This window comes from Pinus tabuliformis, chromosome Q (assembly GCF_031772625.1).
Source record: "Pinus tabuliformis cultivar Carrire ecotype Pingquan chromosome Q, CPIR1, whole genome shotgun sequence".
Lineage (NCBI taxonomy): Eukaryota > Viridiplantae > Streptophyta > Pinopsida > Pinales > Pinaceae > Pinus > Pinus tabuliformis.
The window spans coordinates 508,448,631-508,520,719 of record NC_142296.1 but is presented as its reverse complement, the minus strand read 5'-3'; positions in this window follow the sequence as shown (position 1 = coordinate 508,520,719).

Below are 72,089 nucleotides of genomic sequence, written 5' to 3'. Positions count from 1 at the left end.
AATTTCCATGTGTCATATTTCCTTCTATAGTGGTGCTACTACCTCAACCATGGAAATAGCTATGGGAACTTGACTGAGTTGCAGAAACTTGCACTGGAAAAACTATCACTAATAAAACCAAGAAACGTTCTTCTTAACTCATTAAAAATAATGGAAATAATAATAATAAACCATGTAAACATGTATGTTTGAATTTGGTTCATTTATTAAGAAATATGGTTAAGAATGATGACAATGGGTGGGTGGAATTATGCAAAAATTGATGGTTTGATTAGAAAAATCATGAAAAATTGGAGGCCCAACAGAATACATTAGGCTCTTTCCCATAAAAAAAACTTGACAAAATTTGAGGCAAAACTGAAAGACAACTTAGGAAAGTGTGCCCAATACACCCCAACAATGTTTACTACAGCATTGCACTTATGCCTACAGTGTTCCTCTGCCTAGTTGCAATGCAATTTTCGACACCCGGGGAGGTGCATTGGTCCTGGGGCATTTTTTATGAATCCCAGGGGCCTCAAAACCTTAAAACAATTGCATGAAAACACACAAATGGACTGTATAAAGATAGAGAAAGGTTTCAGTTCCTACCTGGAAGCGACGACACTTAAAATGGTTCCCTAGATTGGCCACAATCAGCTGAAGAAAATCGAGGGTAAAAGGGCTCCAAATACTCATTATTGAAGTTAAAATGTGAAATGGTAAAAATGACAAGTCATTTTGAATATTTATGGTCATTTTCTCGTTATTTTATTCATTTTTAATATTTTGACCTAGATATGCTTCATTTTTACTATGAAACAAGTATGTTTAATCCTTCTTGTGGTGTTTTGAGCAAGTCGACAGTTGTTAGTAGGTTTTCATTATGTTTTGAACATGTTATTTTGACCATAGAGTACACTTTTATCTCTTTTTCAGGCTCTTTAAACCTACGAAAAGGAACCCCTCTAGAGTCATCTTTCAGCTCTTTTCAGACTCCCAAAATATGAAAAGATTTTCGAGCACTTATCTTTTTGAACTCGTTAAAGTAAATGAAAAGACGTCTACTCAGTATAAGTTTAACCCTTTTCCGAACTGAGATAGACTAGATACGAAAATGGAATACCTTAGTCAAACATGGCTAAGAGGTTCTCTTGGGTATTGTTTTCTACCTTTTCAGGCCTAAGGGACTACCTACAAAAAGGGACATTTGGAGTTTTCTTTATTGCATCTTTTTCAAACTCTATAAATATGAAAAATAAGTTGAGTTTTACCTTCATTGAACTCATTAAAACATCAAACAGTGATGGACTTGTCGAACATGACAAGGCCAAACCACTCCTTCTCAAGGTTCGTTAAGTATACTCAGAGGGATTCATACAAAGGATTGTGGTGAAGTAAAATTATGAGTGTGGACACAAACAATTCCTCTAGCCCGATAATGGGTCTAGCCACAATTGATACATTCTATGGAAGACTTCCTTAGGTTAGAACCAATTAAGAGGGCCTACCTCTTAGTACTCTTATCTCGTTTGATGATGTTCTTGCTTGCTTACTCCAACTATGTCTTGTTTTTCAAACACCTGAAACAAGTAAACAACAGCAAACAACAACCGTGATAATAGGCAAATTGTAATTCAACCTGCTTAACAAGTCAAGAAACATTAAGCCATGAAAATTTAAGATGAAACATCATGTAGGAAATCAATTGATAGTTGCATATATATTGAATCAAGAAGAGATTACAGCCATTGCCTTGACATTTCTGTTCTCCTCCGACAAAACCAGGTTCCCACACACTTTTGCTAGCATTCCATGATGGCCTCAATAATAATAGTTTTAAGGCTCTTCCCTTTAGGCTTCACACTAAACCAAATTCACACTTCTCCCTCACACAACTAGAGAGCTACAACTATGAATAGCTTGTTGTTTACTCCAAACTTAATTAGCACTAGCACACCAACATTAACACTTCAACACTAACACTAGCTTGTGCTTGGGAAAAATGGAGGTTTATATAGCATGAATGGATGGGAGATGGTTCCTCTTCTCATGGGAGAAGGTCTTATCTCTTGAAGTAGTTCCATCGTTATAATGGAAAGGAGCCCAAACTGACATCCTTGACCCCATCTGACCAAACCATTTACCAAACTTTCGTTACGAAGATTCTAGAGCTGGAAGCTTCGGCTCCTTATTTAAAAAACTTTCCATAAGAGGACCAACATGACTGGAACAAAGCTTAGCCGATTCGGTCGGTGCTAGGGACAGTGTTAATCCCTACATATCGGCGTGAGAAGGACAAGGGCCATTAGCATCAGTCTTGTAAACTGGGAAAAATAGAAGATTTTGGGGAAATGGTGCAAAAGGGAATTGTTCTATTCATGAAGAGGGACACAATGGGAGTTCCTTCATGAAGGGAAAGCATGTAGGGTTCACTATAGAGGTCTCCCAGGATCAAGGAACGGGGAGTACAGGGATAGTGACAAAATGTTGTGTAACAAATGCCCCCTAAAGCGTGAAGGCCGAATTAGAGTGAGGGATGAAATGCTTTATGAATCAGTGTGGGGAACTGTAGTCTATCATTGGAAAACTTGCAAGCAAGTAAAAAATACATATACATAACTGAAAACTCTATCACATGATACATGAATCATGGTATGGATGCAGCCACTGAGAGAATGATCATGTAAATGGATCCAGGTATGGGTGCAGCCATCTGTTAAAGAGGATCATAATGAAACCAAGGTATGGTCACAACCATCCAATAATGAGAAGGATCACATATGATAACTCATGGTATGGTCGCAGCCATCCATCTGAAAAAGACATGTGTATCAACATAATCATGCCACACCGCTTCGCAACCTGGACTTTTGTAATCTGATTCTAGGGTCTTGCGCTCCAACATGACCCAATCAAAGTACAAATCCTAACATGTGAACATATGTGTTGACGTTGAACATGCTAGAAAGTCGCTTGATTATCAGTCAATGATGTAAACTATTAACAAGCATGAGAGAAACCACCAATAATGACAATGGTCCTCAAGGTACCATCAACACAATCCATGGAATGTGAATAGAGGAACTGAAGTTGAACACCTGTGAAATCATTCGATCGAAAGCCAATGATGTGAACTTGTCATCGAGTGTGAAGAACTTGCCATTAGGGCATGCAAGCTCTAAGGTGCTAGAATAGAGTCTCTCGGTTATGTTCCCAGATAATGAGTTGAAGTCAACAGGAAGCGACCATCTCAAAGGAGGGCCATAATGTATCCCACACCATTGACACGAGACAAAGGGATGCAAAATTATTTTGTATGATACAGAGAATCAGAGGTAAGTGTAACTGCAGAAGGACAACTCTTGAACATATCGGTGGCACAACTGGAAGTTTAGTAGCTTTTGGATCCATAGGATCGGTGGTCATGATGACGTGGCCCAAGTGGCCCAACCCAAGAAGGTCAACGATACAAAGGAGGATACCCCAACCCGACACGAAGCAGAAAGTGTCATGTTCAAGAGTGAGTTGCTGAAACAAATGATTGGATTTCCAAATTTTTCCCCACCATTTCTGGCAGGTACCCCAATTATTTTTTAATCGCAAGGTTGAAGGGGATAGCATATGCTTGCACTGTAAGTTCATCCTTCGAATGAATCCGACCTAGTAAGTTTAACGAGCCCTAGGAAGGAGAAGCTCATATTCGTCATGGTGACGAATTCAATGTCATTGTATATTTTAACAAGTCCGACAAAGGTGAAACTCAGTATCTTTTTCATGTTTAGAGAGTTTGAAAAAGACACAGAAAAGAAAACTCCACATGGTCCCTTTTCGTACATTTGTGTCTCTCGAGCCCGAAAAGGTAGGAAATTGTACTTGAGAGAAATGCTTGACCATTTCAGTCAAGGAGTACATTTTTCATAAGTTCATCTTAGCCCGAAAAAGGGGTAAACGTATACTAGGTAAATGATGTTTCGCGGCCTTTAACGAGTTCAAAATGACAAGAGCTTGACAATCTTTTCATGTTTAAAGAGTCAGAAAAGAGCTTGAAAGCGAACCCCCTGTTTTTATTTTCTTTTAACAAGTCAAAAAGGGAAAAATACTCAGCGATATTTTCATTTTTTACAAGTCATAAAAGAGCTTAAAGATGACTTGTCCTGGAGGAACAAGTGGTATAAAGGGTAGCAACTGGTTCCGACAATGAAGGAACTGCTCAAAACATGTAATGGTCAAAAGGTTGGCTGACAAAACAACTCATCGTTGCAGTTCCTCAGGAAAGGAAAAACAACCAAGTGAAAGCATATGATCAGCCAAAGAGATGGTGGCGATGGAATGAAACAACCAAGGCTCATCTAGCAGAAATTAGCTGATAAAAATGGCAATCACAAGATGTAAATTTGGCATGGGTTCATTTTTACACAAGCTTGAACCATGGAGAACTCTGTGTGGATTTTGTTTCATGTTTAAACAAGCTTGAAATGAAAAACTATGCTTGCTATAAGTTTGCATGCCCCTAGCATAATGACTCAATTCGAGGTACATGCCCCCCCAAGCTTCATTTCATTCAGCTAGGCGGATGGAATGAAGGTTCATTTTCGAGATTTTGGAAAGACTCGACTGGGATTTTACAAGATCTTAATTAAAGACTTGATTTGGAAAAGGGAGTTGCTTCATTTTTTAATGAGGTTGACACAGTAAAGGAACTATCCTCGGGATCCTTGTTTCATTTTTTTAACGAGCTTGACACAAGACAAGGAACTATGTTCACACCCTTTGTTTCATTTTTTAATGTGGTTAACACAAGACCAGGAACTATCCTCATGACCCTTGTTTCATTTTTTAACGAGGTTGACACAAGACCGGGAACTATCCTCACAACATATGTTCACGAACCATAAGAGAACATGGCTACCAAGAGGTCTTCACTAGACGGAAGAACCACGCTCTGGGAATAATACATGTCATTTGGTACCAAAGATAGATCGGGTTCCAATGCCCCCAATACATAATTCACTATACCATATGTGTGATCATCAACAGATGCGGAGACGGAACGAGTAGCCACATAATTAACCTATGGCGAGGAAGGTACTTCTTGCAAACAAGCGTCGATAGGGGACGATGGTTGCAAAGGAGGTGCCTGGTGACCAATGAACGACAATTGATCAATAGTCATTATTCTCCCTTCATGCGGAAAACAAACCACATGGAAAAGCAAAGAAACAAGAGCTCCCATGACATGAACATAGTCATGTACAAGAAGAAGATTGAAATCTAACGGACCTTGGACTACCATCACATCTATATAGACGGTCTTTCCTCCCAAAGTAATAGGGAAATTTGGAAGGACCCCTAAGGGTTGACTGGTTCCTCTATTGAAAGCCAACAGATTCTGGGTGACAGGCACAAGTTGTGGGGAACCCAAAGCTTTCCAAGTAGTAGAAGACATGTGTTGGCATTATGACACAGGTTTCACTCGATGACATAAGTGTTGTCCTTGATGGAAATTCACTCAAGTAGCAGATCACAAGCTCATGCTCTTAGAATGATAGAAAATGGCAGGTTCGTAGGTTCCTGTTCACAAAGTTGCGGTCATCGATAGGTTCTGCAGGCGCGCAGAACAAAAGGTGCGGACATGTTCGCCGGTGTGCTGAACAAAAAGTGCGGTCGTAAAGTACACGAACTTTCATGAAGAGAAAAACGCGTGCATGTGGGAAATCTTGTGGTTAGTCCATGGTATTTGTCCGACGATTTTGATCTTATGGTTTTGTTCCGTGGTTTTGCTTCTAAAGTATTGAACCCAAGTTTTGGGTCCCTTGTATTAGGTTTCTATGGTTTTGGTCCATGGTTTGAGTGAGGGCTTGTCTATAAAAAGGAAAGGAGATCATTTGGTTGAGCACTGATGTGTTGAATATCTTAAAAAGAGCAAGATCTGAAATTCTAGTGATCGGTTGGTGAGTGATAACTGGATCTGAATCAAGGAGAAACCTGAGCATTACAAGACAGATCTAAGGGGTTGAGATCTCCTTGGCGCATGATCAGATCTGTAAATCTATTAGTATGGGGTATACTTGAAGTCTGAAAAATATCTATACCCTCAGGACTACAGGTGCAACACGGTGTAGGTGCGGAGAACCACATGGCAGAGAAGGCACAGGTACGAAGAACCACAGTCAAGGAGCAGGTACGGAGACCCGCAGGTCAGTCAAGGTGTAGGTGCGGAGGTTCACAAGTTTTTCACACCGCAGGTGTGAAGTTCACACGACAAACACAGTGTGGGCGCGAAGACCTGCAGATTCAACACAAATAAGGCGCGGATGTGCGCAAGTTACTATTGGTGAAGTTGTGGACTTTTTATTGAAATATTGTTTAGCTGCTTTTGCTTATTACTGCAGTGTTCAGGGTTCTGAATTGTTTACTTGTATTGTGTTCTGAGAAGTTATTGATTCAGTAGTTGCACAAGAAAGTTGGTTAATTGCAGATCTATTTTATGTTTGATTGAAATTCATGGATCCAGTCTGAAAATTCATGAAACGTGGTCCTTGAGGGAAAAGGGAAGGTTGTAGCCTTTTGCAGGTTGAAGCCTGCATGCTGGTATAAGACTGCACCAGTACAGAATCATTGTAAAAATAAGTTTCTAATTGAAAGAAGATAGAGACGTATTGCAGTAGGTGGTTTTCACCCACATTGGGTTTCCACCTTATATCTTGTGTTCTTTGGTGTGACTGTTTGCTATGTTCTTGTTTTTAGTTATATGGTTCTGACACACAGATTAATAATCCACATCTGAAGAATATATTAAATTATAAGTCTAGAAGATATACACAAGTTTCATTAGTAAGATCTGCAAATAATTGAGTTTGATAATATTGATTCCCCCCCTCCCCTCTCAGTATTATTTCCAACAATTGGTATCAGAGCAGGTCCTTTAGGAAAAGCTTGATCTCTTGAAGGAAGATCTATCATCATGAGCAACTACAAGAAAGAAGCATCTATCATGCCACCGATTTTTTATCTGAGCAACTTCGTCTATTGGAAGGTAAGAATCACTGCTTATCTTCAATCTCTTGGTACAGAAGTTTGGGATATTGTGGAAAAAGGATATGCATTTCCATCAACAACTCCTACAAATGCAGCTGGTAAGAAGCAGTATGAAACAAATGCAAAGGCTGTCAATACTCTATTAGGAAGTCTATCTCAATCAAAAATTTTCAAAGTGATGCAACTCAAAAGCACAAAAGAAATATGGGACAAGATCATTCTAAGCTATGAAGGAGATGAACAGGTAAAACGAGAAAAATTACAAACTCTTAGAATTCAATATGAAAGTCTCAAAATGCATAATGATGAAAGTGGCGCTAGCTATTTCCTATGTATAGATGAGATCGTAAATTGTATGAAAAACATGGGTGAAGAAATAAAAGAAGTGGTTTTGGTTGAAAAGGTTCTAAGATCTTTATCTCCTAAGTTTGATTCAAAAGTTTCTACCATAGAAGAAAAGCAGAATCTACAGAGCCTTACCATGTCATAGCTGCATGGAATCCTAACGACTTATGAAATGACAAAAGGAGGACCATCAGACAGAAGAGAAGCTGCATTCAAGACTTCAGGAAAAGGAGATTACTGTGAGTCAGAAGATGAGGAAGAATCAATTTTTTACAAGAACCTCCAATGGGGATCTGGAAGATTCAGAGGTAAGTTGCCTTTCAAATGCTTTTCTTGTGGAAGAGTTGATCATTATGCTGCAAAATGTCCTCATAAAGATAAACTAGACAAAAGTAAGGAACCTGTTAGATGGAACAAAAAACAGAATGTAAATAAGAAGAGCTATTACACTCATGAAGACAGTGATGGATTGTCAAATAGTGATGAAGAAGAACCGGGTAATGATGATAGACTTTTGATGGCTTTTGAAGATGATGATTTCTTGGATGCTACAAATGAAGAAGGCCTTTATGAATAAATCTCTAAACTTAAAGTTAGTTTAGAGTAAAAGAATATGATTATAGATACTCTAACATTCCAACTTGCTGAAAAAGATAAACACGATGAAGAGTTAGAATGTGAAATTTTGGGACTTAGAAAAGAAATTGAGAAAAAAAAATCCCTTAATCTCAGATTGCTAAAGGATCTGAAACTCTAGATGAGATTATCAAAGTGCAGTTTTCTCCTCTAATCAAGACAGGTCTCGGATATTTCGAAGAAGCATCTCAAGCTCAGAAGCAAGCACAGAAGCCATCCACCTCCAAAAGTTATCTTGATGCAGCAAGGAGAAGTGAACAAGTGGACAATCGACAACAAAAGCATAATGCAGATCATAAAGTAAATCGGGGGAAATTTACTTCAAGAATGAACAGAAGCCTCAACGGATCACAAGTAAATCATTCTCAATTTGGCTCAAGAATGGATGGGAACTATAATCATATGGTTGGTAGATTTGATAATCGCAGGAGTTTCTTCAATGGCTAATGTTTCTCTTGTCATAACTTTGGTCATAAAGCTGCTCAATGTGTTGCCTACAAGACCATCATGACTAGGGAAGCTCAAAAACAAAGGAGTATGACAGGAATCATGAAAAGAACCTACAATAACTTCTCTGCTCTTGAAAATGAAATAGAATGCTCTATATGTAACAACTTTGGTCATGAAGATTCTGAATGCAGGAGCAAGTTTCGGCAAGCAACTCAGAAGGAGCAAGCTTCATTGAGTTCCAAAATATGGAAAAAGAAAGAAGCGCAACCGGAAAGATGTGGGATAGCCTTATATGCAGAAGGACAAGAAAATCAATGGTACATCGACAATGGCTGCTCGAAACATATGACAGGTGATTGAGAGAAACTTCAGTCATATAGTGCCTTAGAAAAAGAAAAGAAGGTCTCATTTGGAACGACACCCCTGCATACATAAAAGGTAAAGGCTCTGTTCGTTTGAAAGAAAAGGTCAAGGATAGAAATGTTATGTATGTTGATGGCTTAAAGCATAATCTATTGAGTGTCAGTCAGATGTGTGATCAAGGAATAGAGGTAATATTTCGATCAAATGGATGTATTGTTCGTGAGCTTGATACAGGAAAAACAGTGATCAGAGGCATTAGAACTCCAAATAACTTATATGTACTCAAGGGAGGACAACAACAATGCTATTTAAGCAAGAATGATGAACACTGGCTATGGCATAGAAGACTGGGGCATCTTAGCTTCTCTCGGATAAGGAAAGCATGCAAATATTAGGCAGTTCGGGATCTTCCTGATATCATAATTCCGGACAATACAATATGCAAATCAGGTCAAATTGGTAAGCAAACCAGAACTAATTTCCCTAAGAAGGAAGGATTAGCTAGCAGGCCACTTGAACTTGTCCACACTGATATATGTGGTCCAACTAGGAAGAGGTCACCTCGAGGAGAAGAGTATTTCATATTGTTCATTGACGATTTTTCAAGGATGTGTTGGATAGGACTCATGAAGTATAAATATGAAGCTTTCGAAAAGTTCAAGTCATTCAAAGCTTTGGTTGAAAACCAATCAGATCGCAGAATCAAATGCCTCAGATCTGATCGAGGAGGGGAATTTACCTCAGATGAATTTTTTGATTTTTGTGAAGAACATGGAATAAGAAGGGAATTTTCTGCTGCAAGGAATTCTCAGCAGAATGGATTTGTCGAAAGGATGAACAGAGCAGTTCAACAAATGGCTCGTGCTATGCTTAATGAGTCTGGAACTCCTACAACCTTCTGGGGTGAAGCCGCATTTGCTGCTGTTACTATTCTCAACAAGACAAACGTCTGGGTAAACAGCACTCAGACTCCTCATGAACTTTGGTACGGTAAGACTCCCATGGTAAAATACTTCAAAATTTTTGGAAGCAAATGCTACATTAAATGGACTGATGAAAATCTTGGCAATTTTGAACCTAGAGCAGATGAAGGCATCTTACTTGGCTACTCTCCCCACAGCAAAGCTTACAAATGTTATAATAAAAGACTTGGTAAAATTGTTGAAAGCATTGATGTGGTGGTGGATGAAGAAGGAAACACTCCTAGGCAGGCAAAATCTGAAGATTTCAAAGATGGCAAAGACTATCCATCAACATCAAATAAGATTCATGATGAAGAAGAAACCCATGAAGCACCAGAAGAATAGATAAGGATAGAAGAAAAGACTCCATCTAGATACGTTCAGAAGAATCATCCAAAATCTCAAATTTTGGGATAGAAAGAGGTAGGTGTACAAACAAGGAGAACCATTTCAGAAGCTTCAAGTTATCTAGCATTGCTCTCCTCCATTGAACCACAGAATGTAAGAGGCTTGCAAAGATGAATGTTGGGTCAAGGTCATGGATGAAGAACTCGAGCAGATTGAAGAGAATAATACTTGGGAGTTGGTTCCTAGACCAAAAGATAAGAGTGCCATAGGGAAAAAATGGATCTTCAAAAATAAGCTGAATGAAAATGGGGATGTGGTTAAAAACAAGGCAAGACTTGTTTGTAAAGGGTATGCACAGCAAGAAGGCATAGACTTTGAAGAAACATTTGCACCAGTCGCCAGACTTGAAGCTATAAGGATGTTTCTTGCTCTGTTTAGCTTTCAGAAGTTCAAAGTATTTCAAATGGACATGAAGTCTACTTTCCTGAATGGAGACTTGGAGGAAGAAGTATATATTGAACAACCAGATGGGTTTATTCTTGGAAATGATCCAAAACTTGTATGCAGACTCAAAAAGGCTCCCTATGGCCTTAAACATTCTCCTAGGATGTGGTATTATCGGTTGGATAAGTACCTCCATCAACAAGGCTTTATAAAAGGATCAATTGATAGAAACCTATATATAAAGGTTGACAATGAAAAGTTGCTAATACTTGTTGTGTATGTTGATGATATCATCTTTGGTAGCAATGAGGAAGACATGAGTCAAAATTTTTCCTTGGTGATGCAAAAGGAGTTTGAAATGTCCATGCTTAGTGAGCTCACATATTTCCTTGGTTTACAAATCCAAAAAAACAAAGACGGTATTTTTCTATCACAAACCAAGTATCTCAAGCAAATCTTGAAGAAATATGGGATGGAGGATTCGAAACCAATGTGTACCCCTATGGTGACAGGATGTAGCCTCAGCACAAATGACGAATCGGCAGCAGTACATCAACCAACCTATAGATCCATGATTGGTAGTCTACTCTATCTAACAGGTACCCGACCAGACATTATGCATGCAGTGGGAATAGTTGGAAGGTTTCAGGAAAATCCAAAAGAAACTCATCTTTAGGCAGTTAAGAGAATTTTCAAGTATCTTCAAGGAACTCAAAACTATGGCTTATGGTATCCTAGAGGTACAGATCTCACACTTCATGCATACATAGATGCGGGTTGGGCAGGATGCATGGATGACAGGAAAAGCACTAGTGGTGGTGCATTCTTCATGGGTCCTAGATTAGTATCTTGGTTCAACAAGAAACAAAGCTCTATTGCATTATCTACAGCTGAAGCAGAATATGTAGCTGTTGCATCTTGCTGCACACAACTCCTTTGGATGATGCAAACATTGCAAGACATGCAAATCACTTGTACTCCACCTATCTCCATCTTCTGTGATAATACAAGTGCAATCAGTATTTCAAAGAATCTTGTCATGCATTCAAAGACTAAGCACATACCAATCAAGTATCACTTTCTCTGGGAACAAGTGCTTGAACAAAAGGTCAAATTGGAATATGTTCCCTCTAAGGAACAAGTTGCTGATATCCTCACCAAACCACTGCCCAGGGAGACTTTTGAATATCTCAAACAAAAGCTGGGGGTAGTTGATGCATCATCTTGTTGTTGAATCTTGTCTGTTTCAAAGATTGTTGGTTGTACGCGAGTTTCATATGGGGTATACGCGTACACATGATGGTACAGTCAACTTGAAGAAGAGCAAGGATGAAGAGTCTGATATGGGTCTATCAGAGACAATCTGGCACAAGTTCAGGGGGAGCATATATTCTTCTAATAATGCATTGTTGGCATTATCATAGAAGATCTTGGTTCAATTCTTTGGTTGTCTTGATTTCAGGAGGAGCAAGTGAAAAAGGAGAACATGGATACTGATCTGAATAGTGCTTGACAGATGCTGCTAATATTTTGTCTCTATCTTTCTTTTGTCAAGATCTTGCCTATTTCTTAGGGGGAGCTTGGAACTTCAGCAGCATTCAGGGGGAGCATAACCCTTTGCCCTTGATGTCAAAGGGGGAGGAAAGACCTTGAGTGACGTTGGGTTGCCATCAAGTCCAAAGGGGGAGATTGTTGGCATTATGACACAGGTTTCACTCGATGACATAAGTGTTGTCCTTGATGGCAATTCACTCAAGTAGCAGATCACAAGTTCATGCTCTCAGAATGATAGAAAATGGCAGGTTCGCAGGTTCTTGTTCACAAAGCTGCGGTCATCGGCAGGTTCCACAGGCGCGCAGAACAAAAGGTGCGGACATGTTCGCGGGTGTGCCGAACAAAAAGTGCAGTCATAAAGAACACGAAATTTCATGCAGAGAAAAACGTACGCACGTGGGAAATCTTGTGGTTAGTCCATGGTATTTGTCCAATGATTTTGATCTTATGGTTTTGGTCTGTGATTTTGCTTCTAAAGTATTGAACCCATGTTTTGGGTCCCTTGTATTGGGTTTCTATGGTTTTGTTCCATGGTTTGAGTGAGGGCTTGTCTATAAAAAGGAAAGGAGATCATTTGGCTGAGCACTGATGTGTTGAATATCTTAAGAAGAGCAAGATCTGAAATTCTGGTGATTGGTTGGTGAGTGATAACTGGATCTGAATCAAGGAGAAACCTGAGCATTACAAGACGGATCTACTGAGGGGTCGAGATCTCCTTGGCGCATGATCAGATCTATAAATCTATTAGTCTGGGGTATACTTCAAGTCTGAAAAATATATATACCCTCAGGACCACTGTTAGGATATTCCGACACATAGGAAATAGTTAAGTACAACTTGGTCTAGTATAGAGTTAGGTATAGAGTTAGGTAAAGTGTGTTTCTTTACCTTGTACATTTTGTAACTTACAATCCAACGGTCACGATATGTAGTGATCCGACGGTTCATTCTCTCCTCGATATTACCAACACTTGATCCGTGGCTTGACACCTGATTGGTCCATGATTTCTATTTAAAGCGCATGGAGGGTCATTTGTAGGGTAATCCGTGCATGAGAGAAGCATATGTAAATTTTCATTCTTTTATTAATAAATTGCCTGAAGTGGCCGCGTTGGCTCAGGCCGTGGACTGTTTCCCTCTTTGAGGGTTTTAACCACGTCAAAAATACTGGTGTATTGATCTGCAATCTGGTTGTGAGCAGTGTCCTTTGGTGTTCTGTCTGAGGAACTTACCCTGTAAATTCCTACATGGTATCAGAGCTATTTGAGGGCCGCGTCCGTTGGAGATCCAAATCTGAAGCCGGTAGAACTGCATCCGACTGTCGTTTCCTAGATCTACTATTTCTGACTGCTTTCGGGCTGAGAGAACTGCTCTGTTGTGTTGGGGGCATCTATTCTAGTGAGGAAACCCTTTTGTTTCACGCGAAAAGGTTTTTGGTAGTCCTAGCTGCGTCATTTTTAAGATCTAGAGGTATACAGTGTTTATTTGCAGTTTACAGTTATTTTCTCTCCGTTTATTTCGGTTTCGGTTTATTTAGCCTTTTTTTTATTACCGGATCTATACCTTTCATTTCTGCGTATGCTCTTTTCCCTACGACTCTGTGCGATCTGGGCAAATCAGAAACAGAAAGGAAGGATTTTTCTCATGTGTATGCTCTTTTCCCTACGCCTTAGTGTGATCTCGGAAAATCAGAAACATTGAGAAAAATATTTAGTTTCCGGCTAAAGCTAACTTTGAGCCGGAAGGTTTGTTTTCTTTGCATGTCCGTGTTGGGTTTTGTGTTTTTTGTTTTGTAGGGAAAAAGAGCTTTCTCAAAGCAAGCACGCAACCCAAAGCACCCCCCCCCTCTCTCTCTCTCTCTCTCTCTCTCTCTCGCTCTCAAATTTTTTGTATAGCTCAATTGGTTCAAAGCTATTTTAAGAGAGTAGAGGTCTTGGGTTCAAGTCTCCATTTTGTGGGGGCGGACTTTTTCATTTCCGCACATTCCCGCACTTCGTCGGCAACTTCATCAACTTTTTTTTCAAAAAGCCATAACTTCTTCATCTGGAAGCCGTTTTCAGAGCCGTTTTTTTTAAACCAGCCTAATTTTCGAGATTTATCCATTGGAACACTTAGTTTCAGCATCTTTAGCTTCAGTTTCCATTGAAATGGAAAGCCAATACCAAGTTACCCTTGACAGCACCAACTACTTCCAATGGTTGGCCTACATTGAGGATTTACTTAGAAGTAAAGGTCTCTACAGAATAGCCTCAGGCCAAGAAAAGAAACCGAAGGATGAAGATAAGGCTGCTAAATGGGAAAATAGGCAAGATCAAGCACGTGGATTGATAGGGATGTCTACTTCTCCAGATCTTAGATTCCATATTGCAGAACTTGATACTCCTGATGAAGCAATGAAACAAATCAATAAAGTTTTTGGGATTAAAAATGAACTTATAGCCCATCAACTTGAAAATGAGTTGCTTACATTGGACCTTAATAATTTTTCTTGTATTGAAGATTTCTTGTCCAAGTTCAAGACCCTTAGATATCTCTTGGAAGGTGTTAAAGTTAAGAAAGAAGATAGTAACCTTATCTATTCCATTCTTACTAAGTTGGGACCAGCCTACTCTATGTTTGTTTCCACCTTCCATTCTACAAGAGAAGCCTTCATTTCTCAAGGAACAGACTACAAGTCCCCTTCCTTTGACTCTTTTTGTGATTCTTTAATAAGAGAACAAGAAAAACTCTTACACCTTGGTCTTCTTAATCTTGGAAACTCTTCCAAGAAAGCGTTAGCCACCCAGCAGCAACCAAATTCAAAGAATCCTAAGAAGTCATATCCTAAAAAGAATGGTCCTAAACCAAACAAGGGTCCTAAGCAATCTCAGCCTCAAAATGAAAAATCATTTCAAGAAAATGATAAGACAAATAAAAACAAATGGAAGAAGACTGATAGACATTGCAACTTTTGTAATCGAGATGGCCACTTAGAATCCAAATGCTTTAAGAAGATGGAAGCCTTGGAAGTAGCGATGAAGAAACATAACATCCATTTGGAGCAATCTTCAACTTCAACTTCATCTTCAGGAATGGCACTTTTTGCATGTGGTTGTCAAGCATCTCGGTCTGGCTATGCACTAAATGTATCTTCTTCTTCTCATTCTCATGAGTGGCTCATTGATTCTGGAGCTTCTTATCACATGGCCAAAAACAAAGCCATGTTTTCTTCTTTAAATGATTGTAACACCAAAAATATATATGTTGGTGATGATAGATCTCTTAGTGTTGTAGGGACTGGAACTGTTCATCTAGACAATGGTCAGTTTAATGATGTATTATGTGTTCCAACCTTATCCTGCAACCTTCTATCTGTATATCAGATAACTCATTCAGGTGAAGGTAAAATCGTTGAATTTTCACCTCATGATGTTGTAATCAAGGACCTAAGAGATCCTGAAAAGATTTTAGCTACTGGCATTGCTGATGATTCTACAAGGTTGTATAAGTTTCACAACTTTGGGTCATCAAATCTTCCCTCATTATTTGTTTCTCATAACGATGAAGTGAGCAAACTTTGGCATGAGTGATTTGGTCACTTAAACTATCGCTCCCTTCAGCATCTATGTAAAGAAAATATGGTGAAAGGTCTTCCTATGGTATCTTGCAGAGATGGTGTTTATTCTGGATGTGTACTCGGAAAACATCATCGGGACAGTTTTGAAAAACGTGCCTCTTGGCACGCCTCAGCCCCTTTATAGCTTGTGCATAGTGATTTATGTGGTCCACTTCCAGTTGTGTCATTCTCTGGCTGCAAGTATTTCTTAACTTTCATTGATGATTTCTCCAAACGCACTTGGGTATACTTCTTAAAACTCAAGAGTGAAGTATTTAACACATTTTTGGCCTTCAAGGCCTTTGTTGAAAAACAATCTGGACATCAAATTCTTAAGCTAAGATCTGATAATGGCGGAGAATATGTTAAAAACACATTCATCAACTTTTGCATTGAGAATGGAATTCAAATGCAACATACTGTTCCATATACTCCACAACAAAATGGTGTAGCTGAAAGGAAGAATCGCACCTTAAAGGAAATGGCTAATTGTATGCTACAATCTAAAGGACTTGGTCTTAGTTTTTGGGCAGAAGCAATTAACTGTGCAAATTACATAATAAATCACACTCCTACTAAGGCTTTAAAGAATATCACTCCAGAAGAAGCATGGAGCTCAATCAAACCAGATGTAAGTCACTTTTGTGTTTTTGGAAGTGAAGCGTGGGCCCATATTCCAGATGAAAAGCATAAAGCTTTAGAACCTAAGAGTGAAAAATATACTTTTGTTGGATATTCTAAAGATGTCAAAGGCTATAGACTTATCCCATTTAAGTCCAAAAATGTTATCATTAGAAGAGATGTAAAATTTGATGAAAATATATCGGCCTGCGAGCCTAGTCCGGCGGATGTGCCACCTCTCCCTATCTCTTCTACTTTTGAAAACATTTCTTCTTCAGATGATGAAAGTGAGAATGACAATCCTCCCCCACCATCTCAGGATCCTCCTTCAGCTCCTCAGCTTCCAAAATGGGTTCGTGCTACTCGAGATGCAGCAGGTGATCTTGCCGGTGATCCTACAGATCATCGACGTACACATTCTCAGTTCGAGAGAGCCTCTTCTTTACTGGCTCAAGCTCCAGTAAATTATGATCCTGACACCTTTGCAGAAGCTTCAGGCCATCCAGATTGGGAAGCAGCTATGAATGAAGAATATCATTCATTATTGGCAAATGATACATGGGATCTTGTTCCTCTACCAAAGGGACGAAAACTTGTTAGATGCAAATGGGTTTACAGAACCAAGTATGGACCAGATGGGAAAGTTGATAAACATAAAGCTCGTCTTGTTGCTAAAGGTTTTTCACAGGTTGAAGGCATTGACTACACTGAAACCTTCTCCCCTGTTGCCAAAATGAACTCTATACGCCTTGTTCTTTCCCTTGTTGCCTCATTCAAATGGGAAGTCCATCAGATGGATGTTAAATCTGCCTTCTTGCATGGGGACTTGCATGAAGAAATCTACATGGAACAACCTATTGGCTTTATACAAACAGACTCCAGCCTTGTATGTCGGCTTAAGAAATCCCTTTATGGTCTCAAACAAGCTCCTCGAGCTTGGTATGCCAAAATGGATAACTTTCTTTTAGAATCTGGCTTTTCTAGGTGTCATTCTGACAATACTGTCTACACCAAGAAAGTGGGCAAGTCTCTTATCATTCTTGTTCTTTATGTTGATGATCTTATCCTGACTGGTAGTGATCCCAACCTTATCAACCATGTGAAGTCTAGCCTTAAAAGGAAGTTTGAAATGACAGACTTATGACACTTACATTATTTTCTCGGTCTTCAAGTCTTGCAATCCAAGGAAGGTATTTCTCTTTCTCAGTCTAAGTATGCTTGTGATATTCTACGCCACTTTCACATGGAAGACTATAAGCCAGCCCCTTCTCCCTTTCAGTCTGGAGTCAAACTTTCAGTCACTTGTACTTCTCCTAAAGTTGATGCTACCTTATACCGTCAACTTGTAGGAAAACTTTTGTATCTAACCCATACTCGTCCTGACCTTTCCTTTGTTGTTGGCCTTGTTGCTCGGTTCATGCAAAACCCCCGTGAAAGTCATTGGAAAGCAGCTAAAAGAATACTTCGTTATGTTCGAGGTACAGTTCAGTTTGGGATTCATTACAGTGCCGAAGCATCTCCTCTATTGGTTGGTTTCACTGATTCCGATTGGGCTGGTGACCCTGATGATCGGAAGTCTACTGCCGGTTATGTGTTCACTCTTGGTTTAGGACCTATTACATGGGCTTGCAAGAAACAAGGTGCCATTTCTCTTTCATCAGCAGAAGCAGAGTATTGTGGTGTCGTAGAAGCTAGTAAGGAAGCCTTGTGGCTTCGTCAGATCCTGTCAGAGTTTGGCTTTCAGCAGCAGCATCCGACTACACTTTGGTGTGATAATCAAAGTGCCATTCAACTACGCAAAGATCCAGTCCAACATCAGCGCAGCAAACACATTGAACTGCACATGCACTTCATCAGAAAGCTCATTCACGACAATGTCCTTGAAGTGCAATATTGTTCAACAGATGATCAAGTTGCAGACATCTTCACAAAGGCTCTCACAGAGGTGAAGTTCACTAAACTTCGATTTATGGTTGGAGTTCAGGAAGTTGTCACTAAGGGGGGATAGGCTCTAGTGCCTCCTTCCTTCTCCTATTGTGTCATATTTATAAATCCTTCAATCCTATCCCAAGTTGTTCTTAAGGGGGGATGTTAGGATATTCCGACACATAGGAAATAGTTAAGTACAACTTGGTCTAGTATAGAGTTAGGTATAGAGTTAGGTAAAGTGTGTTTCTTTACCTTGTACATTTTGTAACTTACAATCTGACGGTCACGATATGTAGTGATCCGACGGTTCATTCTCTCCTCGGTATTACCGACACTTGATCCGTGGCTTGACACCCGATTGGTCCATGATTTCTATTTAAAGCGCATGGAGGGTCATTTGTAGGGTAATCCGTGCATGAGAGAAGCATATGTAAATTTTCATTCTTTTATTAATAAATTGCCTGAAGTGGCCACGTTGGCTCAGGCCGTGGACTGTTTCCCTCTTTGAGGGTTTTAACCACATCAAAAATACTGGTGTATTGATCTGCGATCTGGTTGTGAGCAGTGTCCTTTGGTGTTCTGTCTGAGGAACTTACCCTGTAAATTCCTACAGGTGCAACACAGTGCAGGTGCGGAGAACTGCAAGACAGAAAAGGCGCAGGTGTGGAGAACTGCAGTCAAGGAGCGGGTGTGGAGACCCGCAGGTCAGTCAAGGCGCAGGTGCAAAGGTTCGCAGGTTTTTTACACCGCAGGTGCAAAGTTCACAGGACAAACACAGTGTGGGCGCGAAGACCCGCAGATTCAACACAGATAAGGCACAGATGTGCGCAGGTTACTATTGGTGAAGTTGCGGACTTTTTCTTGAAATATTGTTTAGCTGCTTTTGCTTATTACTGCAGTGTTCAGGGTTCTGAATTGTTTACTGGTACTGTGTTCTGAGAATTCAGTAGTTGCACAAGGAAGTTGGTTAATTGCAGATCTATTTCATGTTTGATTGAAATTCATCGATCCAGTCTGAAAATTCATGAAACGTTGTTAAGGGAAATGTTCCCCTAGGGCTTTTGGGTTGAAACCCTAGCAGACTGAAAGTTGTCTATACATAGAAACACACATTCACGCAACCATTATGCTATTATAAGAAAATTCTATGATAAGGGGCGTATCTGAGGTCCTACGTTTGAGAAGGTCATTTAGGGTCCAAACCCTTCTTCGAGTTCCTTTTGCTCCTTTGACCTGCAAAACAACCAATTCCGGAGAGTACAGTAGTATATGGACTAAACCTTATAAGAAACCATCTTCATGTTATAAAGAAAGGTAGTTAGTTATGAAATTTAAACACCCATTCACATATGAATTCTAACATGAATATCATAAACATGAAGAAGATTTATATCAGGAACCAAGACATATGTTTCTTTTATTATAGACAAATAAAGTACAAAAAAGGAATAATTTCACCTGAGTCGTCCTTTCGCAGGCTCCAAGCAAAGCCTTCTTCCGGATTCGTCTAGCCTCAAGCCTTTAACAAACTCCTTCCATGACTTACTCCATGATGTCACAAGTAGTGGATGAACATCAACACACAAGGAAACAAGAGTTTCCTGTACAAATGGGGGAAGTGCAGGAGGCACAAGGATCTTTAGACTTGGTCAAGGAAAAATCTCATCATAATAAGCTTTCTCTCTCTTCTCTCCTCCTTTAGGCCTTCCCATTGAAGCCTTTTTATACTTCTCCTAAAGTAGTTTTTTAATTTGGAGTTGGTTGGGAACAGTTGGCCCACGAGCACTAGAAGGTGATCAGCAGGTAAAACCCGCGATCTCCGCCTGAAATTAAGGAGTTTTATATTTTTTTAAGTGTTTTAATACATATACGCGGGTTGGGTATATGCCTACCCGCATATACACGTGTTTAACTCAGGGCAATGTCGCGTATAAGGGAAAAAACATTGTTTTTTAAATTTTTGGACCAGGTCTGGAAGGAGGGGTTGCCCTAGGCCATGAGTGCAGCATCACAAACCATAAGAGTGAGATTTGGAGCTATAACAGATGCCCCCTAATATATGAGGTCAGAAGGGGTACATGATGGCCGAAATGTATTAAGCAAGTACATGGAAAGGAAATCTGTCAAAAACCGAGAAGGAATTCACCAGAGTTTAGCCTGCCAAGCCACAAAAGGAGATCAGAAAGAAACACTATTTGAGGTGGGCATACCCATGCTCAAAAAAAGTAAAGCATGTCTGCATATCAAGTACAAGTGGATCCACTAAGTATACAAGTATAAATGACTAGAAAATACATAATGGATCATCTGATCATGATCGAACAAGTACATGTCTGAATATCACATATAAGACTGTCAATGATGCTGAAAGATGCAACGGATCACTGATATCAAAGACTGATCCCAAAAGGTACCAACTGAACATGATGGAATAGGATGGTACTACACTGCAAACTCAGGTGCCAGCATATAGAATGTCGCCATGACTGACTGCAACATATAAGGTGGAATGGTATCAACTAGCCACAATAGGAGCAACTATCAAGTGAACCAATGAATGTTGATACAACCTGAGGTCTTCACCGAACACCGTGGTACATTTCTACACCATGGGAATAAATGATCTGAATGACCATGTGAGAAATCGTTTGGTTACCAGTCATTGATGTATACCGTTAACAAATGCGAGACTACTCATCGATAATGATAATGAGCGTCAAGATACCCAGTACAATCTAATAAGTGTGAATAGATGAGCTGGAGTCGAACACTTGTAAGAATCAATCGATTAGGATACAATGATGGTTTCCCACTGTCGATAGTGAAGGATCTGCCACTAATGACTGCAAACCCCAAGGTACTACCAAATGGACTCTAGATCTTTGCCCTAGAGCAATGAGTCGGAGTCGATAGGGAAATATCCGCTAGAAGGAAGGCATTAAGGCATCCTTCATCAATCTAGCGCGAGTGTAACCCGTAGGCCAATAATGTGGAAGGAATCAGACGAAAGAGATATAGTAACCCAACCGAAGTACGTTTTCGACGTACACAAGATGTGGCTAGCGCACGACAGAAACCCTCTGAACCAACCAATAATGAAAGCTGACACAGAGGCGAGGTATCCACCAATAGGGTCAAATGGAAACCAAGGTACTGCATGAATCCCAATGTGTGATAATGTAAGCTGATGTCGAACACAAGGGAAACCACTCAGTCAAAGACCCATGATATTGATCGATGCTGAGCACAAGGTGACCTATCAATAATGAAAATAGGGCTAGGGTGCAGCTCATCTATTCACACTTGTTAGATTGTACTAGGTACCTTGACGCTCATTATCATTATCAGTGAGTAGTCTCACGTTTCAACCCAAAAGCCCTAGGGAACATTTCCCTTAATAGAATTAGCGACTCCACTGGGAAAGTGCAGGAGGCACAAGGATCTTCAGACCTGGTCAGGGAAAATCTCACCATAATAACCTTTCTCTCTCTTCTCTCCTCCTTTAGGCCTTCTCATTGAATCCTTTCTATACTTCTCCCAAAGTGGTTTTTTAATTGGGAGTTGGTTGGGAAAATTTGGGCCATGGGCACTTACAGGTGATCAGCAGGTAAAACCCGTGATCTCCACCCGAAATTAAGGAGTTTTATATTTTTTTAAGTGTTTTAATACATATACACGGGTTGGGTATATGCTTACCCACATATACCTGCGTTTAACTCAGGGCAATGTCATGTATAAGGGAAAAAACATTGTTTTTTAAATTTTTGGACCAGGTCTGGAAGGAGGGGTTTCCCTAGGCCATGAGTGCAGCATCACAAAACATAAGAGTGAGATTTGGAGCTACAACAAACGTGGTCCTTGAGGGAAAAGAGAAGGTTGTAGCCTTCTGCAGGTTTAATCCTGTGTGCTAGTATAAGACTACACCAGTACAGAATCATTGTAAAAAGAAGTTTCTAATTGAAAGAAGATAGAGACATATTGCAGCAGGTGGTTTTCACCCACATTGGGTTTCCACCTTATATCTTTTGTTCTTTGGTGTGACTGTTTGCTCTGTTCTTGTTTACTGTTATATGGTTCTGACACATAGGTTAATAATCCACATCTAAAGAATATATTAAATTATAAGTCTAAAAGATATACGCAAGTTTCATTAGTAAGATCTGCAAATAATTGAGTTTGATAATACTGATTCACCCCCCCCCCCCCTCTCAGTATTATTTCCAACAACATGATGCTAAAAAATGAACCTTCATCTAATATAGTGTCATGTACTACCATATTATAGGCTTGTACTGTGATCTGGAAAGGCACATAAGATGGAACACGGAAAGCATTCAATGGACTCCAATCGAAAGAGACGACAAAACTACTTTGTGAGGGTATCATATGATTTCCCACATGCTCTACAGGAATAGAAGAAGGAATCTCCTAAATTACTGGGACGGGAGGGTCACTCTTCGATTCATGATAATCTGAGGAGATGAGAAGAAAATAAGTAGTATGATCACTACTCTCTTCTGGAACAGAGTGATCAACTGAAGGTGGAAACAAATCAACACTCTTTTCGACCAATGGTTGGTCGGGAACAAACACAAGAGGGTCACACTCAGGAAGAGCGGGATGGGCAAGAGATGAATCCAAGTCAATCTCTTTACCAACTGGGAGAGGGTCAGAAGAAAGCCTCTGATAACCAACAGGAAGTTGGGGTTGAGGAGCTACAAGGTTTTCCAAAAATTTGGAAGCTTTATCCATAAGAGGACAAAGGTGAAGAAGATTCTCTCCTTCACACAACCTACAAGGGAATCTAATATTTCCCTTCTTCTTACCATCACTAGCTGAGGGTGCAACATCGACATGATCTCCAAAGGTCGATGGGGATGGTTGATCTATATTTTGAGACCATACCTCTAAGACTCTGGGAATACCAGGGCAGTCTCAAAGGAGATGGTCACCCTTACACAACTTGCAAGGGAATCTAAACTTCCGTGGAGGATTAGAAGGTTTGTCTATAGGAGGTGCATTTGGAGTAATAAATGCACGGTTGGCCTATCGCTTATTTAAATTCTTCTTCTTCGTCTTCTTCTTCTTATTATTAGCCTCCTGGTTACTAGACTTGAAACTTTCACCAAGCGAAGTAGAAGAGGAGGGTGAAGAAATAGGGGAAGAAGGTGAGTGGTCAACCTTAGAATCATCGTGATGTGATTCAAATGAAGGAGATATTTGGACATGATTCGGGACACTCAAGACCACCGAGGTCAAAAACAACCAGACAGGTAAACCAATGGTTAACCCTGGAAGGGACAACATTGCCATATAAGCAGCACCAGCATTTCCAAAACAAGGAATAGGAATAGGATTCCCATCCGAGGGGAACCCTTGACTGGTGGACTCTGGAAATGTTGCCATTGGAATCGACCCTAAAGAATTACTAAGGAAGATAACTTTTACAAGGAATATTTCATGGGAAGTTAATTTTAAAACATTGAAACAAAACTTTGCCTTTTCATGTTTTAAGAGTCAAGAAAAGGGAAAAAGGTGACTCTAGTCTCTTTCGATTTGAACGATCTCGAAATGACAAGTGCTCGATGATCTTTTAAATTTAAAGAGTCAAAAAGACCAAAATGACTGCTTTGGATAATCTAGGCAAAAGGATTACCAGGTAAGCGTGAACTGCGGAATACCTCCTGACGAACCGACAAGTACAGGCAAGAAGTCTCCCCAAATGTTGTGTTCGGTGTATCACATTTACAAGGTGGTAGACTCAGCTTCCTATGGATAAAGGATTGTAGACCTAGTGGGGTATCCCTTTATATACTCGACAGTACGGGGAGCACAAGTTCGTACTAGCATTTTCTAATGCCGAAGCGAACGAAAGTTGCTAGGTTTAACGATTTTGGAACATGTATCCAGCCTAGACCACTCAATGTGAGCATTAAGTTTCAATGATTCATTAGGTTAATTCAATAAATTTTAATGGTTGATCTTCAATTAGGTTTCAGTTACAAGGCCCTACTGTTGTCATCTGAAAAAACTCCTACATGCAACTATATGAGAAAAGAGATCTTTGTCTTCGATGAAAGTTAACACTAATTGAGAGATAGGGAACACAAAATCAATGCAACAATCAGAAAATGAAATATTTCACTAATATACGTCCTAAATGTGCTTAATCTTCCCTTAACAACAAAAGAAGTTTCATTTCATTCCCTATGCTTATGATGATGCAATTCTAGCTTCTCAATGATGCTACTAATGTAATATTTTTGCTTAAGTAAACTAGAATGATTTTCTTCTTTTCATAAAATGCAAAATGAATCTTTCACATAAATCACTTTAATGAAAATTTTCACAATTCTGAACAAACAAGCATCGATCAAATCCAAAGCATGATAAATGAAACTACAAGCAACTTATGGTGAAGTAAAATTATGAGTGCGGACACAAACAATTACTCTAGCTCGATAATGGGTCTAGCCACAGTTGATACATTCTATGGAAGATTTCCTTAGGTTATAACCAATTAAGAGGGCCTACCTCTTAGTATGCTTTTCCCGTTTGATGATGTCCTTGCTTGCTCACTCTAGCTATCTCTCGTTTCCTTCTTCAAACACCTGAAACAAGTAAACAATAGCAAACAACAACGTGATAATAGATAAATTATAATTCAACCTACTTAACAAGTCAAGAAACATTAAGCCATGAACATGTAAGATGACACATCATATAGGAAATCAATCGATAGTGGCATATATATTGAATCAATAAGATATTAAAGAGATTACAACCATTGTCTTGACGTCGCCGTTCTCCTCCGACAAAACCAGGTTCCCACACACTTCTGCTAGCATTCCATGATGGCCTCAATAATAATAGCTTTAAGGCTCTTCCCTTTAGGCTTCACACTAAACAAAATTCACACTTCTCCCTCACACAACTAGAGAGCTATAACTATGAATAGCTTGATGTTTACTCCAAACATAATTAGCACTAGCACACCAACATTAACACTTCAACACTGACACTAGCTTGTGCTTGGGAAAAATGGAGGTTTATATAGCATGAATGGATGGGAGATGGTTCCTCTTCTCATGGGAGAATGTATTATCTCTTGAACTAGTTCCATCCTTATATGGGAAAGGAGCCCAAACTGACATCGTCGACCCCATCTAGACAAACCATTTACCATACTTCCATTACGAAGCTTCTAGATCTGGAAGCTTCGGCTCCTTATTTAAAAAACTTTCCATAAGAGGACCGGCGCGACTGGAACAAAGCTCAATCGCTCTGCTCGGCACTAGGGATAGTGTTAATCCCTGCATATTGGCACGAGGAGGACAAGGGCCCTATTATAAATTGGGAAAAATAGAAGATTTTGGGGAAATGGTGCAAAAGGGAATTGTTTTGTTCATGAAGAGGGACACAATGGGAGTTTCTTCATGAAGGGAAAGCATCTAGGGTTCACTTTAGAGGTCCTCCAGGATCAAGGAATGGGGAGTACAAGGATAGTGACAAAATGTTGTGTAACAAGGATGAAATTACAGATCAAGCATATGTTATCCTCCTCAAGCTTGTTAGAAAATAAAGAGGTATTGACCAGTATGGTTGGGGAAAATGAGAAAACAAGGGATTCCACTTTGCTAATGGAAGCGAGTTTCTCTTGAATACAACAGTCTTCCACTTCATCTTCGTTGCTGTTAGGTTGGATAATCTTCTTGTCTTTTGGTTATCATATTGTTTTTTAGAGCCTCCATTTCAGTTTTGGGTCAATGCTTCCAACTCCATTTAGTGTACCTAGTGTGTTCAAGAGAAGTCATTCAGTTGATCTCTGTTAAAATACACTTAAGCCTTGATTTCATGTTTTCCTTTCCTCGTCCAGTTCCATGTCAACATAATTTTGATCATTATGTCTCAATCATCATAAATGTTTCATGTTGTTGATGGGGGATACATCAAGGCCCTCCTATGATGGGTCGCTTCCTGTCGACATCATCACATCATCTAGGAAGTTGACTTAGAAACACCCCTTGGTACCTTGGTGCTTGAATAAATGAATGGCAAGTTTCCTCACTCTTGGTGATAGGTTTACATCAATGGCCTTTGACCAAAATATTTTGTGTGGTGTTTGAGATCAACTCATTTATTCACACCATACAGATTGTACTATAGTGCACTGAGATCCATTAACATCATCGGCAGTTTTTCTTGTGTCTCTTAACAGCTTACATCATTGGTCAGTAATCAGATGGTTTCTACCATGTTCGAATCCAACCCATTGATTCACATGGTTAGACTCGCACATTGGTTGTTCGTGTGAACAAGATAAAAAAACCTCGGATCTAGTTTCCACCATTCAGGCTACGATTTCAGGATTATACAAAGATCACAATGTATGATCGTCATGATCATATTGACATTCATCCAATCATGAGTCCACTAGTTTCATTTGTGGACATGTCTTTTGATCATTGCACATGTTATGTTAGCTTATGAGCTGAGTATGGGTATGCCTCCCTCAGCAAAGAAAGATATCATGTTGTAAATGTATTATAATAGATGAAGCTTTTTGGTTGCCCTTGATCCATACTTGTCACAAGGTAAAGCACTTTAGTCATCAGTCCTCATCTTTGACTTTGCGCTTTAGGGGGCATTCTATTATAAGCCATTTTGTCACATTCGATCAGTGAGCCTCCTAATGGGATCAATCAACATCCTATTCCCCCTTGTCACCATCTTTCACAAAGCCTTAAGCATGTACCTTTCATTTCCTAGAGTTTTAGCCCTAAACTACTTCATTTGAGCTAGTTTAAGGACCAACGCTCCCTATAAGCCTACTGGGGTGCATTCACGAGCAAGTTGCTCCACTATGGCCTATGTTGGTCACCAGCAGGTTGTTGCCCTTTGCACCTGCATTGGTTCTATAAATCCGAGAGAATGATCGGGATTCTATAAGCTTCCCCTTCTAGGAGTTTCCAAAAGTTGTTTCAACTACGTACCTTGGATTAAACATTTGAATATTATTCTTCCCTACATTGGAGTTTTCACTACTTATCTTTTGATCATATCCCTCTATCAAAGGTAGATCTCTTACCCTAGATTGGTAATTGGATAAGAACACCCAACTTACCTTACTGCTCTATATATTCCCAGCCTTATATGTGGTTGGGGGTTGGCTTTTAGAGAGTGATTCTTCCCTTATGCTACTATAGTGAGTGATCATCATCTCATGCATTTAGGTTGATTGGAGGTTCATATTGTGACAAGAAAAGGACAAGTCAACAACTTCGAGGGGCTCTTCTACAAGATTAACGACTACTTATGGTTGTAATCTCCTTCCATTTATATTGATGTTACTTCACTTATTTCAATACCATGTCGATCTATTGAATGAAGTACTTAGATGATACTACATAGATCTCGTAGTTTCTTGGTTTGTTTTATCTGACTGTGCGGGTTCTAATTTTGGCATTCAGAGCTGGAATTGGAGCTTCCAATCTAAAGAAGGAGTGAAGTGTGTGAAGGATTCTAGGTAGACCTCACTCTGTCATCTATTTACTTTAAGGAAAGGCATTGTGTTCCTTGTCACTCTGTTGTTCTAGGTTAGCCTCTGACGTAGGGGAGATAATTTTGTCCGCAATCTTAAATCCTGTATAACACTCCAAGAATACTCAAGTGTGAGAGAGTGTGAGAGAAAGTGAATAGAAGAGAGCTCCAAAGCTAAACTAGCCAAAGAATATGAACTGATCCTAAGAATCCTTTTTATCATTTAGGCCTCTATTTTCTTCATTTTCCTTCATTTTTTGTCTAATTTCCTTAGCATGAAAATATGTGTCTCTTCACCTTCATTTTCTCCTATTTTCCTTTATTTTCGTAAATAAAATTTCAACTATTTCCTCTTTGACTTTGTCAATTTCCTTAGTCATAAATAAACTGAAAATGGCACCCATTATGATGTTTTTGCCACCATTCAACTTGGAATATGTGTCCCATGACCTTGGTCTTATATTTTTTTACATGGAAAATCAACCAAGGGCGATTATAAACCCATCCCCCTTGGTGGAACACCGTCCTCGGTGTTCTATGACTCCCATGACTAGAAAACTACTGAAAAGCAAAACATATTGCCCATGGAGCTTTATAACCCAGCCCATTGTAGTATTTACAATTAAAAAACTATTGAAAACCATGGCAATCATATTGTTTGTTGGAACTTTATAACATAAATCATTATGGTATTTACAATAACAACCACATACCTACTCATGCACATTTTCTTCAACCAACAAATTGTCATACTGTCTATGGAGATTTATAACCACAACTTGATATAATATTTACAATAGCATACACATATACATATGCACATTTTGTCTATCCAAAAAATAAAAGGATATGGTACCTGCATCAGTCAACATGGGAATCCAAAGGCTCACACCTTTGCCCTCAAAATTAGTACCAAGATTCACCTCCTTCCCAAGAAGTATAGAATCCATTGTCAAAATCAAACTTTCATCCTATGTATAGTGGAAAGGTCATTGCACTACTTGTTCTCTCAGTGAACATTTACATTCTCATTGTTCCAGGGCACACTCCCAATGTGCTTTTGATTCCTTCTAGCAATGCTAATGACCAAAACAAATTCATTTATTGGCCTTCCCTTCTCTTCTACACAGACCCTCAGGAAATTTGATCTCCCCTTTTGTGTAGTCGCTCACCTTCAAAGTTCCATTGGCATCCCCTTCTCTACTACACAGTCCCTCGGGTGATCCATCCCTTGGCAAGGTTTCCTTGCATCAGAGGGTCCAAAAAACAAGGCATATCTCTGCCTCAAAGACATCATACCAGTCATAGAATGCTCATGGAAATCAATGGACTATTTGGTACTAGTGTCCCACAATATCCCTACTCCTGAATTCTTTACCATCATACTGTTATTTGTTCTAATTTATTTCCTTGTTGTTGTTAATTCTTGCAATTGGTTCCAACCACCCAACCGTGCATTTCCAACCACCCAAACCTAGGCATTTTCCATGATTTCATGTACCAAACACATTGTTGCCATTAGATCCAAAAGAAATTGAAATAAATTTGAATCTTGCCTCATTGGTTTCCTATCAATAAGTTACACTTTCAATTATGTTTACTTCTTGTCACAATAAGTCAAACTAGCTCTTCGATCAAATCATCATGTATAAACATATCACATCTGGTTAGCCCAAAACTCGGTCATCATAAATCAAAATCATAGATCACATGTAACCATCATAAATCAGAGTCATAGATCACATGCATAATTAAAACTGAAATAAAATACTGGTACTTATCTTTCAAATGGTTCTTTGCTTCTACCTTTATTTGTTGTCCTTTCCGTACACACACCAGATAAGTTACCACACTCAACAAGCACCCAGTGCCTTCTCTTCAAACATGTACACATACAAACAATGTACACCACATGAATATACTCACACACAAGATACAAAACCACACAATAAATGCACCTACACCTGGTATACAACACAACAGATACACCTACACACAGTGTACAACACAACACATGCACCTACACCCAATGTACAACACAATACATACACATACATAGAGTATAACACAATGAATACACATGTCATGATACAATGACTATGTAATACACATGACACAGTACCACATGTGCACAACACAATGTGTATGACATGTACACAATACCACATGTATATAACATCACTTGTACAATGTGTACAGAGCACCACATGTGCACAACACCACATGTACAATGTGTACACAGCATCACTGTACAACATGCATACAATAGCACATGTACATAGCGCCACCTGCACAACGTGCACACAACACCGCATATACAACATGCACGCAACACCATATGTATACAGCACCATATATACTGCATTCACACAACACCAGTTATACATAGCACTGCATATACAACATACACACAACACCATATGTACGTAGCACCACATATAAAACATACACACAAAATTGCATATACAACATGTACACAACACCATATGTACATAGCACCACATATATAGCATGCACGCAACACTATATGTACATAGCACCACATATATAACACGTACATAGCACCACATATATAACATGCACACAGCACCATATGTACTTAGCACCGCATATACAACATGTACATAATAGCAATACTGCACATCCTAGGACCACATTGTCTCCACCAAGCAACCTTGCTTCTAGTGTCTTTCCACTATCCATGTTTATCCCAACATGTCGCAATTACACTCCTTTCATTCTATTGATGTATCTCTCAGCATTATTTGCCATAGCATAAACATAGGCATACTATAAACACATAATATCAATTCATATCCACATGATACTGACCTCATAGATCTGTCAGGGCTACTCTTCCCACTTGATTCCTCATAAAACCAGGAACCTCTTCATGTCATTCACTTGCATAAGCAATCATTCCTACACAAGAATGATCCCTGATGACCCTATCAGAAAACGACATACATACATACATATTTATGTACAAACATTAGCATAAAACAGTCATGATCCCTGACAACCCTGTCAGACAAAAGCGTACATACATACATGTATACATATAAACACTAGCATAAAACAATCATGATCCCTCACAACCCTGGCAGAAAACAACATACGTACATACATATATACATATATAGACATTAGCATAATCATAATCACAACACGATTACTAGATATCATAAGTTCAAGGTTAAGAGAACTCCCTTCATTCATGCATAGCATGCACAACATTGAGAACAATAGTTCCCAACACAGCCAAGGCATATGATGCCTCAAATCGATTTACTTTACCTTGCCTAATACCTTTCTCATGATTGTTCTGCAACTGTCCATTTACACCAATGGACCATGTAACCAATTGACCTATATGTCACATTCTTGCCTTTAGTTGCCCTTATACATGCATCAGGCATCATCCGGGCCTTACATTATCTGTTGGGTTACATTCATCTCCCCTTGTGCTCCATTAACTTTCCTCTTTCTCAACCAATTCCCAAGACCCTCAAAACATAAAAAGGTAATAACAAGACCAATAGCAATACGACAACACAAACAAAGTGGCATGGCCATGCACTAGACATAAACAAAATTGTAAACCAAGTGCCAAAAAACCACAAAGAACCAAAAGCACAAAACTAGAAACAAACACCATGACTCAACCCCATGGATTCCCAATGCTTCCAAGGGAAATCTCAACCCGAGACTTCTCGAAGATTTCATGGAAATCCCTTTTCCATGCAATCCCCTGCATCATACTGTTATAAACACATAATTGGAACTGCATAAATAAACATAATTATCATACTAGTTGCCTTATCTTGTTGTACCTATCACATTGACCTGTAACTGAACACGTACATATATCATCTCTCAAGGAATCCAATTCCTTGACAGATCTAGCCATAACTAGAACACAATTGTTACATGTCAAATACATGTTCATGAATATAGCACATATCCACATAATGTCAAACAAAATCAAGTTTAAGAAGACTTCCTATATTCATGCAAGGAACTCATTCATTTGGAATTGCAGTTTCCAAACATAGCCAAAGAATTCTCACCCAATTCCTTTCTCTTACCTTTTTCTTTGCTACAATTGAGTCTTATTATGTAATATCACATAACCTAGTTGTTAGTTATATAAACAAATCAAACATTACCTTGTCAAACTAATACCAATCATGTTTCCCTGCAACTATTTACACATGTCAATCACATGTTCCAAAGATTAAGACACTATGCCTATTAATTTCAAATCAGCATCTACCAAGACTAATAGCCATGTCATAATCTGCAATCAACTCACAATCACTAGTCATAATACTACAACTAGCACCCACCTTTCACTTAAGTGCATAATAGTAGTCTCAATGCATATTGTGTCAGTACAATCGACTTAAAAAATATCATTCATTCATGCAATATTATAGATACATACTCATATCATGCAATTAATCAAACATTCAGACAACTTATAAACATACCATATTAGATCAACCAAATAGCTGACATAATCAAACTCATACCTCAATGTATCTTAAGGGAGGCTATCACATTTGCACAAGTCAGTCCAGATTAGTACGACACAATATCACAAATGTATCAACTCATTCATGAATATCATAACCATAAACATCTACATAGGCCAATCTAGATTAGAATGATACATATAACATCAAGATCTTAGTTTCAATGACCATACTCGTCATGCCTATGACCGCAATGCATATAACAATGAGTTACTATCTGTCATGACTAACCAGTGCATGTGCATATGAATTCACTGACTAACTAACATATATCATGCATGTAACCACAATAAAAATAAAATGATAGGCATGTATATAACCACAATCATTATAACAACCACTAACCAACTTACCTGAGTGCCCAACATACAAAACTATATGATGATATGCTCCTACCCCGAGGTAAAGGACTGCAACCTTTCTCTGATTATCTACATCTCCTGCTCCATCTCAGCCAACATATCATCATCATAACATACCAACAACATCATGATGACACAAACTACATACAATGACCTCATGATAACAATAACCATGAAAATAAATTCATAACAACTTGCATCAATCCCATCTAGTCCAAGTGTTGAACCTGGGAACTCTAATATGAACCTATAACCACTACAACCCACATTTACCAAATTTCACTAGTATGACAGGGTAAACATGAGACAAAGAGTTACTATGACATGACCCAACCTCCTAGCTCCAATTAAGGAAGTGGGGCCTATAAACTGACCACAAACTGACAATTCACCTCATCCCTCAGGGCTACAAGACACTCAAGGGCCAAAGAACCACCCCAAGTGACCAAACCCTGATTTTGGGCTCCTTTAAACACACTTTAACCCCCAACCACATGCATAATAATGCCTCCATGCAGTTATATACCTCCAACCACATGCACAACATTGTCTGAGTGCGGTTGTGACCCAAATTGTCAACTTCAGAGGGTGTGGTCCCGAGATCTGAGCCACAATTCTAGGTCAGCCTCCATACCACTATCCAAAACTTCCTAAAACTTCTCAGAATTATAAATGACATAACAATAAGGCTACACATTCAAACTTAGAGGCATAACTTGACTTAGACTTCCTAGAACATAATAGACATTTTATCAAACACATGGAAAACATGTAAGCTACAAGTCATGACTGCATATCTGATCATAATAGTCTGAGATCCATCTAAGAATCACCAAGAAGGCTCCAAACCATCTCTAGCTAGCTACAAACACACTTTTTATTCCATGCATTCATCAACCATTTATATGTTCATGAAACATGTTAAGAGCCATAGGCAATATACATCATATGACCAGCATATAACCAGTAAATAACCAACATATAAACCATGGAGACTCATCCATAATATCACCATCATAATCAATACATATGCTCATAGATCACAATAGGAAATGTATCATATTAACATATGAAAATACCAACCAAGTCAGGGACTTCCACATACCACCCAACCATAGATTGGGTTGAGCCAAATCTTTCTTTCAGCCAATCGCCTCTGCAAAACCAAGACAAACCGAACAAAGGCTTCTAGAGACTAAACTCCCTCAACTCTCAACTAGTGATTCCACCTCACGGTCGAACATCACTAACACTAGCCAAATTGATCTCTACCCAAGTTGTTCAGGACTTCAGGAACTAGTAACTCAACCCACAGCCTTCCAGTGTTCCAAAGCATTATTCCAACCTGGCTCTAGGGACTAGTAACTCAACCCACCAAGGGATCCAGAGCATTTGTCCCAACCTAAGCTCTAGGACTAGTAACTCAACCCAAGTTGTTGCAAGGCTTCTAGATTGTTTGTTCCAAACCAGAGCCATAAGGAATTATGAGCACCAATCAAAAAAAAAAAAATTGGAAAACCCCACAACATCATGCCTATCTAGGAAATGGCAAGGAAATGCTAAAATCATTATCAATCCAGACTATCCTCCATGCCAACGACAACACCTAACTAGATAATCACATGCATATACCATGCATCCATAAATAAGCAAAGAAATCACACATGCAACCTGTTACTTGCAAAGAAATCTATTTGTAGCTCCTAATCCAATAGTTCCCGTTCGCTTTCCTGCTTTCCTTTGACTCCTTTGTCCAAATCCAATGTAGGCAAATTTCTCCAAGAATGTTCCAAGAATACTTTAAGTGTACAAGAGTTTGAGAGGGAGTGAATAGAAGAGAGCTCTAAATATAAACTGACAAAATACTATGAACTAATCCTCAGAAGAATTTTTATCATTGAGGCCTTTGTTTTTCTTCTTTTTCCTTCATTTTTCCTCTAATTTACTTAGCATGAATATTTGTGTCTTTTCACCTTCCTTTTCTCCAATTTTTGTTTATTTTCATAAATAAAATGCCAATTATTGACTCTTTACATTTGCCAATTTCCTTAGCCATAAATAAATCGAAAGTGGCATCCACTAGGATGTTTTCCCCACCATTTAGCTTAGAATATGTGTCCCATGACCTTGGTCTTATATTTTTTTTACATGGAAAATCAACCAGGGGTTGTTACATGCTTAGACTAATGAAACCAATAAGCAGAGATCTCATACAATATGCATTGGCCCAATTTTATTTCATTGATGATTGTAACATGCCTCTTGGCAAGAAAACCTATGGCTAAGAAGGTAGGGGAAGACAGCTCCTTGGCCCCTTAAACAACCATGATTCCTAAATGGTTATTGAGGATTCTTAGTGGATCTCAACCGTGAAATACATATATGCTCCAACTAGTCCAAACATAACTTAAATGTATTACTTCTACATAGGTTGTCCCTTTCGATATGTGGACCAAACCAAATTAAACAAGCAATTGTCAAATTTTTATAGTGAAGGCTCAATTGGAAGAGTATTTATAGATTATTGAAAATAATTAGTTAAATAAATCACCAATGAACTTGTGAAGCTTGTCAATCTATTGTAAAACTAAATTGTGGCTTTAAAGCCTTTTAAATTTATGTATTGTGAGCATGTCTGTTGGGACAATTATAACATTGAATTAGCTAAAATATTTTTATGATCTACAATTAAGGTGACTATTATGGCCTCATTAATGCTTACTATGTGGTTGTCATTAGTTTTGTTGGGTTGAAATGTCCTAAGGCCTAGCAAGGATGTTGGGATAAGTTAACATATATTATGGATTGTGTTTATTACATAACCTAACTCTCTAAATGATTATTAACTCTCATGGCCATAGGTTAAATTCCTTATTTTTATTCCCATTTGATTTGTATCTTAAGGATAAATAAACTAAAATTCTTGAACACAAGATCAAATTGAATCCTGAAATGGAAAATGGGATCTATACTTATATATTTTATCTAATTGAAAGAGTTTAGCCAATTTAATGTTTTAGTATAAAAATATTTCAAATGGTAATTATGTCAAAAATAAATGTAAAGGCATGCCAAGCAATTATCCCTCATGTGGTCAATATCTTGCCTTCTTTCCCTATATTTTTTATGGGCAAGAGGTATCCGCTATGCGAAAGAAGAAAAACATGTCCAAATGCAATTTTCATGTTTTTACGACGTAAGCATTGGTGTGGAATTTATACCTTACATTTCATCCTTTCCTAGCAATAATAATTATTTATTCCAATGATGTAAAAGAATATATTTATGTTTATAAAACTATGTGATAAGTCTTCTTTACATTGAAATTTCACTAAAGATGCAACCATAACCAATACAGAAGAACAATTCAATGTTGAGGATGGGTAAGTGCTACACCTATGAATAGTATTTCAATACTATGGGTTATATTGTATGTGTCCTATAATTGTGGGCCCTCTAAAATGCAAGAGAATAAGTTTATGTGAGAGGAACAACTATTACATTTCCACATAGTATTCCATGGATGAATGTAGGCATTTCTTCTTCCTTTTCATTAAAATTTTATGATTTTTTGTAGAATGATGCATATGTTTAAGCCCATTTGAAAGTAACGCTTGCAGAAGGTTTCTCCACATTGCCATCATTGGAAAAATAGACTAAGTGTGGCCCAGTGAAAAATGAATGACGCAAAAATGAAGGTTAAAATTAAATGAGGGGGAAATGCAGAGATGATGATTTTGGGGGTCTTTCCTACATCCATGTCATTAAGAAATAAAGTAAGTTATAGACTTAGTTTTGCAGAATGCGGAAAGGTAACAAGGGCATTGTAAAAATAAGTTCTACTACTTAACATTAGACGGCCCGTGAGGATATTATTAAAATAAGATTTGTCTTAAAAGGGGTCCAAATATTTGGAAATAGAAATAATTAGTAAATAATAAATTTTTTGATGGATGGGTCCAAAACCATTCCAAGTAAAAAGGTAAGAATGACCCTGTTAAAATATTGATGTAATAAACATGAGTAATTTAAATTATAACCCACGAAAATAAATGTTAAAGTAGTTTATGTGGGGACTAGGGAAATGACTTGGCATGGCTAGCTCGCCATAGTGTCAAAAAAGCACATCTTTGAGGTGACACATAGATGTTAGCTAAGACTTGAATCGGTGAAGGATTTAAATTTATTTAGTTTATAGTGGTGAGTTTTGGGTACATGGTTTTGGTTTCCCATGGTTTTTTTACTTGTGTAATGCATTTCATGAAGCCTTTTAAAGGCTTGGAAAAACTTTAATGTATTAGGCTAAGGGAGGTGAATAATGAAGGCTCACTTGGCTAGCTTGCTTGGGTTTTGGAAAAGGAACTAATGGAATTTTTTTAGTTAGTTTTTGTCTAGATTTGGGTATTTTAGAATAAATAAATTGTTTATGTTGTATGTTTTTTTACTAGTTTTTTTTCTCTCCAATAATTTTGATATGGTATCAGAGCCGAAGGTTTATTTATGGGTTGCATACTTGAATTTGATGGATATATCAAAGCCAAAGGTTTATTTATGGCTTGGATACTTGAATTTGATGGATATATCAGAGCCAAGTGTTGGATTTAGAGGGACACCTTTTTTTCTAATGGTGTATTTGAGTGTGAGAGAGGGACGCAAGTATGGCAATAAGAAGAAAGAAAATTCAATGGAAGAAACAGAGAATGGATTCCTAAGTAATGGAAACATAGGGTGTATAGATTCTAGATCATGTTCATAGTGTGGTTCACATTGTTATGTGTCATGTCAATGGGCATGCTATATAGGCTACAAGAGGAAGAGGACTAGGTGATGAGCGTGAAGTGCAAGAACATGGAATTGGAAGAGAAAATCAAAGGTTGGTGTGCACAAGATCACTATGAGAATAAGAAAAAAAGATAGATCTGGAGAGGAGAGCACGAAGCGAGAGGATGATCATAGCAACAATGAAAATAACTATTATTATTTTATAATGGAATTAAATTTTTTATTACTTATAAATGGACATATTGCTATAAGACCTGGTAAGGCATGCATACCCCTAGGAAATTACCAATAAAGTATAGATTTAGGCCCAGGTAATATTGGGCATGTAGAATTATCTCTTGGATATAAACTTTGATGGGGTTAGGGCCTAGAGGTGAGTAGGTTGGTTCACTTGGCCAGTTTGGGTGGATTTGGTCAAGGGAAATCCCAAGTCAAATTTTAAGGGGGAATGGTTAAGTAAAACTTGACATGATGAAAGAGTCAAAGTTACTTGGTGTATAGTGGTGGTTTTGGGCACATGGTTTTGGTTTCCCATGGTTTCTACCAATATAATGAATGTAAGGAATCCTCTAAAATTATTGGGAAATTTTCATTATAGTGGGCCAAGGGACGTGAGTAGTGAAGGTTCACTTCGTGAGCTTGGTCGAGTTTGGCCAAGGGACTAACTTAATTAAACTAAATGAAAATAATGAAAAAAATAAATGAAATTTGTTGCAAATGTTTAAAATATTATAATTCTAAATGAACTTGGAAATTTTCCCTTGTTGAGCTAAATGCAGAGTTGCATCAAGAGGGAAAATTTAAGTATAAGAAATCAATCAATGACGACTTGATTGAGATGATGTTAATAGTTAGATTGTGGAGTCCCTACGAAGTGTAAAGATAATTAGCAAAGGGAATTTCCCCTTGAAATTATTTTGTATAATTGGCTACTATTCCTTCTCTTTAAAATGAAAAAGGATAAATTGGGAAATAGCATGAACTTGAGAATGCTTGATTGATTTTTATACATGAATTCACTAATGAAATGTTGAAATGAATCAAAATGAGTGCACGTAAATAAAGTAAAATTGGTTGTTTATCTAGAAGTGTTGAAGTACAAGTTTTAATTGATTTGACTAATAGCTAATACATGAACGAAATTGTGCATGAAGAAAGGATGCATATTGTTCTAAAGAATTTGACATTAAAGGATCCCTTATTTGAAATTGGATTTGAGACAACAAAAATTCCTTTAATCATTGTAAAGTGTTCGAAGGGAAATTGCAAAGGGGAGTTTGTCAAGAAGTTAAAGAAGGATAGTGATGGAAGTCATGTAAGTATGGAAATTAGTCAAGCTATATCAAAAGGTAAAGGAATCGAGTAAGCATTCCTTCAGACTAAGTTTATATATTTCTGATATATTTTCACTTAAATGCATGAATTGCATGTTGTTGGGAACGATATCCCCCAAGGACAGTTTTGGTGCTAAAAGCCCATGTTTTGGGTCGAAATTTGTAATAAAGTTGTAAAGACTCCGCATTTTGTGGTCGCGGAGCGTGAATGTGTCATGAGTCATAAAGGGTTGTCTGCCCTTATTTTGTAAAGTAAAGTCAGCTGTAAAAGATCTACCCATGGTCTGCAGACCATGGGATTGTATAAAAAGAGCTAAGTAAGTATGCTCTAAGTAGTTCTGATGAGTCATGAGTTGTAGAAGAATTCTTGAGAGATAGGAGAGAAGTCTAAGTTTCGGGTCTTAATGTAGGTAGAGGCTCTGTAGCTGAGTGCACAGAGGCCTAGGGTTGAAGTCCGCAGCTGAGTGTGTGGACCCCTACAGTTGTGTGAGCAAGGTGGATAGAGTCTTTAATCATCTGAAGATATCAATAAAGAGAACCATTCTGCAAATTTTGTGTCTTTGTTTCCTGTTAACGCATCTTGTCATCTTGTGTATGAATTTCATTTATAATGCTTATGTGATGTGCAAATGTATTTAATTACGTTGGATAATTGAACGCAAATAAGGATATATGTTTATGCAATGCTAACTGTGATTATTCAATAAGATAAGTAAGACACTTAAGCTAGGTTGGTAATCTGCAAGATACGTTGCCCTAGGAGCACGAAAGTACCTGAATCGTAGGTTAGGACTATGCAAAGGCCAATTGTACCCCTTCACGGAGGTACTGAAGGGCGGAATAAAGGGTTAGACTAATAGAGCCCTAGAACTTAACGACCTACGTGAGAACAAGAATACAAGGAAAAAACCAACATCACAACCATCTCAGGGTGTGGAAACTTGGTTTCAACATCCCCCTATACTACTTTAGGTGAGACTTCAGTCCGCGCTCTACGGGCTGATGCTGAAAGGGCCAGTGGTGTAGGGATTTGTTTGCCTAACTAATGTTGAACCTAGGTCAGGCCCCACCAATCCAACAAATGGTTCTGTTGCCAGGACCAGAATCTGCATAAGAGATGTGTGTTGTCGTATCACTAGAATCCAACTAAGAAAGAGATCAGAGACTGCTTGGATAGAAATATCCACAAATTCGCAATGCAGGAGAACAGAAATCTGTGACTGACAAAAGAATAGTGGCTGGACAACTACCTATATACAGAGATCTACAAGATCTTTTTATGTTCCTTTCCGGTTGAGCTATACGAGTGGATTGCGAAGCTAGAAAATAGCCAAGGAAGGTGGAGACTTGACGGTCCTATTGTCTATACCCCGGAGTTAGTACAAAGATTGGAAGCCTCTGAGGATAAGATCGCTAACGCTATCGATCATTGGCTTGATCACATCATAGGAGGATTTGCGACTGAATTCACGGTCGATACCTCAGTCAACTACAACGAGGCGGAGTAGTGCTTTTTGAAAGGTATGTGACGTAAGTACTTAAAGTCTTTGAATACCTGGATTAAGATGTTATTGTGCGAAAACGGGTTATGCAACTATCTTGATGTTCGGAGCTACGCGAAGCGGAAAAACTTACAGGAATGAAGGAAGAAAGGGTCCTAAATAGAGTCCATTAATTTCACCTCCACAAGGTGAAAAAGAGGGAGTAGCGCAGGCTTCTCTGCAAAGTACTATTCAGTTAATAAGACATGGATTCCTGCAACTGTCACCTTCGCCCACACCACCTCCAACTTCACCACCATCACCTGCGACTTCACCCGTACCACCTACACTTCCACTGTAGTTCAGCATGGCAAATTTAGTGAAGTTGCCTTTGTTTAAAGGCTTGGGAAATGAGGACTCAGACTAGTTCTCGTTTGTTGTGAAATATTCATGAGAAGCTCAGGGCATTAAATATGATCACATGAAGAAGGCAACACTTTTTAGTGTTATGCAGGATCGCGCACTAATCTAGTACATCAAGTACTCTAACGATAACCCAAACGTTGGGGTGGCAGACATCCAGACTACACTAAACAAAGAGTTCAATAGGCCTAAATCTGAGGCACAATCGATTTTGGGGTTCAAAGAAATCACGATGAAACCAGGCGAGACACCATGGGAATTAGATCAAATATTGAAGTGTAAAATCCGTGAATCTAATATGAACTTAACAGATGGACAACACCGCGAATGGTTTGTGGCTTCACTCCTGCCATACCTAAGGGTTGTGTTGTCACAACAGAAGATAACAACTTAGGTATAGGCCTTATAGATTGCAATGAGACTGCATGAAACACCGATGCAGGATCCGAATCTGGGGGTTCAACAGATCCATGCGTAGTTGCAAAATCTTTGCATTGAAATGCAAATCTTGAAGCAGGATATGACAGTTCGACCGGAGGTGCGCGAAGAGGTATGGTGCCTGAAATGCAAGGGTTAGGGGCATGACAAAGACCATTGCCCGGTCTTTGCGAACTATATTACAGGAGGAGGACCAATGCCTTTGAGGTCGGAGGCCCAAGCAGGACCAAGCGCGGGGCCTGCATTTTGGTGTGCTATATGTTAGGTAGTAGGAAAACATATGACAAATAATTGTCATTTGCTACAGAAGTTTGTACAAACACCATAGCAACTATTCTGCAACTTCTATAGGTCGGTAGGGCATGATGAGCGCAACTGCAGAAGCTATGAATTGATGATGGATAGAACACTCGCCTATAGGGTTCAAGTAGAAATGCAGCCCCATAACTAGAGTGCAAGGATGGCGTGAACATGCTTTCAGGGGTGCGGACAAGGCCGAGGTAGAGGAGGACCTAGTAGAGGTCGGGGACAACTAATCTGCTACAATTGTAGAGGACTAGGACATTATGCATGTGATCACACTAACCCAACGCATCCGTCATGCAAATATTGCACTCTGTTTGATCATGAGATGGAGGACTATCCTATGCTGATAGAAAGGATACGTGACAAAGGGGTGCTACCACCTCAGCCGACTTAGAACCTACAGATGATGAGGTCTAAGCCTTGTGAAGAGGATCTGAATGTGAATATAGTGCTTCGAAGTGGAATTACAACAGGAGATGATAAGGGGAAACATCTTGAAGACAACACATGGGTTCACAAATCTCTGGCAAAGGAGGCTGAATTCAATTTGGAGAGCGCACGCGAAACCTTCATGGAATCAAAGAAGAGCTTCGCTGAGGCCTCCACCTCAGGGAGCAAGGATAAGCCTGATCAGGAAATGGACCCTTCTATGCTTACAACCTTCCTAGAAACCTGCATGAAGTTGTTGCACGATAGCAAGGTTGTGAAGGGATTACAAGAGATTATAAATAGATGTGCCGGAAACACTCCGTGTAAACCGCGCGTGGTACAAAATATTGGTAAGCATAAAACTAGGATAGGATGAGAGATGAGACTGACCGTGTAGATAGGAGAGTATGAAATGGATCAGGTTATTTTGGATCTGGGGTCAGATGTGAACGTCCTACCGAAACAGACTTGGGAACGGATGGGAAGACCCATGTTGTAGTGGTATCCGATTCAATTAAGGATGGAAACTCAGCAGAAGATCATCCCCATGGGGTGGCTGCAAGGGGTAAATGTAGATATTGAAGGCGTGAGCACGTTGGCTAACTTCGAAGTAATAGAAATTGTAGATGACAGCAACCCCTACCCTGCGCTCCTTGGCATTGATTGGGCTACTGACATGAACAGGGTAATCAACCTAAAGAAGCGAAAGATGATATTTGAGAAGAAATCACTCCGCGTAATAGTACCCCTAGATCCTACTGAAGGATCACGCTACACTGAACCAGTCCATGATTATGAGAGCAATGACGATTTGGACTGTATCTATAAGATAATAGCGCAAGACCAAGATTGGGTGAATCCAACATTGGATGGACGAATCACGTGGGATCGCGAGAGTTCCTGCACCTAGGACTCTGATGAAGGATTAGAGCACTTGTAGAATCAGTTACATGAAGTATCCATGCTAATGTGTAACATGATGACCCGGTCGCTACATTGTGTGTCGTCAGAGGTAAGAGATCTGAACACTTATGATGGCCTGAATGATGTAGATATCTTTTTGGATGCATTTGAGAGGGAGGTACCATAAAATCAGTTCTTCCAAGCTTTGGACTGGGCCCTGCACGCTACGCCCGCAAGGTGGTGGGGTGCGCACAAATGTAGCTTTGATGATTGGCGCATGTAGAAGGATGATGAGAACATGCTTTGGGAAGCTGAAGGTACAAATCATAGACAAGTATAACAGGAAGGATGATCCACATGCACACTTGGCCAAATGGGTTGAGTCTTATGGAGCAAATCACCAACCTAAATGGGTGCATTTGTTCTATCACACGCTGGATGTCATCCCGATGAACTGGTACTTAGAAACGAAGCTCCAACATGGTACATGTGAATGGGATATTCTGCACGAAGGATTCATAATGACATTTATTTTTGAAGACGGTTCTGACTATATTGACGAGGCATTATAAGAAGTGAAAGCAGCAATCTTTAGGATACCGTAGGATCCTTTGGACCTGGTTCAACCTGATTGGACTACTTAGCTGAGTCATGCACTGGAATGCTATAATGTGACCGCTAAGGAAGAAGATGAGGATCCGTGAAAGATTAACATCCCTGAAACAAAAGGTCATCGTGAGGTTGAAGGACCATAGATTGAGAATCCTAATATAACCGTGCCACTGAAAACAAAACAGGTAAATATTGGTACAGAGGCAAAGCCAAAATTCACAAAGATTAGAGATTACTAGGATGACACAATAGTGTATAAGGTCGCTGAATTACTCCGTGAATACTAGGATTTGTTCCCTACCAATTTTACAGATTTAAAAGAAACAATCGGGGACCTGCGTGTTATGAAGATCATGTTGAATCTCGACGCCAAGACGATTAAGTAAAGACCTTACCATCTCAATCCAAAGTACAAGGAGAAGTTCTGCTTAGAGCTAGACAAGATGCTCGCGATAGGCATCGTTGAGCCCTTGGAAGAATCTGATTGGGTAAGCCCAATGATGATACAGGAAAAGAAGCAGAGGGATGAAATAAGGATATGCATAGATCTCATGAAGTTGAATGATGCTTGTGTACATGATCATTTCTCGACTCCGTTCACTGATGAAGTTTTGGACAATGTAGGTGGCCAGGAAGCATATTCCTTCACTGGTGGGTTCTCTAGGTACCATCAGATCAAAATCACGCTGGAGGATAGGAGCAAAACGACCTTCGTGACTGAGTGGGAATGTTTTCAGTACACTGTAATGCCTTTCGGATTAAAGAATGCGCCTCCGATTTTTTCGCACATAGTCATTGCTGTGTTCAAGGAATTTATTCATAAGTTCCTAGAAGTGTACTTTGATGACTGGACTGTGTTTGGGCTAGTGAAACACCATGTCGCAAGTTTGTGCCTGATGCTAGATACTTGTTGAAGATACCAGATCGCGCTTAATATGAAGAAAAGCATGTTTTGTGTTCTTTTTGGGACCCTACTGGGTCATGTGGTTTGTAAACAGGGACTGATGGTAGATCCCGTGAAGATTGCGGTGACACTTAACTTAGAAGAACCGAGGAGTGTGAAATAGTTGCGTGCTACCCTAAGGCATACTGGATATTACAAAAAGTTTATCAAGGGCTATGCCCAGATCATCGCACCTATGGAAAATTTGTTGAAAAAGGATGTCACATTCTACTAGAATGAGGACTGCAAGAAAAGCTTGGATTTATTGAAGGGTCATCGCGTTGATTTTAGTCTTCCTAGATTGGAAGAAGGAGTTTTATGTACATGTTGATGCATCATGTATAGCGCTGGGAGAAGTATTGACACAGGCTAGCAGAGGAGACTTGGACCATCCTATAGCATTCGCAAGTAGAAGGTTATCCAAGGTGGAGAAGAACTATTCCACCATCGAGCATGAAGGGTTAGCTATGGTATATGTGCTCCAGAAGTTTAGAAACTATTTGTTAGGTGACCATTTTAATATGTATACGAATCATTTTTCATTGAAATACCTAGTCAATAAGCCTATGTTGGGGGGGAGAATCTACAATTGATTGTTATTGTTCCAGGAGTATGATTTTGAATTTATTGTAAAGCCTGGACGACTGAACACAGGACCAGGCCATCTGTCATGCATCGAAACAAGGGAAGAGCCCACTAATTTGGAAGAAGGATTGTCTGCGGGACAACTATTTGCAGTGTGTGTCATGGATGGTCATTTTGAAGATATCATACACTTCCTAACAACAAGAGCGGCCCCGGAAGGATACACCGTCCAGTAGAAGAAGGAGTTAGTGGTGCGCGCGGCAGAAATTTCTATCATTGTCGGGCATCTGTACAAAATGGGGTTTGATGAAATATTGCAACGATATGTAATGGAGTTTTAAAGGAGCATTATCCTCACGAATGCTCATAGGGGTGTCAGGAGAGGACATTATGCAAGGAGAGCGACTGCACAGAAGATTCTACGTGCAGGGTTGTGGTGGCCAACCCTCCATCAGGATTCAAAAGCTTACTGCAAAGTGTGTGATGCGTGTCAAAGAACTAGCAGGACATCGTGGAGGTATGAGCTGCCTTTGAATCCACAGATGACGTTACAACCCTTTTAGAAATGGGCGATAGATTTTGTGGGACACATTCAGCCCCAAGGGAAGAAGATGGAGCGAGGTACATTATCACCGCGACAGAGAATTTGACTCGATGGGAGGAGGCAGAGCCTGTGAAGGATTACACAGGCATGACTGCTGCAAAGTTCCTCTTTGAGTATGTCCTAACGTGATTTTGGTGTCCAAATATTTTGATGAGTGATCGTGGTACGCACTTTCTGAATGAGACGATTAGCGCGCTGATAGATGAATTTCAGGTATATCACTAGAAGAGCACGCCTTATCACCCGCAGGGTAATGGGATGGTGGAAGCATTCAATAAAGTGTTAGATAACGCGTTGAACAAGGTATGCAACGCTCAACAAAGTGATTGGGACTTGTGCATACTCGCAGTACTATGGGCCTATCGAACAACATGCAAGAAATTGACTAGAAAAACACCCTTTAGGCTTGTAAATGGTGTTGAAGCAGTGATGCCCATGGAATAGATTATGCCTAGTCTATGCATATCAACACTCACGGGTATGACAGATCATGGAGCCCTGGAAGAGAGGCTCAAGTAGCTGGCTGAGCTTGAGGAAGAAATATTTCTAGCTGGATATCACCAACAGGTCCAAAAGCAGCGTGAAAAAACTTGGCATGATCGGCACATTAAGCTGCGCACATTTAAGGTAAATGACTTGTTTTTGTTATATGACAGCAAGTTTGATAAATTTCTAGGAAAAATCAGAGTGCACTGGTTAGGGCCCTATGCCATTAAGGAGATTACCGATGGAATAGCGATATAGCTGGTAAAATTGAATGGAGACCCCTTCCAAGGAAAGGTGAATGGCAGTTGATTGAAGACATACACTGGTGGTCTGACCATGTGACTATATGAAGGTAGAACAGTCTTAGCACTCCAGGAAGCTAAAAGAAGTCGCAGGACTATAAACTACACTGCGCGGGTTGGGAGCTGCACAATTGGAGGATTGTGTAAAGCAAGGAAGTGTCACAGGGTTCACGGCAGCACGAAGGGAGCTACACTACCCAGGGAGAAATCACGCAGGTCAGCCAGAAAGTGACCGTTAAAGTCACTGTTCATGATTTGATGGTAGAAATGTGGCCAAATGGAGTGGGCGGTTAGTGTTTAAGACAGAATTTATGGGTCAGATCCTTGAAAATTTTTCGCCAATCCAGCATTAATGAACCGAATTTGGGGGGAACAGTTGGATTTGAATTCAAAATGCCCTATAAATTGCAGGTGGTTGCCCAGTGAAAAGCACTTGGCATTTTGAGAATTGAGTTGTTGAGCTCTCAGGCGCACATGAACTGAGAATTATTCGAGGCTCTGATAGCGAGTCCAGCGTTTGAGAACTTACCAGAGATATCATGAGCATTGTCGACACTTGCCACAGCCATGGAAACCAAAGCAGTGAAAATAGAGGAGGATATGCCGGAAGTGGTTAGCGAGGTAGAAGTAGCTACTCCAGAGGTCGCCGAAGTATTAGCGGAAGTCCCCAAATCACCAAGGATACCGAGACCAAATCCCACCCCAACCAAGGAGAGAGCGAAGGATAAGAAGGGTAAGTAGCATGCAATACCGGTGTGCACATCATCGAGAAGAAACCCACCAAAGGACAAGCCCACCGCATAGGAGAAGGGCAAAGCCATCAATCTAGAGCCGGAGGAGGAAGAAATTGAAGATATCCTGATGGATGATGAGGATGTGGGAGTAGACGTGGAGGAAGTTGAAGCATAGGGTGTTGACCCTATCACTCAGTTGCCTGAGTATGTCCCTCCGTGCAAGGGCAAGACCAAGGTGCCGAAATATATCAATGAGAGCAAGGTCCCCTTGCAAACCCCTCTGCTATTAGATGAATTTTTATTTGAAGGACCACGCTTGGGGCAGGTTCTTCTGTTAAAACTTGAAGACTGGGACTTGGCTGATCATGAGAATTTCCCACACCTAGCAACCAAGCAATTGATGCGTTGCATTATCGATACAACCACCGAAATGACCACATTGGAGCCACGGAAGTGGCTCAGAGGAGTAAACAAGGTTGGTTTGCTCAACCTGCTTTGGGTGTCGCACTACAACCGCACCCCGATTACAGTCTCGGTCATCAAGCAGTTGCTATGCTTGGTGCATGATGGGTGTCTGTGGCTGGAGGAGCCAATATCCATCACTAACACATTGATCCATATGATAACACAGTTTCCCTACACAAGAGAAAAGGTGGTGAGCAGACCCTTGCAGAGGCCATGAAGGAGAAGTTTAAGTTGGTGAAGAATCGTTTTGGATATGCCATATCCAACATCTGTGACCCTGTTGTAAAGGTGGCTATGCAGATTTTAGCAGGGAAGGTGATGAGGAAGTGTCGCGCCGATGAGGTGCCGACACCTGTCGTCGCACTAGCAGCCCAGTGCGCCGAAGGAGTCCAGTTCAATTGGTCGGAATATCTTCACGGAGAGTTCCTAGCAAACTTCCGCGAGGCTTAGGAGCTCAGCAAGACGTTCCACTACGCATGGCTCTTATTGTCTATTGTGCTGGTAGCATGGGAGCTTCCAAAGGACTGCCAATTCCCTTCGGTCACGCCAGACCTACCAAAAGCAGTGAAATACGCTTCGTTGTGGGTGACTAAGGATGCACAGTGCATCAAGGACAATAAGATCTTCTGGATCTTGATGGAGATGAACATCCGCATGGCCATCAATCGTAAACACGGTTGTTGCCTACGGTGTTTGCCAACCTGCAGAGCTATGCAGAGTTTAAAGCATATTTTCACCATGTGTCCATCAGGGCGTCGAAGGACCCTGCGCAGACATGGTATGACTTGCCTTACCTGGAAATGGATGACACCATATATGCAATACTTGATCACTGGCCGGCAGAGTGGTGCACTATAGCAGACTTGGCGGTGGGAGGGAGCAAGTCCGTTGTGCAGAGAAAGAAGGAGGAGGACAAGCTCAAGATGACACAGCTGGCTGAAAAGAGAACGAAGGAGGTTGCTGACAAGGCCCATGCAGAGCGTGATCCTACTAAGTAGATGTAGAAGAAAGCAAGTGGAACAGAGCGAGGATCTAACAAAGGCACGAGCTGGCCTTCACCTGAAATGGAGGAAGAGATGGACAAGAAAATAGAGCAGCACAGTGCGGACCCACAGGTGACATCCACCCGCATCAAGCATCCAAGGGAACAAGAGAAAGAATGGTCCAGGAAGAAATCCAAGGCCACTAAGACATCATTGGACCCAATCACCCTCATAGAGGGCAATTTGCATGACATCGGTGACATAGTGTGGGATGTCACTGTAGAGGCCCTACAATAGTTTGAGAAACAGCAAAAAATAATTTTGGGGGCTATCCAGACAGGTTTGCAGGAGCTACAGACTTGCGCATCACAGGCTAGCATGGTGTCTAGCAGCCTTCCTATCGGTACTTCAGAAGCTGCTGAGACGCTGCATGCAAAGGCCTCCAGTGCGATAGTGTTGCCTGATGGAGCATTGACCATGGAGAACGAAGCTGACAGGCCCACTGCCAGCACCCTAAAGGGAGTAGGATTGAATCTGGCAGCGCTCCCTGGTGAAGTGCTCCACCTTTTGTAGGATGGAGTGATTGCAAAGCTGAGGGCCCATGAGCTTCGCGCTCTCCAGGTGATTAGTGAGCAGTGGATTAATAATGAGCCAATTTGGCACTACAGCGAGATTTTTCCATCGTCATTGTGACCAAGGTGACCAATTAGAACAAGCGTATAATGCAAGTCATCGAGGAGGCATGTCAAATGGTCCTAGAGTTTTCCATTCCTAAGGAAGAACCCATCAAGGTGCACGTCCGCAAGCTATCTATAGGGGTGCACGACGCTCGTATAGAAATGGCGAAGGTTTAGTTGGAGTTTAGCCTGTAGATCAATATAGTTATAATTGAAGGCCCAGACTTCAACCCCACTAGAAGTAAAGGAGCAATGTGCAACCGTTGTCACAGAAGCAATAGTGGAAGTTTACAGTGCATTAGCAGACTGCACACAACTCTTTGAACAGTCGTTCGAGGTACTGACGAGCTTACAAGAGGACCCTATTGTATAATGACTAGAGACAGAAGCACATGAGCTGAAATAGCGCTATGATGAGGTCAAAGGCACAGTGTGAACCACGTGCTCACATAGAGATTAGTGAAGCTGCAGGAGGCCAAGCAGCTGAAAGAGTGGGTGGATGTAGCGTTGTACAAGGAAGCAGTGCTGAAGGTGTGACTGAAGCCCTAGTTAGATGAGGCTTACACGGTGACAACCCCTCTTGAAGGAAAGCTTGTGATTCTATAAGAAACTCAGCAAAAGCTTCAGGTCAACAGTTCAGGAGCAGTGACTGAGCAAATGGTGGAAGACACGAAGCAGGCAGCCACACAGTGTACTACCAAGGTTGCGGTCATATGGGTCGAGCTGGGAGGTCTCTGCATTAAGATCTCCATGCCTGCTGAGTGACTCGAGGGTGAATCTCGATTTTTTTATTGGGGGCCTATTGGGAACGGGATCCCCCAAGGACATTTTTGGGGCTAAAATCCCAAGTTTTGGGTTGAAATTTGTAATAAGGTTGTAAAGACTCCGCATTTTGTGGTTGTAGAGCATGAAGGTGTCGTGAGTCATAAAGGGTTGTCCACCCTTATTTGTAAAGTAAATTTGGCTGTAAAAGATCTACCCATGGTCCGCAGACCATGGGATTGTATAAAAAGAGCTAAGTAAGCTCTAAGTAGTTCTGATGAGTCATGAGTTGTAGAAGAAGTATTGAGCGATAAGAAGAGAAGTCTAAGTTTCGGGTCTTAATGTAGGTAGAGGCTTTGCAGTTGAGTGCACAGAGGCCTAGGGTGGAAATCTGCAGTTGAGTGCGCGGACCCCTACAGTTGTGTGCGCAGGGTGAATAGAGTCTATAATCATCTAAAGATATCAATAAAAAGAAGCATTTTGCAAATTTTGTGTCTTTGTTTCCTGTTAATGCATCTTGCCATATTGTGTATGAATTTCATTTATAATGCTTATGTGATGTGCGAATGTATGTAATTACGTTGGATAATTGAACACAAATAAGGATATAGGTTTATGCGGTGCTAACTGTGATTATTTAATAAGATAAGTAAGACACTTAAGCTAGGTTGGTAATCTACATGATACGCTGCCCTAGCAGCGTGAAAGTAACTGAACCGCAGGTTAGGACTATGCGAAGGCCAATCATACCCCTTCATGGAGGTACTAAAGGAAAAAATAAAGGGCTAGACTAATCGAGCCCTAGAACTTAACGACTTGCGCAAGATTAGGAATAGAATGAATAACCCGACATCACAACCATCTCAAGGTGTGGAAATTTGGTTCTAGCATCCCCGCATACTACCTCGAGTGAGACTTCAGTCTGCGCTCCACGGGTTGATGCGAAAAGGGCCAGTAGTGTAGGGATTTGTTTGGCTAACAAATGCTAAACCTAGGTCAGGCCCCACCAAGCCAGCACATGTATACCACACTTGAGGGATGATCAAGGTAGGAATCTTCCAGCATAAAGGATTTGGTAAAGATCCTAGTAATATATTCATATGTTGAACTGCTATAATGGAGAATAGTTGGAATATATGTGAGTAATACACTCATTGGTCAAACATTTATGTTTGATAATGCATTAGGTGAGTCCATGGTTTTGTGTGATGCATGAGTAAATGCAAGATTACATTGTATACTTGAGGCCAATGGCATTGGCCCAAGAGCTTTTGGAATCAAAGCCAATGATTTCATCACCTAGTGATGAGTGTTATAAATGGTACCATGACCTAAACGTATGATTTATGTTGGCTTATATGAATAGCCAAGGAGATGAATGATGTTAAGAGCACCAGTAAAGCACATGAATATAAATTGTGATTGTCCTTAGTGGATATGAATAGCCATGGAATTGCAAATATGTGAATGCATGCTTGTCATAAAATACTCAATGGATTATGATAGATACATGAAGCTCTCAACTTGAGAGATTGCTAAAATTTGGTAATATAAATGCCTGATGCAATGAATTCATGCATTCTTGTGTGGTACAAGCATTAGAATCACTAACTGTCACGAAAAGAAATAATTATTAATTATTTTGAGAATAGATGAGTGATTAAATGAAGGTTGTCAATCCTTCACCCAAAAAAGGTAAAGTGGGGAGATTAATGGCACAATAATTTTGAGATGGACATCTCAATGGAGAGATTAAATTTGTAATTCTCATCCTTGAGCTGATTTTGGCCGATTGATATAAAAATATGGATGCTTTATGAATTACCCAAAATGATGATAACTTACTTAATACAACGATAATATATATATATATATATATATATATATATATATATATATATATATATATATATATATATATATATATATATGGGGAATATTATCACCTACAAAGAGCCAATTATTATGAGAATGGTCTCACATTTTTTATATTTGGATTTTGTATGAAGCATTATTGCAAAATAAAATTTTCTTTAAAATTTTCTAACACATCTCAGGGAAATTGTATGCATGTTATAAAATTCAAATGATATATCTATTTGGGGAGGATAGATGGGGTACAATTTTCAATAATTATGTTAGAAGGTGAAGTAATGCTCTTACCTATCCCAATTTAAGAAAAATAGGAAACATCATCTCCTCATCCCTTTATTTGTTCATGTATGATACATTTTCATCCATGAATGATACCTTTGCATTTATGGACCACATGATATATAATATTCCATAACACATATTTTGAAAATACGAGGTTAAACTGCTTAGTCTTAAAGATAACCTTATCATTTTATGTATCACTTCTATTTTTTTTATTTTTTTTATATGTTGTGTTCTTATTGTTATCTTTATGAGTGATTCATATAGTGAAAGTAGTGGACATCATATCATATAATCAACTCTTCTCGATTAATTTCATTTGTCGGAATGGTGATAGAGTATCATATATATGATCTATAGATTATGACTTAATATATATTATATTCCTATTCAAAAATAGGGTATATCTGAGAAGATATGTTTATTGTATATGACCATAATCTATCAAAATATCTATAGTATTATCATTAATAACAACATTATTCATCTATATCAAAATCATTATGAAAATTAGCTGTCATGATTGGACCATAGTCGGGGTGATTAGGGGGAAAAAAATGATATAAATATATTTGTCCCATTGAAAAAATATAGATCAGTTTTAGAGCCAAGAGGGTTAGCTCAATTGATTGAGTCCCCATTGTTAAAGAACCTCTTCTATTGAGAGGTCGTGGGTTCAATTATCTCAACATTTGTGGGGCTAGAATATGTGGTTGATCCTACAAGAAGTGATCCTTTTGGGTAGATCTTCCTGTTACAAATATTACCACCGATGTAGCAGTCGTTGATCTCCAAGGACCCTGAACCATTATATATATATATATATATATATATATATATATATATATATATATATATATATATATTCCAAATATAATTGATATTACAATTATTGATTCATTTTATATTCATAATATCTCACTATTAACCATATTTATTAGGCATATATTAGAATATTTGGCTATATATTATCTCATCAAATTGAAATAGAAATTACTAAATAATGGAGATCTAATTGCAGATTTGGTCAAAATTTATGATACATGTATTGGTTGTACGCAATGTATATGAGATTGTCCCATAGATGTATTAGAAATGATACCTTGGGAAGGATGTAGAGCTATGCAAATTGTTTATGCTCTAAGAATAGAAGACTATGCAAGTTGTAAGCAGTGTGATTCCACTTGTCGAATGGATTTCTTAAGTGTATGTGTTTATTTATGGCATGAGACAATGCACAATATGGGTCTAGCGTATTGATCAATATGAACAATAAAAATGGTTAAATCCATCTCATAGTTTTTTACTTTTTTATCCACTGATAAAAACCCATAGATCAAGTATGGATTTTTATAGAGATATGGAAAGATCTTCTATAATGAGCTAATAATGAGTGAATTACCTTGGCTCGATCAACAATATTTTTTGGTTTTCCTATATTCCTTAATCCCATTATTTCCCCACCCGTAGGAGGGAATGAGTTGATTCAATGGTATACTCTAAGTTTTTGTTTACTATAACTCATTTTCATTAACTATACATTTATTTCATTATGATTTCCAATTTGACTTCCAATTTGAGAATTCATTTTTCCAATTGAAATAAGAAAGAGTCTAACTAGATATATCTTATTGATTTTCATTGCATATTGGGAATTGATGGACTTTCCATCGAACTTATTTGACAATACTTGTTACGACTTTGGTCATTTCAATTGCTTGGCCAATTACTTAAAATCCTCAATTGTTGCATTTATTGATTTAAGAAATATACAATGGCTAATTATGATCATTTTATCCTCAAGTTATTATACTTTTATTTCCTGTGAGAGAAATGGAATCAATTTTTTTCACCCACTTTTATCAAAATGGGGGGGAGGGATACATTTCTATTTGGGTGCAAGACATTTTAAGTAATTCTATCTTTCTGCTAATCGGATATTTAAGTACAGGTATCTATGTATTTGATAGACCAACATTAGGTTCAAGAATATTGGATAATAAATAGTATTCTCTAATATTGGAAATAGTATTATATTTAGGGTCCTTCATCGCTTATACAATCAAATCACCATTTTTTTCTTGACATACCTAGTTACATGATACTCATGGGTAAGAGCATTATAGTACACGTGTGCTTCAATAGCCCATTAGAGAAATTTTGAAGTCTAAAATGGGCCTCCTAAGGAATATTATAAAATAATAGTGTAAATAATAAAATATGATTAGATTACCTCATCAAGTTTTGGAGGGAAAAAAACTACTTTTTCAACTTATCCCCCTATAATTTTACTCAAATTTTGAGCGGGAGCACTTGTTGGATGATGAATTCGATTTTGCATCTAAGGAGTACCCATGTTGCATACTTTAAATGGACCCTACTACACAAAAAATGTGAAATACATGAAAAACATTATTGCAATCATGTTTTTCCATGTATTTCACATATTTGTGTAGGGTCCATCGAAATTATGCCACATGGGTACTCCTTGGATGAAAAAATAATTTTTTATCCAATGAGTGCTCCCACTCAAAACTTGAGTAAAATCGTAGGGAGGGAGATAAGTTGAAATTACGAGTTGAAAATGTAGTTTTATTTTTTTATTTTTTATCCTTTTACCTTTTTACTCAAAAATAGAGAATCATCCCCCATTTTTGACATCATCATATTGAATCCTATTGGTTCTTATAAAGTTGATTTTTGTTGTACATTTTTGTTTTGAGACCCATTTTTTACCTCAAAATTTCTCAATTCTCTTTTTTATCTTTTGAAAATTTAATGGAATTGAGAAAATAAACAATTATTTTTTCTTTTCTTTTTTTATCTAATATAGTTCAAGTTATTTCAAGTAGTGATTCCCTCATGCTATAATCAAAATTTGAAATAACTTGGACCAATTATTGGTGTCTCTTAACATTTACATAAAGGAAGTGGATTGAAACTATCTTTTCTTTTCCCTTTGAGAATTCATTCCATTTATGGTTCCAACCATCCATAGTTGTGTAACCATATTCCTAATAGATTGACCCCAAAATAATGGATTCAAACTATAAAATATCCTTAAAAAGCTACAATTGTAGGTTCCTTAGCCTGCTAACCCTTATTCACCCTAGTATGTAGATAGATTATGAATGTGGTGCACATAATCAATTCCCAAGTCTCTTTTGGATCTCAACTCCAATAATATCCCCATGCTTCGTTGGCCCATATTGCTCCAAAATGGGTACTTATGGTTGAAAGAGGAAAACTGAGACCAATCACAAGATAATTCCAATGATCTAATTGTTTAATCAATTGACATTTATGATAATTAGTTGATGAAAATTCAAGCGTGTTGCAAAATGTTTTTTTCTTTTCTTTTCATGTGAATAAAAATATTTATTGGGAAGAATGGATCTGGAAAAGAAATTTCCCATCGCACAAAAAATAACTTGTCTATTTACTCTAGATATAATCACTAGAACAATTATTGATGCTAGGGATCCACATAAAAGGGTTGCATAACTTAACAATATCATACTTACATGCAACATTGACCAATGAGATTGTAGCATGGGTACTAACATTATAGAAGATCACATTTCAATTGGAACAACTAAAGTAGAAAAAAATGAGTTAACATAGAACTTGGTGTGGTGATTGCACCTAAAATGTGGAAAGCCCAGGAACATAGCCACTCTGGTGACACAAGAACCTTATGGTATGCCTTGATAACCATGATCCATGATATGTGAGATGTGTTGTGATATTTTAAGAGCAAGCCAGAGGGATTACTTGGATATCAGAATATATGAGTCTCTTTAGCCTTCCTGCCCAAGAAATCATTGGCAAGGTAAATTGCTCGAGGAACTTATAACAGAGAAGGAGATTGCTTGCCCTTAAAAGGGTGAGAGACTATAAGGAAGGGGAACCTTGAATGAATTGTTATGTAAAATTTGTGCCACATACTCACTGAGAACATGAGTGCATTTGGATGTGTCCAAGAAAATAGTGAGATAAATGTGTATCCTATAGAATACTTTTGAAGCAAAGGACATCCATATAGATAAATATTTTATTGAAATTTTGTAATTATTTTGGAACGCATATTAAATTGAGGGGTTGATAATATACATATCATCAACGAGAGTATGCATGCAATAAATCCACATAATATACATGTAATCAACGAGAGTATGCATGCATCAACAAGAGTATGCTAATATACATGTCATCAATGAGAGTATGATAATATACATGTCATCACCAAGAGTATGCATGCATGTGGGATGAACATTTGCACTATATTCAGAATGCTTACAACCGGACCAAGCACTCTTCAACTCAAACATCAACATTTGTGGCATGTTTGGGATACCTGCCTAAGTATCCTTTGGATTTCATATTCAGAAAAGACGTTTTTATTGATGGTCATAGTGACGTAGAAAAAGCAAGAAGGTTCATTGAACAAATCCAATTGGGACACCAAAGATTTCAAGAACATCTTGAAAAGAGCCAAGGAAAGTACAAATAAAGGTATGACAAATATCGCATAGATCACAAGTTCCAATTCGGTGATGAAGTTTGGCTTCACATTAGCAAAGAGAGGCTCCAAGGATAAGGTAAAAAGCTAAAACCAATTAGATATGGTCCATTTAGAATTTTGGAAAAGATTGGTAACAAAGTCTTCAAGTTGGATTTGCCTTCTTATATGCAAATTTATGTTGTTGTTAATGTTGAGAACTTAAGGTTGTATGAGCCTCCTTTGATTGAATATCAAGGATAAAATGTCAAAATTCCTTCCATAGAGGCTTTTTCTCCTAAATACCTTGATGAACTATAGCAAGACACCATTCTTGACAGAAGAACAAGGTCTTTAAAATGAGGGAATGTGGATTACCTTCGAGTGGGGCTCAAGGGAAAAAATCCTTCAAATGCCAAATGGATTGAGATTTGAAAGGTGAGGTAACTATATCCTCACCTATTGGACAATGTAAAGTGATCTTTTGGGGTCCAAAAGGATTCCAGTGGGGAGGAATGATCAGGTACTCAAAAAAATAGCTCAAAATTAAAAGTTGTCAAATCAGTGTGGAACTTGGACAACCACATAGAGATCGTCATTCTGAATCTTGTGTAACTTGCTTCACATGAAACGGACGTTGTATGCTCCCAGAAACATGTTATGTTCACTTTCCCAAACAGGCGAATTTTTGCAAAATGTGACAGCCTAGTCAGCAGTTCATACTGCTGACATGGTTCTGAAAGGACAGGTGTATGTGGTAGTTTGACTTGGTCAATGGGTTTTCTCCGGTGAATCACAATGTGCCAAGTGGCATGTTTCTATGGGTGAAATTTGCTATAATTTTATTGGTCGGAATTGTGGCCAACCACTGGCTGACATGTGGCCCAGCCAAAGGTTGCCATGTGGCAGCCCGCGGGCTATCAAAATTATTATTCAAAGTATGGGTGGAGGTAGCAGGGGTCGAACTTGTAATCTCACACAAACAGGCCAAAGCCTTTATCAATACACCATGGATTTTTTTCTTAATTGTTAAAGGTATGGGTTGTATGTAAAGTTGTATGGCACATCGTCTGGCGGTATGGCCAGCCCATGGGAGGTTGGCCCTTGGTCACTGTTATGAAACCAGCTCAAGAAAAGATAGAAAAGATAGATCAACTCCTTAGAATTCAACCTCTTCGAGGGGGAAACCTCCTTTACATTACATAAATGAACAATTCTTGGATGATACAAATGACAAAACCTCCTTTCTATATATAGGAGTCTAAGGAGTCACAATATAATCCAGCCGACCTAACAATAATAATATAAAGCCACAAAAATAACAATAGAGGGATTCTATGGGGCACAGAAATAACAATATGGGGGTAATAGGGGCACAACAATATAAATAAGGGGTATAACTACAATAGTAATGGGGTAATCACTAGTATTATAGGGACCCAACATGCCCGTCTCCTTCAAAAAAGTGTTGTCCTCAACGCTTGAGTAGTTCTGGATACTTCTGCATAAAATTCTCATCCTCTCATGTGGAATCTTCAACGGATAAGTTCTTCCACTTGATAAGATACTCTGAAATTGATCGATTCCGTAGCTGTCAAGTTCTTGTTTCTGTGACTGCTTCCGGTTCCAATATAATTTTTCCTTCCTCGTCAAGTTTTGACAATATTGTTTGAATTGGGAGCTTGTCACCTATAACCTTCTTTAAACATGAAACATGGAAAACTGGGTGCAATCGAGAAGCTGCAGGAAGCTCCAATTTGTATGCCATAGTACCAATCTTTTGCAACACCTTGTACGGACCATAATACTTTGGTGATAATTTATTATCCTTCTTAGCTTGCTTTAGGGACATTTGCTTATATGGTTGTAGCCATAGGAATACCCAATCACCTACATCAAAACTTCTTTCACTGCGATGTTGATCTTCCTGTTGTTTCATTCTATTTTGTGCCAACACGAGGTTATCCTTTAAGAGTTGGAGGACTTGTTGTTGATGTTCGATGTGATGTTCCACTGCCTGAACCTTAGAATTTTCTCTTAAATAGGATGTGATGGATGGTGGTTGATACCCATAAAGTGCCATAAATGGGGTCATTTTTGTTGCTGTATGGAAGGAAGTGTTATACCACCATTCAGCTAGAGGTAACCATTTGACCCATTGTGTCTGTTTATCAGATATAAAGCAACAAAGATATCCTTCCAAACATTTGTTTACTATCTCAGTTTTCCCATCAGATTGAGGATGATAAGATGAGCTATGAGCTAACTGAGTACCGAGACAAGAAAATAATTCTGTCCAAAAATTTCCAGTGAAAATGGGATCTCTGTCACTTACAATAATCTTTGGGTTTCCATGTAGCTTTTGAACTGTTTCCATAAATGCAGTAGAAACTGTACTGGCTTTAAATGGATGTGATAATGCACAAAAGTGTGCATACTTGGTAAGTCTGTCAACTACCACCATGATGACACTCTTTCCCTCAGACTTGGTTAAACCTGTGATAAAATCCATTGAAACCTCCTCCCAACGTTGGCTTGGAATGGATAAAGGTTGTAATAGACCCGGTGTCTTAATTGTTTCAACTTTATTTTGCTGGCAAACCAAACATTCCGCCACAAACTTTTGAATATCTGATTTAAGGCCATCCCAAAAAAATTCCTTCTTAACCCTGTGGTAAGTTTTTAAAAATCCTGAGTGCCCTCCTAAGGGAGAAGTGTGCAATTCCATAAGAATCTTTTGTTTTAGCTGGGAATTCTTACAGAGGTATAAGCGATCTTTGTACCATAACGAATCATTTTGCCAGCTAAATGTATCAAAAGTACTAGAATCTTGTTGTAGCTTTCGAATAAGTGCCCACACTTCTTCGTCATTCTTCCATTCCTCCCTTGCTTCGTTTATCCAATCTGGTTGGATAATAGAAATGGCACACAACAATGCTTCCACATCCTCATCCTTTCTTGAGAGTGCATCTGCCACCACATTTTGCTTCCCTTTTTTGTAGATGATTTCAAAGTCATAACCCAACATCTTTGTGACCCATTTTTGTTGCTCTTCAGAGGATAATCTTTGTTCTAAAAAGTATTTAAGGCTATCATGATCCATTTTTACCTTGAAGTGTCTTCCCATTAGGTAGGGTCGCCATTTCTTAAGTGCATGGAGTATTGCCAAAATTTCCTTCTCATAAATAGCTTTGCTTAAAAACTTTCCCTTGATTGGACGACTTTCAAAAGCAATGGGTCTTTCATCTTGCATTATAACAGCACCAATTCCATTTCCTGAAGCATCACATTCCACAATAAAGGTTTTTGTGAAGTCCGTTGTAGCTAAGACCGGTGCTTGGCACATTGCCTCTTTAAGATGTTCAAAGGCCTTTGTTGCTTCCAGAGTCCATGAAAATGAATCTTTCTTCAATAATGTTGTTAGAGGTGCTGCTATTCTCCCATAATTCTTAACAAACTTGCGATAATACCCTGTCAACCCAAGAAACCCTCACAGATGCTTTATGGATGTGGGGATTTTCCATTCCTTAATGGATTTAATTTGGCTAGGGTCTACCTTAACTCCTTCATGAGATACAATATGACCCAAATATTCCACCTCCTGGACTCCAAAGAAACATTTGGATCTTTTTGCATATAATTGTTTCTCCTCCAATAGTTGTAGCACCCTGTCAACATGTTCAACATGATCCTTCCAAGACTTGCTGTAGATTAGTATATCATCAAAAAATACTAACACAAATTTTCTAAGGAATGGTTTGAAAATTGAATTCATCAAACCTTGAAATGTTGAAGGTGCATTGGTAAGGCCAAAAGGCATGACCAAAAATTCATAATGACCCTCATGAGTTCTAAATGTTGTTTTCGGAATGTCTTCAATCTTCATTCTGATTTGATGATATCCCGAACAAAGATCCAACTTGGTGAAGTAAATTGATCCATGCAATTCATCCAGTAATTCATCAATAACAGGAATGGGGAACTTATCTTTAATAGTGAGCTTGTTGAGCTCCCTATAATCTGGACACATGCGCCATGATCCATCCTTCTTGTGCACCAATACTACTGGAGCTGAGAAAGAACTTTGACTCGGTTGAATTATACCAGCCTCTAGCATTTCTGCAACCATACGTTCAATTTCACTTTTTTGGACATAGGGATATCTGTACGGCCTGATGTTTGGAGGAACACTTCCTGGAATCAGATGAATAGCATGATCATGATCACGCATAGGTGGGAGACCTTTTGGAGTCTCAAATACCTTGGAATGATTGTCCAAGACTTTTTGGAGATCTGGAGAAATAGATGATTCCAATGTGGAAACATCTAGCGAACATAATTGTGCAATTACACCTCTTTGCTCCTTTTTTAGAAGCTTTGTCATGCCATTAGAGTTGATTATCTTTCCTGGTTTCCCTACAATACCCCTTAATTCAACTTCCTTTCCTTCCATAGAAAATTTGATGAAAATTTCTTGAAAATTAAAAGCTATTGTACCCAAGGATTGTAGCCATTGGACTCCTAGTACAACATCAGCACCTCCCATTGGAATGGAAAGCATTGGGCTAGTCAATACATATTCTCCCATGGATAGCTTGATATTATGGCACTTTCCAGAGCAATTTATTGTTCCTCCATTTGCAATCATCACTTGACACTCTGGTGCTGGATATAGGAAGCAATTCAATTCTTTTGCTACCCTACAATGTATAAAATTGTGGGTGCTTCCTGAATCAATCAACACTATTACCTTTTTCTTCTTGATTTGTCCTTCTATCTTGATGGTTTGAGGAGTGGTAATTCCCGCCAATGCATTACAAGATATGGTCAGATTTATTTGTTCTTCATCTAGGCTTTGTTCCTGGAGTATATCTTCTTCTTTTGACCTTTCTTGCTCCTTTTCTTCTTCCTCTTCACAATCTATGTAGAATAATTTCTTCTCAGAACACTTATGACCTTTAGTGTATTTGCTATCACAACTGTAAAAAATCCCTTTTGCTCTTTTTTCTTCCAATTGTTGTGGTGTCAACCTTATAGGTTGTGGAAGACTAGGGGTAACAACACTTCCGTCTTTATAGTTGTGAGTGGTATGCTTCCTGGTTGCCACAATTTTGCTTTCCATTTTTCTTGCTAACCTAAATGCCTTCTCTAATGAATCAGGTTCCCAAAGGCAAACATCATGTTCGATATTATCTTTTAAATACCCTATGAACACGTCAATCATATGCTCCTCTGGAATATCTTTTACCCTTATGTTCAATTTTTGGAACTCCTCAATGTGCTCCATTACTGAACCCTTTTGTTTGAGACTTATCAATTGGCTAAAAAAAATGTTGCTTTTTGTATCTTCATAATGTGCTATCAATTCTTCCATAAAAATTGCCCAAGTGATAAATTATTTACGAGAGCAAAGCCATTGATACCATACAAACTGATTTGGTTCCAAATATACAGTTGCCATACGTACCTTTTGTGCGTTTTGCACATTATTGAGAGCGAAGAATTGCTCCATCTGTAATATCCATGTGGCGGGATCCTTGCCATCAAACTTCCTCATATCGATTTTTGGAATATGGTGATTCTTCGATCCAACATTAGCGTCTATCGAATCATGATTAACATTTCTTTTGTTCTCGTCATGAGTTTCCTTTACTACCTTTTCACCATTAGTGACCCTTTCTTGTAGCAACTTCTTCAATTCTTCCATGTCTGTCTTCAAATCTATCTTCAAATCTGCCATGTCTCTCTTAAAATCTATCTTTGAATCATCCATCTTAGCTTCCATGCCCTTTATCTTAGATTCCACACCATTTATCTTAGATTCCATGCCACTTATCTTAGCTTCTGTTAGCTTTTGTGAGCGTGACATTTGTTGCACTTGTTCTTGTAATTTTGATATATCATGTAGCATTTCTTCCTCTTATTCATGAGTCATGCTAGAGCTTTCAGGTTCCTTACTAGGTGTTTGCATTTTCTTTCCTCGGGGCATCAGTTACCGATAATAATGCTATACTATGCCCTTTGAATTCCGTTAAACCAAGCTTACACAAAAATTTAAAAAAACTACACACCTTTTTTTTCACTTTATAGAAGCCTGATATTGAATCTGATGTATCTCTGTAATTTCAGATCATCCAATTCTGAAATTTCTACCTATAGTATCCTTCTTCGTCCTCTTTCCAATGCCACAAGTCTGTGCCAAATTGGATTCTCCAAGGAAGAGTTATGTGAAATCTCCCATAGTGACTTGCTTTTAGACTGGTTCAGTACATCGAACTTGTACGACGTGCCACAAGTCACTGTTTCAACCTTTGAATCTAAAACACACACACAAGAAACTACAGTCTGTCCTCTTTCTGTACCTTCTGACGAAATTTCAATCCGATCCCCAGAGAGAAAGTTATGATGATTTTCCCCAGGTCACCTGTTTTGAATGTAATTCAGGAGTCTGCAAAAAGACCAACTTCCTCATATCATATCTCCGCAAATATCGCGCGAAAAGCTCTGAAATTCGGACCCAAGGTTCAGCGTGATTTCTTCTCAAATGGGTTTTTTTTTGCGACTTCTGAAACGTCACAGAAAAAAGTTATAGTGAAAATTCCACGATGACCTGTTTGGAGCAGTGAAACCCTAGAATCCAAAGCTCTGATACCAAATGTTATGAAACCAGCTCAAGAAAAGATAGAAAAGATAGATCAACACCTTAGAATTCAGCCTCTTCGAGGGGGAAACCTCCTTTACATTACATAAATGAACAATTCTTGGATGATACAAATGACAAAACCTCCTTTCTGTATATAGGAGTATAAGGAGTCACAATATAATCCAGCCGACCTAACAATAATAATATAAAGCCACAAAAATAACAATAGAGGGATTCTATGGGGCACATAAATAACAATATGGGGGTAATAGGGGCACAACAATATAAATAAGGGGTATAACTACAATAGTAATGGGGTAATCACTAGTATTATAGGGACCCAACAGTCACATTACCAACACTTGACCACCGACGGAGACCACTGCAGGTATCTAGCCGGTGTGGGCGGGCGTTGGCCTTAGCCCCAAGCACATGGCCCCCCACATGCCATATTTTTTTGGACTTAAGGCCTTAGAAGCCAAATTAAGGCGCCCACAATTTGTATCGGAATTTGGGCAAAACAGTGCTACATTATCGAGTTATGGGGTGAAATTGTGGGTTAGGTGCCGGATTCTGGGGAGTTTGTAGAGTGAATAGTAGCCAAACTTGGGCAAATCATAATTGGATGAGTTTTTTACCAAATTGGGAGTAGAAAGAGGCTACACATGCATTTTTGGGCATTCTAGAGCCATTGGAATAGGTTTCAGATCTTTCTAAGCATTGTAAAATGATGTATTCACACTTTTGAGATAGAGAGGGCCAAGCCATTGGAAGTTGGACCAAGGAAATGTATCCCAGGAGGGGTGAACTCCTTAATCATGTGTTGTTGTGATATTGTTTATGGTGATGTTTATGTATGTTATATTTTGTTGTTCAGTGATTTGTTTATGTTAATTTGCACATAAAAATTACATAAAAACACTCAAAAACCCATGTTTAAACCTGCAAATAATTTTATAAGTCCTTAAGCACCTTCAATATATTCTGAAAAGGAATTTTATCACAGCAAGACTAATTTTCCCAATCATATCAGTGCCTACTCCTAGGCTAAACCTTGTGATTTAATCTATTCTTGTTTGATCTTTATTTGGGTTTGGTTGTAGCCAACTCTTGAAGTAACTTTCACATAGTTCCATGAATTCGTTTTTTTCTTCTTTTCCCTAGGTATTTGACTAGACTCCCATTTATATCTGCATGATTTAAAATGGTTTTTATTGTTTATATGGGATCATACCTATGAAATGTTAGGTCTTCAAAATGGAAAAGTGTCATTGTATCTACCTCCTCCTCAACCTTCTTAATCTCCATCAACTAATATAGATCCCACATGGAAGGGCGTATGTGGCCATGAAAATTTCTTGAATCTTGACAAAGCACCACTTTCTCATGTGTAAATTTGGTATGATATTTCTAGTAACACCACATACTCAAGTAAAAAACATAGGTAGTAGGTGAGGAGATTGGTTTCCCTAAACACCCGTATGAATGTAACATTTTTCTCCATAAACAATTTTCCAACTACTAGGACTACCCATATAGCCCTTTTAGACGTGCAAGGGGTAGATTTGTTAAATATGGCCTCATATAAGGGGATCAAGAAGTCATGGAAAAATTGTGTGTATGCAAAAATATAATGATCCTTCCAGAGGATTTTGCAATAAGTGTATGTAGGCTCCTCATGTAATTTCCATCGCCATTTCATTTCTTGGAATTCCATTGTAGTGCATACAATATCTAATAGGTGTAAATGCATGTAAATTTAAGGTTTTGTCCCTCTCTTGGATTCTAAACATTATGGATCTTGTCTTTCTGTTTGCTTGTCAGGATGTCATCCTAATTAAATATTCCACCTTCAACAACCATTGTGTACATCACAGACACCCAACTTTCTAGACATGTTTCTATGATTGCTTTGTCATACAACCTACAAATAATGGTATCCACAAACTAGTACAGTTTCTTGAGCATATTTACTAGATATTCTCTATTGGCCCATTTTTTGAATGCTCCTTTACCATCCCACCATTTCTTTAGGATTTCCCTGGGAAAGATCTTGAAGCCTGTCAAATACTCTTCATTAGAGATACCTCCTCTCTAGGTAATCTGTAATATAGCTTGATGTTGGAGCCAATTAATGAAGCCAAATGTTTTCCATGGTTGTCTCTAATCAAGGCCCCTTCTAGATATAATTGTTTCACAAGCCATTCTATTACCTTAATCTATGGAAAGACTAGTGGGTGAGATGTTTATTTAGTAACCAAGACCTATTTACTGCCCTCTGAACTTCAATGTTTTTCCCAACTACTTTATGAACATTTGGTAGATTGCTTTCTAGTTGTAGCCAGTGATTTGTTTACAAAACATGGGGTATCTCATAATTATGGTCTTGTATGGTTTTATAGCTCTTCTTCCTTCTTCTTTTTTCGATTGTTGGTACCTTGTCGCCCCTTTTATCTGGTGTGGACACGGCGTCCTTGCAAGACATTAATAAATAATGAAGACCCATTATAGAATTAGCTTTTAAAATATGAAATGCATAGTGGTAGGGAGTTTGATGTTTTAGGGTTGGTTGGATTTCAAAAAAATATGCCTTGAAAAGGGCTAAAGAATTGTTATGATATTCACTATCCCTACCATGGTGGTTGAATTTTCTCCTGTGGCTAGTGTATTTAGAATACAATGTAAGTAACTAGGACTAGTCATGGTACCAACAGAGCTTATATTCATTCCAGTGATGGATCTTTACATTGTAATCATACTTTAAACAATACCCTAACCATGCAATGTAGCATTGGACTTGGATATTAGCTAAGCAACACAACTCTAGGATAATAGCCTAGGCCATGGGAAACTTATTTGGTTGTTGATTACAAGTTTCAATGTTTGTTTAACCTCCTCCCAACTACGAAGCGCATTGCCAACCTAGCTATTATCCCATGGGAGTAGCACTAATATTTTTCTTAACCCACAGATCACATTGTTTGGTTTCTACATTTTTCGATATGAAAGTTTAGATATAATTCAAATGAGATTACATAGATCACTTAGCTTGGTCACTAGCCAAGCATTGTAGCATTGGATTAGATACCAAGCCAACGATACGAGTTAAGGTGTTATGAAACCAGTTCACAGAAAGATAGAAAAGATAGATCAATGCCTTAGAATTCAGCCTCTTCGAGGGGGCAACCTCCTTTACATTACACAAATGAATGATTCCTTGATGATTCAAATGACAAAACCTCCTTTATATATATAGGAGTCTAAGGAGTCACAATATGACCCAGCCGACGTAACAATAATAATATAAAGGCACAAAAATAACAATAGAGGGATTCTATGGGGCACAGTAATAACAATATGGGGACAATAGGGGCACAAAAATATTAATAAGGGATACAACTACAATAGTAATGGGGTAATCACTAGTATTATAGGGACCTAACATGCCCCTCTCCTTCAAAAAAGTGTTGTCCTCAACGCTTGAGTAGTTCTGGATGCTTCTGTATAAAATTCTCATCCTCCCATGTGGAATCTTCAACGGATAAGTTCTTCCACTTGATGAGATACTCCGAAATTGATCGATTTCGTAGCTGTCAAGTTCTTGTTTCTGTGACTGCTTCCAGTTCCAATATAATTTTTCCTTCTTCGTCAAGTTCTGGAAATATTGTTTGAACTAGGAGCTTGTCATCTATAACCTTCTTTAAACATGAAACATGGAAAACTGGGTGCACTCAAGAAGCTGCAGGAAGCTCCAATTTGTATGCCATAGTACCAATATTTTGCAATACCTTGTATGGACCATAATACTTTGGTGATAACTTATTATCCTTCTTAGCTTGCTTGAGGGACATTTGTTTATATGGTTGTAGCTGTAGGAATGCCCAATCACCTACATCAAAACTTATTTCGTTGTGATGTTGATCTGCCTGTTGTTTCATTCTATTCTGCGCCAACACGAGGTTATCCTTTAAGAGTTGGAGGACTTGTTTTTTATGCTTGATGTGATCTTCCACTGCTTGAACCTTAGAATTTTCTTTTAAATATGATGTGATGAATGGTGGTTGATATCCATAAAGTACCATAAATGGGGTCATTTTTTTTTCTATATGGAAGGAAGTGTTATACCACCATTCAGCCAGATGCAACCATTTGACCCATTGCATCTATTTATCATATACAAAGCAATGAATATATCCTTCCAAACATTTGTTTACTATCTTAGTTTTCCCATCAGATTTAGGATGATAAGATGAGCTATGAGCTAACTGAGTACCGAGACAAGAAAATAATTCTGTCCAAAAATTTCCAGTGAAAATGGGATCTCTGTCACTTACAATAATCTTTGGGTTTCCATGTAGCTTTTGAATTGTTTCCATAAATGTAGTAGAAATTGTACTGGCTTTAAATGGATGTGATAATGCACAAAAGTGTGCATACTTGGTAAGTTTATCAACTACCACCTTGATGACACTCTTTCCCTTAGACTTGGGTAAACCTGTGATAAAATCCATTGAAACCTCCTCCCAACGTTGGCTTGGAATGGATAAAGGTTGTAATAGACCTGAGGTCTTAATTGTTTCAATTTTATTTTTTTGGCAAACCAAACATTCCGCCACAAACTTTTGAATATCCGATTTAAGGCCATCCCAAAAAATTCCTTCTTAAACCTGTGGTAAGTTTTTAAAAATCTTGAGTGCCCTCCTAAGGGAGAAGTGTGCAATTCCATAAGAATATTTTGCTTGAGTTGGGAATTCTTACAGAGGTATAAGTGATCTTTATACCATAACGAATCATTTTGCCAGCTAAATGTATCAGATGTACTGGAATCTTGTTGTAACTTTCGAATAAGTGCCCACACTTCTTCATCATTCTTCCATTCCTCCCTTGCTTCTTTTATCCAATCTTGTTGGATAATAGAAATGGCGCACAACAATGCTTCCACATCCTCATCCTTTCTTGAGAGTGCATCTGCCACCACATTTTGCTTCCCTTTTTTGTAGATGATTTCAAAGTCATAACCCAACATCTTTGTGACCCACTTTTGTTGCTCTTCAGAGGATAATATTTGTTTTAAAAAGTATTTAAGGTTATCATGATCCGTTTTTACCTTGAAGTGTCTTCCCATTAGGTAGGGTTGCCATTTCTTAAGTGCATGTAGTATTTCCAACATTTCCTTCTCATAAATAGCTTTGTGTAAAAACTTTCCCTTGATTGGACGACTTTCAAAAGCAATGGGTCTTTCATCTTGCATTAAAACAACACCAATTCCATTTTCTAAAGTGTCACATTCCACAATAAAGGTTTTTGTGAAGTCCGGTGTAGCTAAGATCGGTGCTTGGCACATTGCCTCTTTAAGATGTTCGAAGGCCTTTGTTGCTTTTGGAGTCCATGAAAATGCATCTTTCTTCAATAATGTTGTTAGAGGTGCTACGATTCTCCCATAATTCTTAACAAACTTGCGATAATAACCTGTCAACCCGAGAAATCCTCGCAGATGCTTTATGGATGTGGGGATTTTCCATTCCTTAATGGCTTTAATTTTTCTAGGGTCTATCTTAACTCCTTCATGAGATACAATATGACTAAGATATTCCACCTCTTGTACTCCAAAGAAACATTTGGATCTTTTTGCATATAATTGTTTCTCCTCCAATAGTTGTAGCACCCTATCAACATGTTCAACATGATCCTTCCAAGACTTGCTATAGATTAGTATACGATCAAAAAATACTAACACAAATTTTCTAAGGGTTTGAAAATGGAATTCATCAAATCTTGAAATGTAGAAAGGGCATTGGTAAGGCCAAAAGGCATGACCAAAAATTCACAATGACCCTCATGAGTTTTAAATGTTGTTTTCGGAATGTCTTTAGTCTTCATTCTGATTTGATGATATCCTGAATGAAGATCCAACTTGGTGAAGTAAATTGATCCATGCAATTCATCCAGTAATTCATCAATGATAGGAATGGGAAACTTATCTTTAATAGTGAGCTTTTTGAGCTCCCTATAATCTGGAAACATGCGCCATGATCCATCCTTCTTGTGCACCAATACTACTGGAGCAGAGAAAGAACTTTGACTGGGTTGAATTATACCAGCCTCTAGCATTTCTGCAACCATACGTTCAATTTCACTCTTTTGGGCATAGGGATATGTATACAGCCTGATGTTTGGAGGAACACTTCCTGGAATTAAATGAATAGCATGATCATGATCACGAATAGGTGGGAGACCTTTGGAAGTCTCAAATATCTTGGAATGATTGTCCAAGACTTTTTGGAGATCTAGAGAAATAGATGATTTCAATGTGGAAACATCTAGCGAACATAATTGTGCACTTACACCTCTTTGTTCCTTTTTTAGAAGCTTTGTCATACTGTTAGAGCTAATTATCTTTCCTGATTTCCCTGCAATACCCCTTAATTCAACTTCCTTTCCTTCCGAAAATTTCATGAAAAGTTCTTGAAAATTAAAAGCTATTGTACCCAAGGATTGTAGCCATTAGACTCCTAGTACAACATCAGCACCTCCCATTGGAATGGAAAGCATTGGGCTAGTCAATACATATTCTCCCATGGATAGCTTGATATTATGGCACTTTCCAGAGTAATTTATTGTTCCTCCATTTGCAACCATCACTTGACACTCTGGTGCTGGATATATGAAGCAATTCAATTCTTTTGCTACCTTACAATGAATAAAATTGTGGGTACTTCTTGAATAAATCAACACTATTACCTTTTTCTTCTTGATTTGTCCTTCTATCTTGATAGTTTGAGGAGTGGTAATTCCAGCCAATGCATTACAAGATATGGTCGGATTCATTTCTTCTTTATCTTGACTTTGTTCCTGGAGTATATCCTCTTCTTTTGACCTTTCTTGCTCCTTTTCTTCTTCCTCTTCACAATCTATGTAGAATAATTTCTTCTGAGCACACTTATGACCTTTAGTGTATTTTCTATCACAATTGTAACAAAGCCCTTTTGCTCTTTTTTCTTCCAAATTGTTGTGGTGTCAACCTTATAGGTTGTGGAAGACTAGGGGCAACAACACTTCCATCTTTATAGTTGTGAGTGGTATGCTTCCTGGTTCCCATAATTTTGCTTTCCTTTTTTCTTGCTAACCTAAATGCCTTCTCTAATGAATCAGGTTCCCAAAGGCGAACATCATGTTGGATATTATCCCTTAAAGTCCCTATGAACACATCAATCCTATGCTCCTCTGGAATATTTTTTACCCTTATGTTCAATTTTTGGAACTCCTCAATGTACTCCATTATTGAACCCTTTTGTTTGAGACTTATCAATTGGCTAAAAAAAGTGTTGCTTTTTGTATCCTCATAATGTGTTTTCAATTCTTCCGTAAAAATTTCCCAAGTGATAATTTGTTTACGAGAGCAAAGCCATTGATACCATACAAACTGATTCGGTTCCAAATATAAAGTTGCAATACGTACCTTTTGTGTGTTTTGCACATTATTGAGATCGAAAAATTGCTCCATCTGTAATATCCATGTTGTGGGATCCTTGCCATCAAAATTCCTCAGATCAATTTTTGGAATATGATGGGTCTTCAATCCAAAATTAGAGTCTATGAAATCATGATTAACATTTCTTTTGTTCACATCATGAGTTTCTTTTACTACCCTTTCACCATTAGTAAGTATTTCTTGTAGAAAATTTGTCAAATCTGCCTTCAAATCTGCCATGCCTGTCTTCAAATTTGTGTTCAAATCTATCTTCAAATTGTCCATCTTAGCTTCCATGCCATTCATCTTAGCTTCCACGCCATTTATCTTAGCTTCTGTTAGCTTTTGTGAGATCGACATTTGTTGCACTTGGTCTTGTATTTTTGATATATCGTGTAGCATTTCTTCCTCTTCTTCATGAGTCATGCTAGAGCTTTCAGGTTGCTTACTAGGTGTTTGCAATTTCTTTCCTCAAGGCATCAGTTACCAATAATAATGCTCTGTTATTCCCTTTGAATTCCTTCAAAATAAATTTTCAAACCAAGCTTAAGCAAGAATTTAAAAAAATCTACACACCTTTTTTCACTTTGTAGGAGCTTGATATTGCCTCTGATGTATCTCTGTAATTTCAGATCATCCAGTTTTGAAATTGCGACCTGCAGTATCCCTCTGTGTCCTCTTTCCAATGCCACCAGTCTGATCCAAATTGGATTCTCCAAGGAAGAGTTATGCCAAATCTCCCACAATGACCTAATTATAGACTAGTTCAGTAGAGTGAACTTGTATGACATGCTACGTGTCCTTGTTTCGACCTTTGGCTCTGAAAAATATATACAAGAAACTACAGTCTGTCCTCTTTCTGTACCTTCTTACGAAATTTCAATCCAATGCTCAGAGTGAAATTTATGACAATTTTCCCCAGGTCACCTATTTGGAATGTAATTCAGGAGTCTGCAAAAATACCTACTTCCTCAGATCATATCTCTCAAATATAGTGTGAAAAGCTCTGAAATTCAAACCCGATGTTCAATTCGATTTCATCTCAAATGGCTTTTTTTTCGCTTTTGAAATGTCGCAGAAAAAAAGTTATAGCAAAAATGCCACGATGACCTATTTGGAGTAGCGAAACCCTAGAATGCAAAAGCTCTAATACCAAATGTTATGAAACCAGCTCATAAAAAGATAGAAAAAATAGATCAACGCCTTAGAATTCAGCCTCTTCGAGGGGGAAACCTCCTCTACATTACACAAATGAATTATTCCTTGATGATTCAAATGACAAACCCTCCTTTCTATATATAGGAGTCTAAGGAGTCATAATATAACCCATCCAACCTAACAATAATAATATAAAGGCACAA